Here is a 72,089-nt window from a genome sequence, read left to right as displayed (position 1 = left end):
AGGTGGGGGAGATCAGAGGGAGACTTCTAGCATACAGTTGTACAATAGATAACATGACCCTGACAGTGGGTTCCCTCTATGCCCCCAATTCTGGTCAAGAGCCTTTTCTAAAAAATGCCCTGTAGGAGTCCGTGCGTTCTCCTGATCCCTTCCTATTCCTGGGGGGGGGGTCTTAATCTGGTGATGGACGCAGAGAAAGACAGATCAGGTCATCGCTATGGCAACACAGGCGCACTGTCAGCGGCAGGGAGGGAGTGGTTGATACAGAGAGGGCTGACGGACATGTGGCGAGCTAAACACCCTGGGACATCACACTACACTTTTTACTCCCACGTGCACCGTACGTATTCCAGACTGGACCACTTCATAGGTACCACTGAGTTGGAACACCGGGTGGTAGACATTGATATTTGCCCAGCAGCCGTGGAAATCACACTTAGAGTTCCTAACGTTGGGAGGCCACGAGGTCGATGGAGGTTGAGAGAAACCCTTCTGCAGCGCCCAGCGATAGTCCAGCAACTCCGTGAACGCATTACCGGTTACCTGGAGGTCAATGACCATCCAGATACGCCTCTAACTGCGGTGTGGGGGGTGTTGAAGGCAGTAGTGCGGGGAGAGCTTATCGCCATCACTGCAGTGGAAACCAAAGATCATAAAGCCATAAAGGAGTCCCTGACAGCCAGGGTAGCGGAGCTGGAGCGAGTGCATAGCCGCACAGGCGCCCCTAGAGTCTGGAAACCGTTGAAGGTGGCTAGAACTCAGCTGGCGAGCCTAGACATGGATCGGGCAGACTATGCAGCTCTTAGGTTAAGACACGCATACTATGTTGGGGGAATAAGATGGGACGCCTCCTCGCGAGCGCACTGCAGGCCAAATTTCAACGCTCAAAAATTCCGACCTTAAGTAACGAGGATGGGATGGCAATCCATGATGAGGCACAAATTGCAGAGGCGATCAGGGACTACTACGCGACACTCTACACGGCAGATCACACGCCAGAAAGCGGCGCCGATTCCTACTTAAGTGTTGTAGCCACCAAAGCATTGAATGCGGCAGCCAGAAACTCCCTAGACGAACCTATACGAATTGAGGAGGTAATCCGTGCGATTTCCCGCCTTAAACCCCCAAAGGCCCCAGGTCCGGACGGGTTCTCCTCCGGTTTTTACAAGACATTCTGCCCGCTACTCGCCCCGATTCTTACTAAACTTTTCAGGGCCCCGGCTCCATCCCAGCAGATATGCTGGAGGCAGACGTGATAGTGCTGCCTAAGCCGGGCAATGACCCCACTCAGTGCTCAGCCTATCGGCTTGATAATCTTGACCTGAAACTCTTCATGGGAGGGTTGGCCTCGAGGCTTGGACCTTGCCTCCAGGGGATCATAGACCTGGATCAATAAGGCTTCATCCCCGGTAGGCAATGTAGTGACAACACCAAATGAGTCCTCCATTTAATCGACAAAATCCACTTTCAGCAATCGGACTCAGCACTCCTAGCTATCAACGCTGAGAAAGCGTTCAACCGAGTCGATTAGACCTTTCTAAGGAAGGTTGTGACATACTTCGGAGTGGGAGAGCGCTTCCAAGCTTGGATTGCAAGCTGTTATCACCACCCACAGGCACGGACCCGCCTCAATGGTCAATGTTCCAGTCCCTTTGAAATACGACGCAGCAGTAGGCAGGGCTGCCCCCTTTCCCCCATACTTTTTGCGCTTGATATTGAGCCACTAGCGCAAAGGGTGTGCGACAACCCCGACATGCACGGCATTACTTTTGGCGGGGAACCCCACCCGATCGGCCTATATGCTGACGATATCCTAGTGGCGCTTGGACACCCGGTGCGCTCGGTCCCGGCCTTCCTAGAGGAACTTGACGCTTTCGGCAGAGTGTCGGGCCTTAAAGTGAACAAAGGGAAATCTCTGCTCCTACCACTGGGTAAAAACGCCCACCTACACCCACTTACACCGGGCAACACACATGTACGGAGGGAGGCTGCAAACTCAACTGCAGATCACATATCTAGGCATTACCCTCACACCGTCAACGGAACAGACGGTAGCCTTGAATTATACCAGGTTGACATCGCAAATCCAAAGTGATTTGGGACGCTGGAAGAAGCGACCGTTGTCGCTGCTGGCAAGAATCGCAGCCGTGAAAATGTCGGCACTCTATATATTTTCCAGACTATCCCCGTGTTCCCCCCGGTCGAACTATTACATCGTTGCAGACGGCAATACAGCAATTTACCTGGTGGGGGGGGAAGAGGCCGAGAATGTCAAAACAGCTAGCTTACCATAAGCCGGCTGAAGGGGGCCTGGGGATCCCCAATCTCCAACAATACTTTCAGGCAGCGCATCTGAGATTTCTGGTGGAGTGGTACAGGGCCGAATCAGAGAAGAGATGGCTCTTCCAAGATAGAGCAATGGCCCAGACCACCCTGTGGAAAATACCTTTCCTCCGCTGCACACATAGGCCACGGTACCTTCAGAAGTCACCTATTACGCAAACAATAATGAAAGAGTGGGACTCGGAGGCCATTAGAAGGGAGCTCACATCTTTTCCTTCACCGCTAACCCCCATATTAGACAACCCTGACTTCCCACCGGGCACCAGTGATCGGTCGTTTCCCCAGTGGCGAGGAACGAGCTGTCGATCGGCGGGGCATCTTTATGACTTGGATGGCTTTATGCCGCTATCCACAGTGTCCCAAAACTATGATCTCAAGGCGCCACAGCTCTTTCAATATTTTCAAATAAGACACTGGCTCACACAACCCAAGATTGAGCCCTTGGTAGGAAGACACCTGTCACGCTTTGAGAAGTGGTTGGTCATGAACGACACGGATCACGGCCTAATTACCGATCTCTACCAGATGCTCTCCCTCCCCCCGAGCTACATCACACGGTTGGACAGAGGCTTTGGGAAAAGGAATCAGGGAGGTCCCTGACACTTCGAGATTGGCAATCCATATATTATAGGGCCAACCACACGGCTAGAAATACAGCGGGCAGAGAGACAGCCATGAAGATCGCCAAGTACTGGTACCTCACCCAGGCTAGGCTACATAGAGGCAACCCGTCCCGGAGCCCGTCTTGCTGGAGAGGGTGCGGCGCAGAAGGCACGTTGATGCACCTCCTGTGGGATTGCCTGGAAGTCAAAGGGTACTGGTCGACGGTCCTTAATGACATTGACAGCTCCCTAGACACCGAAATTCCTAGGTTCCCGGCCTACACCATACTAGGACTCCCGAACGCAGTCACTTACCCGCTGAAGTCCATCAGGGGGAGGCAAATGGGACTAGCATTACAAGCGGCTACACAGCACATTCTATCTCTCTGGGGGACCAACACTAGGCCGACTCACATGGCTGGCTGCATAGACTTTGGCATACTCTTGGGATGGAATGCATTCAAGCCACACTCACACAGTCCATTGCTACGTTCCACACAGTCTGGCAACCCCTGCTCACATTACTATCCCAGGAATTTAATGAAATAACATGTCTGAGGTCCCTTCGGTTGCTACGCTTGACAGACACTAATCACGTTACCACTGAATCAGAGACAGAGGCGCCGTGAGCGCGCTACATCGGCGAGACAATTACTTCACGTATATCGGCACACTGGTTGGGCGGGGGAGGGGGTTTTGGGGGTGGGCGGGAGCTTCTTTTTTTAGGACTTGTGCCTAGAGTAAGATATGTTAATATGTCACTCTGCCGGCTGCAATCTATTGGGCTACCTCTCTGAGAACAATGAATGTTCATACGTGGTCATGTGGTAAATAAATAATTAATTACCAGTACTATTTTTCTATGCATTAACTGAAAACAGATAGCTCAATAAATAAGAGGCAGGATCCGTGGAATCTGAGTCAAACAGGCTTTAATTAGATGGCTCGAGTCAATGGACCATCGGGTTCCATCACCTGCAAAGGTTCAGGAAGGGACAGACACAAGGAAAAGGGGACTGGCATGGAATGGCAGCTGCAGCAACAGGAACGGGACAGCTAGCATCTCATTAACATCGTACAATATATATAGTAAAACAGTACAATTACATGGCATACAGTAGGCGTAACAAGTGACAAACGAAAGATAAGAACATATGGGCGTGAAAAGAAGGCGTGCACAGGGCGTGCACGAAGACATGTGATGTAAACGTCACAGAAGTGTCATAAATGGGTGGATACGTGGAGGGGGCTACCTGGGCAGCTGGAACCTTTAACCTACTGGTGCGCGCAAACGGGCCATGACGTGTAACTAGGGAGAGCTGGGGGCTCTGACTTCTGCACTAGAAGAGGAGACTAAAGTCTGGGATGTCAGGACGACATGTACCTATAGCATATCTGGTATCTCGTGTTTGGAGTACATGTTGATAGAATCTAAAAGTCATCAGGGTAAAGGCTACTTGACACTAAGGCTGGCGCATGCATATATTCTACATGTATTGCGTGTGCTATGAATCTTCTATGAATATTAATTCAGTAATTCTCTTGCATGGAGACAGGAAGACTAGACTATAGCTGGAGATGATTATGCGGTTCGTTAGCTTAGGAATGTGAAGCCGGGGAGCTAAACTGATAACTAGAGGCATAACATATTCTTGGCAGACAGGCAGGCAGGCCAGGCCGGGCACCGCGCTGCTTGTCAGAAAGAAAGTGAAGGGTCAGGGATGCGGGAGGGGCTGCATCGCTCCTCGGAGTGGTTTCAGGAGACTGGAGCTTGAATCCGGTGTCCGGGCCCTTATGAGGCCTAGAAACGGGGACAACTCGATGAATTAACGTGCACAATGTAAAACGTTGGCAACATAGGCCTAATACTCGTTGCTTTCAGGAGGACTGGATAACTGGCATACTAACGTTGGACACAACTATAATTGCGTCTTTATTCGGTCAAGGGAGAACATATGCATATCGATCATGCACGTATAACATACGATGGGGAACACGTAGGGACACATGACAGGGCAAAATTCAATTTTCCTCATTCCCTCCTTGTTCCCTACGTTTCCTTCAGGAAACATCAATATTCATGATACCATCTATCTGTTCATAGAGCATCCTTTGCTCGTCTCTTATCTTCTGGGAACGGGACTTAGGACTTGGAATACAAGAGGTAGCGCACAAGCCGCAAATCGCAGGGCCACATTGTAAACATAGGCAACAACTGAATATGATCATTACTACTACTCCTAGGAATGACAGTACTTTCCATCCCCAGGCAGATATTATACTCCAGAGCCAACCGGACCATGTCCAGGTGCCTGGATTCTGGTGCAACTGATGGGCTATTTTATGAAGTCTGGTTATAGCTGAATAAACAGACGGTGCGTTATTAGGAATGAAAATGCAGCAACTAGATCCGATGACTCTACAAGCTCCGCCCCTATCGGCCAGTATGACGTCAAGAACAAGGCGGTTCTGAAGGACAACAAATCTCATAGCAGATTGCTCTTCGGTTAAGTTACCTAGAGCGGAAGTAGTCTCATTCACTACTGCTTCAAGGGTTCTGGTTAACCTACGTATTAGCTTACTATTCTGGACAGGACCTATGAAGAAAAAGAAACCTTTATTGAAGTCTGTATACTGTTCTAATGCAGTTTCAGTTTGATCGACAATTGGGGACTCGATCTCCCTTCTATGTCTGGCGTGTACTAGATGTGTATTCCTGTGATAATCGGATGGGGCTAGGAAAACTGGTGGCAGTAGGAAGGCAATGTAACACGTTCCATCCCAATCTAGGGGCAGGCGTACATATGCGGTCTGACCACATACAAAATACGAATGACGTGAGGCTTTGAAAGTAGACTTCCCACTGTCACTATACTCGACCACAGTAGTACAATCACTGTGTCCTAGATGTACTGAACCATTCTTTCTGACACATAACTCGCCTTTCACTGGTAGAACTGTAATAGCAGGCAAATCTGGAGTAGTCTCGGACTGAACATTCAAAACCATGAAATTCGAGGAATAGTTACCTAGATCATATACTTCATTTTCTAGATCTAACCCTGTTCTATGGGAAAGACCTTCCTTGTCTGGGAAACACGTTCTATTCAAAAGGGACTTATCGTCTGAGGATGATGTTATCATAAACCATGCTCCACACGAACCATTGTGTGAAAACGGATAGGGAAAGAGTGGCAGAACTCCCTTCGGTGTCTGGAAAGGGGGGAGTCGACCACACACCCAACAATTAGTGGCATTGCTGGTCTGGTGTGAATAGTGTAGCATACGGATAAAAGTATTGTTGCGCATGGCAAGTCGGTAGGATAATTCGTGAGGAGGTAGTTCACTAAAAGTGTGCTCCACTGTAACATTAGAAGACAAATGTATTTTTTCCTCCTATTGATTCACATGTACATGTAAAACATAACTTATGCATGTAACCGTAAGACTCAGAAATAACATAAACAATAAGGTGATCACACATCTGCTGCGCAGATTTTTACAATAACGTAGTTTCTTGGAGTTTCGACTAACTCTCTCACTATGGGGGTCTATCTCATACATGTCAGGAACCTGTCTAACCGCTTCACCCGAGAGGGACTTAAACAATTAAACTGTCTGACTTGCTAGACCTCAGTTTTAATTTATACTCCTGCTGCGGAGTTTTCTCTAACAGGGGAAGTTTAGAGTCAGTATCTGGGCAGTCCTTGAAAAAAGTCTTTGGACGGAGTCCATGGAATCGTTTGACGTGACTGGAGTGGAGCCAGCCTTTGCGGCCCTCCACTTTTACTGCTGTCCTTGTGGTCATCAGAACGAGCTTCGGCTCCTTCCAGCGGGGCTCCAGCGGGCTTGAACGATCAAAATTGCGAATCAAAACAAGATCCCCTGGAACGACCTCGTGCAGTTTCACCTGGGTGTTGTCTGGAAAGGCAGCCGCGACCTGTGAACGACAAGAGAGTAGTGCAGACATCAAGGAAGCTAGGTAATCTGTCAGCATATTACTGTCAACATCTGTAATTTTACGTGGCATCGGTGTACCCCACATGTTCGGGGGGCAACCGAAAACAACCTCGAAAGGTGACAGACCTGAACGGGAGTGAGCGACCATGCTCATGTAAAAAAGGGCGACTGGCAGTGCTACCATCCAATCTACGCCTTTCTCGGCACAAACCTTCGCAATGCGGATTTTCAGAGTCTGATTGTGTCTCTCGACGAGGCCAGCTGCCTCGGGATGTCGCACACAGTGGAACTTCCACTGGTACCCTAACAGAAGAGATACTTGTTTCATGAGTTCGGATGAGAATGGCTGGCCGTTGTCTGAATACACGACCCTGGGCAAACCATAGCGAGGGAAATACTCACGAACCAACTGCCTGGCAGTGGTCGCGGCAGTGTAATCTGGAACTGGATATGCTTCTGTCCATCTGGACAAAGCGCATACAACTACGAGGATATACTTGAAACCTCGACATCGATCCATCTGAATATAATCCATCTGGAGGACTTGAAAAGGGTGGTCAGGAGGATGGAATCCACCTTGTTCCACCGGAACACCTTTACCTGGATTGAACTGACAACATATCATGCAGGTACGCACTTTCTGCTTCGCTGCTGCTCGTAAATGCTTGTTAAACCAGAGGTTCTGGATGCTGTCTAACATGGCTTTTTCTCCTAAATGTGCTGGACTATGTGCGGTATTAATAATGACTTGAACCATAGAGTCGGGGAGAAACCATGTGGCTTTTCCCTTCGTCAACCATCCTTGATCTGTCTGGACCCCTCCTTGTTCAGTCCATTTCTTGATTTCGTCGGGAGTAGCATGTGACTGGATGTCTAGTACGTCTTGTGTAGGATCTTTAACTGTCATACAAGTAGTCTGAACTGGAACATTTGCCTTTGTCGTGTTGACTGGAATGTCTGGAGACTGAACTGTAAGTTTGGCTGTTCGATCTGCTAGATCGTTACCTTGGGAAATGGTGTCAGTGGCTTTCGTATGTGCTTTGCACTTCATAATGGCAATGGCTTTTGGCAAATGTATTGCTTCTAACAGAGCTTGAATGAGGGGGCCATGCTGAATCTTGGCTCCATGAGAGGTCATGAAACCTCTTTCTTGCCAGAGGACTCCAAAGTCGTGTACTACTCCGAATGCATAACGTGAATCTGTATATATGTTTACTTTCAGGTTCTTGGCTCGTATGCAGGCTTGGGTCAGAGCGATGAGCTCTGCTGCTTGAGCAGACAGGGTGTCAATGCGATGTGTTTCTATGACTTCAGTTTCAGTAGTCACTGCATACGCGGCTACTAGTTCTCCTGTACTTGTTCTCATACATGAACCATCCACATAAAGTGTCAGGTCAGGATCAGGTAATGCAATGTCTGTCAAGTCTTGTCTTGGCTTAGTCATGATGTTAATAACTTCCACACAATCATGGGTGGCAGGGTTTGGTGTAATCGAGGGTAACAGTGTAGCAGGATTTAAAATGTTGCAGCGTCTGATTTCTATGTGTGGCTGAAACAGTGTCAGTTCATATCCTGTTAAACGTGCAATTGTCAGGTGTTGAGTCTGTGTTCGGTTTAAAAGAACTTCCACGGAGTGTGGAACTTGAACTGTCAGGGAGTGTCCTAACACTATGGAATCACTTTGTCTGATCGCTAGAGCTGTGGCTGCAACTGACTTGAGGCACGCAGGCAGAGCCTGGGCTACCGGATCTAATGTGCTAGAAAAATAAGCACAAGGCTTGTGTTGTCCTGCTTGATCTTGCGTGAGGACAGATAATGCTGTACCATCACGTTCAGTAACAAAAAGTGTAAAAGGCTTACTGTAGTTCGGTGTCGCTAACACAGGTGCATTACATAAAGCTTTCTTTAACTCATTAAAAACAAGTGTATGTTCCTGGGTCCAAGGGAGGACAGTCGATGTGGCTGCCTCCTGTGTCGTTAACTGTATCAGTGGTTTGGCTAGATATGCGTACTGAGGAATCCATTGTCTGCAGTAAGAAGTGAGGCCGATAAAAGCTCGTACCTCCTTCTGTGTCTTGGGCTGTGGAAGACGTGCTATTAACTGGATACGGTCAGGTGTCAACTGTCTACCCCTCTTGGACAGTAAGTGTCCTAGGTATACCACTTGCTGGACACAGAATTGCAGTTTCGAAGGGGACACCTTGTGCCCCATGTCTGCCAGAAAATACAAGACTGTAAGTGACGCACGTTCGCAGTCACGTTCTGTACGGGCGGTGATCAATAAATCATCGACATACTGGAGCAGGGCAGTGTCAGTTGGCATGTGAATACTGTCTAGTTGTCTTTTAAGTGCTTGACTGTAAATACTAGGACTTTCTGTGAAACCTTGAGGAGCTCGTGTAAATTTATAGCTTCTTCCATTTAAACAGAAACCGAAAAGGAACTGGCTGTCTGGGTGAATGGGAACACTAAAGAATGCGTTCTTGAGATCAATAACAGTAAAGAACTCTGCTTCAGAATCAATGGCAGTCAATAGGGAAGAGATATCTGGAACCACAGGGTACTGGGGTATGATACATTTATTAAGTTCTCGAAGGTCAATCACTAATCGATAAACTGGAGGGGCATTTGGGTCAGTACGTTTAAGAATCGGAATGATAGGAGAATTACATACATTGGAGTCAGTTTCCACAACTACTCCTTGAGCAATGAGCTCGTCAATAATTTTGGATAAGGCTGCTACAGCCTCAGGTGGCAATTTGTACTGTCTGATTCGTGGTAATACAACACCTTGTTTCAGAGTGACACAATAGGGTGTAATGTGCATACAACCTACATCAGTTGGACCTTGCGCCCATAAATGCTGTGGTACATTCAGTAATCTTGGATCAAAATCACGTAACACATAATGACCTTTAAAATCACGTAAAAACAATCTCACTCCTTCCGGAGAGCAGCATATGACTGCACCTAATTCTTTCAATGTTTTAATACCTAGTAAATTTTCAGGACAGGATTTCGTAAGTAACAAGTCTGTAGTTCGGGACAATGGACCAACTTCTAGGGAAACTGGTTTCGATATTTCATTAACAATAGGCTTTCCTGAAAATCCCAGGGAAACATTTCTTGAGCCTGAGAGTGGAGCCCCTGGAACCTCGTCATGACTGATGGTAGTCCTACTTGCCCCTGTATCAATCAGAAACTTTCTGTCTTTCCCTAATACTTGACTGTGTACATAGGGACCCTCTTGATCTACAGGAATCTCGATGAGAGGCAAGCCAACCTCCCTCTCTAGGCTGTTTCATGAATACTGCTGATATTCTGGATAATCTGACTGTGCGTACTGGTACATCTGTTGTGTAATGTGTTGTGTGGCAGCTATAGGCTGCGGTACTGTAACTGTCTGTTGTGCGTTCTGTGGCGGTTGCGAATTTTGTGGAACATGTTCTTGTCTAGGAGGACGCGGTCTCTCTTTCGTCTTACCAGTAGCTATGTTGTGTTTCAGAACTGCACATTCATTTATATAATGACCTGGCTGTTTACAGTAATTGCATGTCCCTTTAACGGGAGCTGCAGAATGACTAGTTTGATTCGTACCCCTCTTCTGACTATCTGCTGGAACAGACTGTGCAACTAGTACTTTCATTTTCGTGTCTTTCATACGTCTCCTTTCGTGTTCTTGCTCTTCCCTGATTCTATTCTGGTGGTACTGTAGCATCTGGAGCATCTGTGACGGGGTATTAGCTTGCCAAGTACTCTCGACTTTCAATACTCGATTTTTAACTTGTGGTAACGAATTCTCAACTAGTTTAGAAACAAAAAGATGTGGATACGACTCACTACTGGTTTTCAGACCGCTATTAATAATGAAACATTTCTCAAATCTGGAATAAAAGTCACTAGTATCTTCATCTTGTTTCTGTTTACAGGCTGAGATGGCATCCCAGTCTTCCTTTTTCGTGGCTAGTAATCTTGGCAAGACTTGTATTAATAACTCGGGCAATGCTTTAGCTTTTTCCCCTAGACCAGTACCTGGGACTCGTGTATTATCTTCGTTCTCTAACGCGGTCCAGTCAATCTTTTTCTCTCCCACCTCCCATTCTTTTTCCTTAAGTTTTTCATATATGCCCGCGGGCAACAGGACCTTTAACATTTTGATGATATCAGGATACGTGTATTCTCCCATACGGAGCATGTCTTTTAACTCCCGGTGGAACCCTGCTGGATCTTTATCGTGACTGGGCACTAACTTTTTCATTTCTAGTAATTCTATTTTCGTGATAGGGGTGTAAACAAATACTCGTTCGAGCTCACCCCCCGTTCCCTTAACAGGATGCACTTCTCGCAACGGATTCTGTCTATCTATGTAGAATGGGGGTGAAACAGGAACAAAATGCGGAGTCAGGAACGTTCTGTATTTGTGGCGCTGTTCTAAAATGACACTAATTAAATCGGTACCTAGACCTTTCCATCTGTTTAGGAGTAACTCGTTTAGTACATTATATAACGGACCTGGATCAGAATGCTGACTCTCATACAGTGTAATGAGGTGTTGGATCATGTACATACCCACCAGTCGCTGCTCGGCTGGGGGCAGTTTCAGAAACATTTGAGCCACTACTTCGTCTGGAAACGTGGTAGAATCACTAGTCCATCGAACTGCTGATCGGGCTAGTTCTTGTTCATGCATGGTACTAAGCTCACTATAACCTATTCGTAATTTCAGAACTTTATCTGTAGCCTGGAATACTTGTTCAAGAGAACACTGTTCTGGCACGGGAGGAGGAAAAGCTTTCTTGTAGTCTAGGCGTGTGTGTCTATCAGAAGGTCTCGTCCTACCTACATACGCTATTCTGGTGAGATTTTCGTTGTCTACATCTTCGTCTGAAGATTCATTCTCTTTCTCTGCTACTATTCTTGCTTTCTCCCTCTCGTGTATACCTATAACTTCTTTCCGAATCTTTCTGTACATGGTTTCTATACTATTCTGTGTCTTGTGTTTTCCTTCGGCTATATTGTCGCTCCATCTTGTCAGGACTTTCATCTCGTCTTTTTCTTTATCAGGATGATCTTGTTCTCTTATTAAACAATTTATCAAGAACTGTAAAATCATGCTTTGAATCTCGACCTTTCTGTGTGCCATAGCTTCGTGAATACTTTCTGGATTCTCCCCTGTTCGGATAAAATGATATATTCTGTCTAGATGTTCTTTCATATCTGATATAGTGATCAAGAAGTTTGCAACTCGTCGTAAACGTACGGAGTATAATATCATGTGATCTTCACCTGGCACTGGATCATATCTACAATCCGTAAGGAACTTTTTGAGGGCTTCGTACGTAGCCACTTTTGGCGTACGCTGTAATGCTGCATCTCTCAGCGTCAGGCGCTTTGTTTGAGGCGGGGTGATAGGAGTACCTCCCCCCGCTCCTCCTGAACTGGAATCGTCAGTTAATACTGAATGTGCGGCTGCTGGTAACGTGACTGGCAAAGTAGGAGTACGTAACGTGGGTTGGTCCGGGGGTACTGGCACATGGACAGGATTCCCGGGACCAACGACTGGAGGCACAGTAATTACGTTATTAACAGGAGGTTGAACTTGAACAGGCGGAGTAGGATTCGTATTTGCATATTCTGGGTCAGTGTCATCTAAATAGGAAGAAAGGAAAATTTCAGCTGCAGTCGGTTTATGACGCAGCTTAGTCGGAACCAATGGTGGCGGTAAATTACAGGGTGTTTCCGGGGTCGCTTCAGGCAAACCCTCGGCGAGAAGGGGATACATACCTTTATTAAGAGCATTTCTCTGTCTGTCGGACTGTTCTGCTCTAACTCGTTCACCTTCTTCTAGTAATTCCCTTTCTTGGGCTTTTTCGGAGGATTCCCTACTTAATTCTGCTTTTCTGAATTCCTTCTCTGTTCTTTTATGAGATTCTTTACGCCACAACTCTATGGCATCTTTCTGGGATTATCTGGCTTTCTTTTTCCATAATGCTTCTTCTACTCTCATGATGCACTCGGCATCCCATGTTCCTGATACAGGCCATCTATATTTCTCTTCGAGATGTTTCGTGTAATCAACCCATAAATCTAAATACAGTATGGCATCTAAGCCATGCTTATGATTGTCCAGGACTGTCCCTGGGAGGGACAGGAACTGATTCTTCGAGTAACCCTTTTCTGGTTTTTATCTGACGTAACTTCGAAAACAGCGGCATATTTGATCAATACTTGAACTTGAACAAAATACACAATAAACACAGTAATGAACAGCAAAACAATCATTCATACCACGACATCAAGAACACATAAATAACAGTTCGAACAGAATACTACCTGATACATTGAAAACATAATACTTGAACTTCTCGAGAACAGACTTACTAGAATTACTGGATGCACTGCTAAAACAGTACAGAATCGGATGCACTGCTAAAACAGTACAGAACATACCGGTCTCCTAAAGAGACACGTCATACCGTATCCACCTAGGTGAACACGTCGGACCGGATCTGTGTACCCAAACCCGTCGGACCGGGGACAAATTAATGAACCCGTCTAGATACCCCCAGCAACGGTACTCAACGGGAAGCAAAACTGAAGGCCTCGGACTGGACTGGACTGCTACGACGTCTGGTTACTACGCACTACGCATGCGCTTCGGGCTTCGGTTACAGGTGGGCCTCCGGATACCTCGGACCTTGCTCTCTCGGCTTGGGCTCTGGTCGGGACGAACAGCCTTCCTCACCGCCTCGTCTGGATGCCGGACCGCAGTCTCCGTCTCCTCCGTGGGCCTGAGGGAGACTTGAAGCAGAAATATCTGCACGTGCACGTAGGGTTCCGTCACGGCTGTAGAAGGGTCAGGGGGCCTGCGTTACATCGCCGGCGCGTGGGGAAGAGGTAAGTCCCTATTCGGGCGCCATTTTATGTGGTAAATAAATAATTAATTACCAGTACTATTTTTCTATGCATTAACTGAAAACAGATAGCTCAATAAATAAGAGGCAGGATCCGTGGAATCTGAGTCAAACAGGCTTTAATTAGATGGCTCGAGTCAATGGACCATCGGGTTCCATCACCTGCAAAGGTTCAGGAAGGGACAGACACAAGGAAAAGGGGACTGGCATGGAATGGCAGCTGCAGCAACAGGAACGGGACAGCTAGCATCTCATTAACATCGTACAATATATATAGTAAAACAGTACAATTACATGGCATACAGTAGGCGTAACAAGTGACAAACGAAAGATAAGAACATATGGGCGTGAAAAGAAGGCGTGCACAGGGCGTGCACGAAGACATGTGATGTAAACGTCACAGAAGTGTCATAAATGGGTGGATACGTGGAGGGGGCTACCTGGGCAGCTGGAACCTTTAACCTACTGGTGCACGCAAACGGGCCATGACGTGTAACTAGGGAGAGCTGGGGGCTCTGACTTCTGCACTAGAAGAGGAGACTAAAGTCTGGGATGTCAGGACGACATGTACCTATAGCATATCTGGTATCTCGTGTTTGGAGTACATGTTGATAGAATCTAAAAGTCATCAGGGTAAAGGCTACTTGACACTAAGGCTGGTGCATGCATATATTCTACATGTATTGCGTGTGCTATGAATCTTCTATGAATATTAATTCAGTAATTCTCTTGCATGGAGACAGGAAGACTAGACTATAGCTGGAGATGAATATGCGGTTCGTTAGCTTAGGAATGTGAAGCCGGGGAGCTAAACTGATAACTAGAGGCATAACATATTCTTGGCAGACAGGCAGGCAGGCCAGGCCGGGCACCGCGCTGCTTGTCAGAAAGAAAGTGAAGGGTCAGGGATGCGGGAGGGGCTGCATCGCTCCTCGGAGTGGTTTCAGGAGACTAGAGCTTGAATCCGGTGTCCGGGCCCTTATGAGGCCTAGAAACGGGGACAACTCGATGAATTAACGTGCACAATGTAAAACGTTGGCAACATAGGCCTAATACTCGTTGCTTTCAGGAGGACTGGATAACTGGCATACTAACGTTGGACACAACTATAATTGCGTCTTTATTCGGTCAAGGGAGAACATATGCATATCGATCATGCACGTATAACATACGATGGGGAACACGTAGGGACACATGACAGGGCAAAATTCAATTTTCCTCAGTCAGACAAATGACATCACTCACGGGCAATGGAGCCAATGGCTGAAATGTGTTGATGACCCATTCCCCCATACTTAGGGACACTGGAACTATGCAATTGTGCGGCTGCCGCGATTTACGCATAAGTATGCATAATTGTAGAATTGCCATTTTTGCAACTTAATCATGTTCCACATAATCTGCAGATTCCTACAAAAAAAATTGTTTCTAGCTCAAACTATTCAAAAGTTACCAAAAACACAGAGACACATGTTGCCATGCAGGGCAGGGCCCTTTGCAAAAGTTAACTGGCCACCTTTCTGTAGCCTTATATTTGGGAGTTAAATTGATACTAATGAGGTGCAACTAATGCCCAGATAGTGTGAACAAGTTTAAAAATAACAAAAAAGGAAGTAATATTATCACAAAATGTGCCGCATAATGCCACATAATTTGACTTTTCTTGCTGTACAAGTTACTGAATCCTGCCACATACTTTGGCCCTCCCCTGCCACATAATCCCAGTGGCCATGCACATAATGAATGCGTATGTTATCCTTCTGAAAGCAGAGTGCTTTAGCCATTGGCTCTATTGCCCAGTAAATGACAGCATTGCTCTGAATACTTGCATGCTACTTGGTTGCCTTTCAAGTCTCAGTTGACTTGCTTTAAAATGTAAGGCAGGTGGAAGTATCATATAATGTCAGTCTGAGAGAGTATTTTTAGATGTCATTTCTGGAGACAAACTGCACTGGTTTTTGATAACAGGTTTCTCCTGCTCCATGAATACACCAATGGATTGAAAAATGGAACTGATGTTTTAATTCATTTAAGGTGCCTTTGCTTTTTTCAAAATTGTGAAAATGGCTTAAAGAGAGATCACAACTATTTCCCTCGGGTGTAAGTGTATCATCTAGTACTTTTTCTGTATGCTCTGGGCCTTTTAGTTATGACTCTATAATTAAGAAGAAAGCCTTCGACAAGCAGCAATTTTTGCTGCACTTCACTTCCGAGACCAGGACCGGGCCAGGGGAGGACTTTGTCTCCCAGATTCCCCTGTCCCCTAGTGACGTCAGCATTGCGCCGGGAGGCACATAAATTCAATACCGCGACTCACAGCAGGGAGAAAGCCTTCGCCAAGCAGCAGTATTTGCCGCCCTTGACCTCCAAGACCAGGATGGGGCAAGTGGAGGACTTCATCTCCCAGACTCTCCGGTCCCCCAGTGATGTCAGCTTTGTGCCTGGAGGTGCATAAATTCAATACCATGGCCCGTGGTGGGGAGAAAGTCTTCACCAAGCAGCAATATTCGCCGCACTTCACTTCCGAGACCAGGACTGAGCCGGGGGAGGACTTTGTCTCCCAGACTCCCCAGTCCCCCAGTGACGTCAGCTTTGCGCCTGGAGGTGCATAAATTCAATACCGCGGCCCGGTGGTGGGGAGAAAGCCTCTGCCAAGCAGCAATATTCACCGCACTTCACTTCAGAGACCAGGACCAGGTCAGGGGAGGACTTCGTCTACCAGACTCCCTGGTCCCCCAGTGACGGCAGCTTTGTGCCAGAAGGCACATTGTTAGACCTGGCACCATTGGAGTGGGTCTCCCCTGCATTTTTTTGCCTTTGCCTCCTGTGTTTTTTCTGTGTGTTGGACTCCGTTTTGCTGGTCTAGATGCTTTGGACACTTTGCCACTACAAATTGCAAGTGCTCCTTTTGTAAATTGTTGTTAAGGATTAGTGATTCCATGAGTGACATATGTGATTGACTTGTCAGACCCTAGTATAGTGCACTGTGGGCACCCAGGGCCTGTAAATCAAATGCTGCTAGTGGGCTGTAGGACTGATTGTGCCACCCACAAAAGCAGCCTGTAAAATGTAACTCCGGCCTGCCTTTGCAGAGCCAGTGTGCAGTCTGGGAATGCCATGTCGACTTGGCAAGTGCACACACATGCCAGTCACTAAACCTTCCCTTTTCTACATATTAGTCACCCCTAATGTAGGTCCAAGGTACCCATGTGGGCAGAGTGCATTGTATGTGAAAGGGGCTGGCGTCTGAGAATGAAGACTTGACCGCATATCACAGTGATTGTACAACTTGATGCTGAACTAATGAATTTTGAAATTGGAATATAATTCGGAATAATGGCTTCCTACCCGGCACTGCATCACTGAAGGTGGTAATATAGCCGAAGCCTGGGTCAATTTTTTTAACGAGCATGGGTTATTAATTTTTCATGTGCTTCCACTATTCTGATTAACAGCATGATTCTTTAGGTTTGTTATCAAGCATTGTCGGATGAAGATCTCTGTTTTTTAAGATGCACCGAGTGTTATTACCTTGGATTAAGATTTATATACATTGCTTCCTGATTGGCTCAGCCCTGATGAAGTTCCAAAAACTGTTGCGGTTTTAAGGAACGAAACGCGTGGGCTGTCTCTGTGAACCTCTGTCAAGTATAAAATAAAAGACTAAAAGAAAAGGAAACAATTTGGACTTTTGTTTTATGTTCAGTGCACCTCCATTTGTTCTAAATACTGTAAGAATCTGTAACCAGCTGCACCAAAGTGTGACATGTGCTGCAGTTTTGTGCACAACAATCCTGATAAGGTAGCAGTAAAAGAGTGAGGTGCTGACCGATTGGTCCTTCACCTTGTATTCATTTTTGTCTATTGTACGTGAAAGGTGGGACATGCTCTGATGTGTGTGGCATGCTCTGATAGTGAAATACTGCCAATTTCGTTTTTGACTATTGCAAGGCTGCCTGTTCCCATACGACAGAATGGGGAGTTTGTTTATAACATCTTATAAACATAACTGGCCCTAGGAGCAAGGTAGGGAAATAAAGTCTAGTATGCCTGAACTCAGAATGATAAATGCATTTTTTAGTGAGGGTGATTTTTAGGTCGAGGACCTAAAGGCTGCGCTTGCGCAGTCTGGGGTCGGAGATTTAATGTGTCTTAGTAGGGCTTTGAAACCCGCCTCCCTACCCTGTCTCTCCTCCATTGGCTGGCTTCCTAAACGGAGGCCAGCCATTGGAGGAGAGGGCGGTCACTCCGATTTAGCCCCGTCTTTTTCGGATTCGGGGGCGTACGTTTTGCTGTTCTTTAGACAGTGACGTCGTCTGTCACTCAGAACCACAAAACCACGCCCCCGATTCCGAAAAATTCGGAAGCTTGCAGCCGCCATTTTCCGGCTCCTTAAGATGAGGTAAGCCGCAGCTGTCCTCGTTTCCCACCGTGTCTTTTTCCCGCCCCCCTCCCGCTGTCCGTCTTTGTTCCCGCCCTCCTCCCGCTGATTAGGTCGGGCGTTGTATTCTTTCCCTGCCCCCCCCTCCCGCTGTCTGTGTTTGTTCCTGCCCTCCCCTCGGGTCGCAATTAAACTTCAGAAGCGGAGATATTAATGATCCCGACTCCCCCTCTGATATCACCCTACTGTCCCGGCCCCCACAACGTATAAACCTGTTCGGATTCGTGTGAAACAATCACACAGTGGGACAGGCAGTGTGCTGTGCACGACCACGTTGCCAGGTGAACTTGGCCAGTATTGCCTTCTGAGGCAGGTGGCCAGTGGCATCCTCTGAATGTAGCCCTTGGGAAGAAACACGGTCAGGCAGAGGATAAAGTTCGGACGGAGTTACTCCTTGCCCAGGATTCTGCCTGCAGAATGCCAGGCGCCTGGCAGGCTCGGCGCAGGGAGGGTCTCGTGATGAAAGAGACGAAAGTTGCCTTTTATCTGCCATGAGCATCAGACCTGCTCCCTCCCCGGCCAGGCAGTCGGCATTCTCGGAAGGTGAAGGTGCGAGCCGAGGGATGTGCAGGCGAACGTCACACCGCACACCTCAGCGCCTCTGTCCGGGCACTAAGGCGCTTTCTGGGGGCTCGTTCCAAGGGGGCACGGGGAGGGCGAGCGGGTTATGAAAATTAATTCAAAGACTTCAATGTAGGTTTTTTTTCAGCTCACGGTTGCAGTCTTTAAAGGTGAGTGTTCCGCGGTCCGCCATACTGTATCTCGAGTTTCAGTGCTGTTTAATATTGCGGGGTGTGTTTCTGGGTGGAAGTGGGTGGGGCGTCAGAGTCTGGAAAGGGCAGGCTGCAACGAAAATGCGGGGCAGGCTATTCGCCTTTGTTGGGGCGAAATGGGGTAGTATACCACAGCATGACACCCTCCATGTTTGTGTGTTCATTGTGAAATGCGGGTAGAGGGCTCTGCATCTGTGTGTGGGGGGGGGAGGGGGATCGGATCATGTATACGGGAGAAAGAGTTGAGTGTTCCGCGGTCCGCCATACTGTATCTCGTGTTTCAGTGCTGTTTAATATTATGGGGTGTGTTTCTGGGTGGAAGTGGGTGGGGCGTCAGAGTCTGGAAAGGGCAGGCTGCAACGAAAATGCGGGGCAGGCTATTCGCCTTTGTTGGGGCGGAATGGGGTAGTATACCACAGCATGACACCCTCCATGTTTGTGTGTTCATTGTGAAATGCGGGTAGAGGGCTCTGCGTCTGTGTGTGGGGGGGGAGGAGGATCGGATCATGTATACAGGAGAAAGGGTTGTGAGAAAGGACGGGAGGTGGGGCTCTCGGCTCTCAGGCGAGGAAACTGACGGGAATACGTTGGCTGTAGGGCTGCAGCCTCGGAGACGTCCCAGCTCCGCGGAGTAAGTTCCCAGGTCGCAGGCATCATTCACTCCCTGCGCTCACAGCAGCAGTTGCTGCTGTCTGCAGCGGGAGAGCAAAGTGGCAATTCGATCCCCTGGCAGATGACAGATTTTTTTGCCCTGCTGTTGTTTTTTGGAGCAACTTTTAAAGGCTCTATCTATCACTGTGGGATTGATGGCTACCTTACTCAGACAAAGTAGTGGGCTGCGAAGGGAGGGGGCGACTGGAGCAGACGGGCATGCAAAATGCAGGATGCTACTGTCAATAGTGAGGTGACAGGGAAAGAATGATCGGCTGCCGAAAATCTGCTGAACTAACACTCGCCATGTAGCCGCGGACACGTTTCCTCGATTTCAACATGGTGTCCGTTCCTGCACCCGGACTGAGTTTCAGTAAAGGGGCAGAAGGCTTGCACTGCGAGGCGAGGCACACATGCGGCTGTCTCCGGGACTGGACGGGGGCAGGCGCGTCCTCACTGTAGGAAGACTCCTCTGTATCCCACCCCGAGGACGAGGGACGCACATACAGGCACAAACACAGCCACAGACAGACGACCAGAGATATAAACACACACACTTGCGAACGCAGAGACACGCAGAAAAACTCATGCCCCCACAAACTCAATCGCGATTAAGCACATGCACGACACATACACAAAGACAGGCACACTCCCACAAACACATCCGTGATAGATACACACACAGTCTCACACAAACACCAGCGTGCACTCAATGCACGCACCGACAAACGCCCACACATACACAATCACGATACATATATAAACAGAGGCTTACACACAGGAACATACAACCACCAACACAGGTTTGCAAACCGGCAATTACAATCACACATGCGCATCCATGATAAACAACTAACAGGCGACCTTAGCAGGGGCATTGTCAGCAGAAAAGTCAAACTGTTCAAAAAGAAAACCGCACGACTTGTAGGGATACCATCACGGTATAGGTATACTGCGTAAAATGTGAAGGTTAAGTAGTACAAGTAGGTAAGGTTTGTGGGGACCGGCTAAGGTTATTGGTAGCGACTGGAGTGGGTCGGAAGCAGGCATCCAAGAGCACCACGTCATGGGCTGCGCAGAACACCTTATATTTGCGTATCTGCTAGCGCCATCATGGAGTTCGGCAAAACGTAATATATTAATGTAGATGGCTCGTCCGGTCTGCGAAGGTGACAAAATAAGAATCCCTGAAGTTCTTCACATGTAATACGTTCGAGGTTGCAGCTATACTTTAAAATCTTCTATCCACCGTAGAAGGAACTCAGTTCTGACCGTGCGTGCAACTGAAAAGTTAGTTGTGGCTACTAACAATTCGTCGCAGCCACAGTTGGCAGCCCAGGCCTGCGTTGGAGCGGACCGTCCTCCCTGTAGAGAGCCAGGCGGGCTCTACCCTACAATGTATCTACATTCACGCATCCACTCCACCCCTCAGGGCGGGCACGCCCCGAGGGTATAATAAACCCCGGCGAAGATCGCTCGTGGTCTTCCCGGCTAACTGTGACTAAAGTGTACGTCCAGTTATTTATGTGTCTGTCCCCCCCACGTGATTAGGCCCAGACCCGCATCACCACATTGGCGACGAGGCCGGCCTGTCCTGCGCGTGCAGGAGAAGACGAGGGAGTGACGGCGCTACACCGAGCGCTCGGTACACACTCCTGCCTTGCTCCGGTCCGCGGCCTGCCCACGCGCCTTCCCGTCGGAAGCGCCTTCAGCTGGCAGGGCCGGGACCGCGGAGCGCCCAGGGTGAGTGCGCGTATCTTGCCCCCCCTGCGAGCGCCTCTCGGCCTACCTGGCCGGCATTCCGGGCGAAGTCCGCCCATTGTCGGAGCGTCCTCCCGACCGCAGCCCCCACGCTGCTGAGGCCGGCGGAGCAACGTGCCGCGCCTCCGTCCACCCGCCGCACACGCAGCAGTGTGTCGCGCGACGCCCTCCGGCCTCTTCTGCTGGTTGCTGCTCTGGGCCCAAGCACACGCTGCGCGAGGAGCGCGAACTGCGCGAGGAGCGCGAACGACGCGACGCGGCCCCCAGTGGCTGCCGGGAGTACTGCAGCCTCCCCTGCCTAACGTGGCTGCGCTGGGAAACAAGCATTGGCACCACCAAGCAGCTGCACTACAAAGCGGTGGGGAGAAAAGGGCGCCAAGGGTCCACGCACGACCACTGCCCCAAGGGATTCAGCAGCAGAAGGTGCAGGGAGAGCGGCAGATGTAGCAAGGTCCGACGCAGGGCGGCAAAGAACGAGTCACAGCCGAGCATAGCATCCAGGGGCAACCATGTCCCTCGTGGATGGTGCACCAGCGCAGCAAGAAGGTGCACCAGCCCCGGCCGTACAGCTGCCACCTCCAGCTCTAGCGGGGGACAATCAGGCACTGGCACAAGCCGCGGCCTGCAACCCGGTCATCATCCACATTCGGGAGCGGCGCCGCTTCCACCATTCAGCGAAGCGGCCGTGAGGTGGAAGGCATGGGTGCGTCGCCTAAACCACTACTTCAAGGGCACTAGGGAGACGGATGGCGAGGTCAAGAGTTCCCTACTGATCCTGTATGGAGGTGCGGAGATAGATGAGCTTTTTGAGACTCTTCCCAACACCGGGAGAGACAATGATTACGAGGCAGCGGTGGCCGCTCTGAACAAGCACTTCGACCCCCAATTGAACACCGACTTCGAAAAGTTCAAGTTCAAAAGAGCATGGCAAACGGGATCCGAGTCGGTAGACATGTTCTACGCACGGTTACGCCGGCTGGCGAACACATGCCCGTTCACGGACCCGCGCGAGGAAATACGAGATCAAATCATCGTAGGGTGCCGCTCGAAGCTGCTAAGGAAACTAATCCTGCGCCAACCAGGGATATCGCTCGATGAGATCCTGATACTCGCGAGGTCGCATGAGTTATCCGACGTCAGGGCGGAGGAGATGGAAGCTGCGCTGTACACCCCAGTTGCCACCCCGGCGCCGACCAAACCCGTGCAAGTCAAGATGGAGAGAGTGGAGGCGATACACCGAAAGCCTGCAGCAAACCGGCCGCAACGAACGACAGCGCCAGAGAGTTCGTGTGGATACTGTGGGGAGACCCACTCCGCCACAGCAGCGTGCGCAGCAAAGGGACGCACATGCTCAAAATGTGGCAGACTGAACCACTTTGCCAAAGTGTGCAGGAGCGGAAAGTACAGACCGGCGACGACCAGGCGGAAAAATCTGCAAAGGAGAGTACACCAGCTGTCGCTAGCAGAGGATGTCGACCCACCACCGGACAGCCATGCCCAAGAGCGACCTCCACGGTATGAGGATGATGAGGACGACAAAGTCTACGTTGTTTCATATGTGGGTAGAGTGTCCACGGCATCTACGCGAAGGAGGCCCCCACCGATGTGCTCAGTCAAGGTAGATGGCACGGCGGTCCAAGCACTCATAGACACTGGGGCATCCGTGAATGTCATGGACTCCGACCAGTATGAAAGGCTGATGCCGAAGCCGGAACTGGTCCGCTCCCACGCAAGGATATACACGTACGGAGGAGTCGAGCCGATGCCGTTACGCGGAGTGATCCAGACAACAATTGTGCATGAAGGGTACTCAACCGAAGCCAAATTCCATGTCACGGAAGGAAAGAAGGGCACGTTACTGAGCTGTCACACCGCTGAAGACCTGGGACTGGTGTTCTTTGCAAACCAGGTGCACCAGTCACATGCGGAGTTCCTGATGGAGGAGTTTCCAGAACTGTTCCGAGGACTGGGGAAGCTAAAGAACAAGAAATTCAAGCTCCATATAGACACGTCAATACGCCCGACAGCCCTAAGACACAGGCGAGTCCCATTCAACCTGCGGCCGCAGGTGGAGGAAGAGCTAAAGAAGCTCGAAGATCTCGGAGTCATCGAGAAAGTGACGGGGCCTACACCGTGGGTTTCTCCTCTCGTGGTGGCACCCAAGCCGAAGCAGCCAGGGGCAATACGGCTGTGTGTGGATATGCGCCTGCCCAACGTCGCAGTGAGGAGAGAAAGGCATCTCACCCCTACCATGGATGACATCATAGCGGACCTCAACGGCGCAAAGTGGTTCTCCAAATTGGATCTAAACCCTGGATACCACCAACTGGAGCTGGAGCCAGACAGCCGCTACATCACCACTTTCTCCACCCACATAGGTCTAAGGAGATGCAAAAGGCTGAGCTTCGGAATCTCATCGGCCGCCGAAGTGTTCCAGAACGCAATCAGGGAGGTGCTATCTGAACTGAGTGGAGTCATAAACTTGAGTGATGACATTCTGGTGTACTCTGGATCACTCGAAGAGCATCACGCACACCTGAGAGCAACCCTAAGAAGACTGGCAGAACAGGGTCTGACGCTCCACAAATCAAAATGTGCGTTCTACCAGGAATCAATAGACTTCTTCGGCTATACGTTCACCCGGGAAGGACTGAAAGTGGACCCCAAGAAGGCAGAGGCCATCAGAACAGCTAGCACCCCGCAGAACCCGACAGAGGTCAGGAGTTTCCTCGGGATGGCAACTTATTGCGGGAGGTTCATCCCCAACCTGGCAGACCTGGCAGAGCCACTGAGGCTGCTCACCCGTCATGATCAAAAGTGGGACTGGACGGTGAAGGCCAATACCGCGTTCCAGGAGATAAAGACCAGCCTCCTGGACACCACCGTGATGGCGTATTTCCAACCGAAGAGAAAGACGGAGCTGGTGGTGGATGCAAGCCCGGTGGGCCTGGGAGCGGTACTCCTACAAGAGTATGGGGCTGACATATGGAAGCCGGTGGCCTATGCGAGTAAAGCGCTCACGGATACGGAGACCCGGTACGCCCAGATCGAGAGGGAAGCCCTGGCCATCAAATGGGCGTGCCAGCATTTCCACCTGTATCTGTGCGGCCAAGAGTTCCAGGTAGTAACGGACCATAAACCCCTCGTGCCCCTATTTGCAGGATCAACGCGACTCGCCACGCCACGAATTGAAAGGTGGGCCGTCCAGCTACAAGGGTACCACTTTAAGGTCATCTTCCGCCCCGGGGCCAACAATCCAGCGGACTACCTGTCAAGACACCCGGACAGCACTAAACCGGCCATGCTACTAGAGGACAGTCACGAGGCGGATGCGTTTGTGCACCTGATTTCAGAAAGCGCCTGCCCGGAGACCATGACACTGCTGGAAATAGGAAACGCCACGGAAGAAGATGAGACGCTGTGCCGAGTCAAGCATGCGCTCCGTGAAAACCAATGGGCGCACTTTCTGGATGGGGTACAAGGGCTCAGACCCGAGGTCAGTCATGCCCGCCAGCAGCTGTGGCAGATCAAGAGCGAGCTCAGCATCGGAGATGAAGGAGTGATCCTACGAGGGCACCTCATAGTAGTGCCGGAGAACCTCCAGGCCAAGATCCTGACCCTCGCCCACGTCGGGCATCAGGGGATGGCTAAGACGAAGGCCAGGCTACGATGTCGTGTCTGGTTCCCGGCGATGGACATCAAAGTAGAAGAGATGGTGAGAGCCTGCCACGCGTGTCTCATCACCGGAGGGGATCCGGCGCCAGCACCTGTCATCACTGAACCCCCCCCGACATTACCGTGGACGCACCTGAGCCTGGACTTCGGGAGTTTCCCGGATGGACGACATACACTGGTCCTAGTGGACTCCTTCTCCAAATTCCCAGTGGTGGAGGTGATCCCCTCCACGGCATTCCCACAGGTCAAAAAGGCTCTGAGCAAGATCTTCGCAACAATGGGGCTACCGGAGGAGACCAAATCCGATAATGGCCCTCCTTTCCAAGGCAGGGAGTTTCAAGCTTACCTGGAAGCCCTCCAAATCAAGCATCGAAAAATCACCCCTTTGTGGCCCCAGGCAAATGGAGAGGTGGAGAGACTCATGAGGACCCTTAACAGAGCCCTGCGGATCGCCGTAGATCGCGGAGATGATCTGGAATCAGCTCTGGACCAGTTCCTAGGGGCGTACAGGCAGACGCCCCACAGCACCACTAAATGTGCCCCGGCGCATCTACTGTTTAAAAGGGCTCCCAGAGACACCATCCCCGCGGCACGCACCTGGGCCCCGCCAGAGAGGGACGAAAACGCCATTCAATCCCGAAGAGAGTCAACAAACCGGAAGGCAAGTGCTCGAGACACGCGAGAGAGTCGAGCCTTCAGGAAGGGGACGCTGTGGTGGTCCATGATCGACACCCAGGATGGAAATACAGGACCCCGTACGAACCGGACCTGTGGACCATAGAGAAAATCCAAGGAACCATGGTGACAGTCAGGAAAGGTGACCAAAGAGTAACACGGAATGTGTCATGCTTTAAGCCGGCGAGAGGAAGAGCGGCGGAACAAGAGGAGGAAGAAGAGGTCAGGCCATGGAACGCCGGACAGTCTCCGACAGCATCATCGCCGGTGAGAAACTCAGACGGTCAAATGTCTGTCGAAGACCCAAGAAGAGTCCCAAGTCCGCTGCCGAGCTCATCTGTCGCCAATTCCCCGGCCAGCAGAGAGGAAGAAGAGGTGTCCCCGGCTGGGGCCACCCAATCACCGAAGGGCCGAAGCCAAAGGTACCATCTCTGGCCAAACCCTAGCCCGAGCCACAGGCTACGGGACTTTGTGTGTACATCTCCCTGAAGGCCAAGAACTGATAATGAAACGGACTGAAATAAAGGAGGGATGTAGAGAGCCAGGCGGGCTCTACCCTACAATGTATCTACATTCACGCATCCACTCCACCCCTCAGGGCGGGCACGCCCCGAGGGTATAATAAACCCCGGCGAAGATCGCTCGTGGTCTTCCCGGCTAACTGTGACTAAAGTGTACGTCCAGTTATTTATGTGTCTGTCCCCCCCACGTGATTAGGCCCAGACCCGCATCACCACACTCCCTGCAGTCCCTGCCCTTCCACTGGCTGAGCCCGGCCCGACGGGAGGGGGCAGGGGACGCTCCCTCTTATCCCTTTTGTGGCTTTTGCATCTTCAAGGACCAGGAAGAGGGTTGCCCTCCCTGTGGTGCTGGGTGTGAGCTAACGGAGATCCCCGATAAGTAAAACGAGATATTTATAGTGGGTTGTTACACGGGTCCCTTGCGACGAATTTTCGAATTACTGCCCCCCTCCCCCGAGATGAGACATTGCTCTTTTATAACAAACTGTTAATAGTCCCAGAGAGTCCCTGGACGACTCCCGTGACTGCTGTTGGTACAGTGGAACCGCAGGTTAAATAATAAATTAAAAGCTTTGTGCGAGAGAGAAAACAGCATAATTAACAGCTGCATTCACAGGCTCATTGCACCAGCTGAAACGCTTCACAACTCACTCTATTTTCGTACGAGGCGCCGCGGTTTATAACACCAGTTCATTTTGTTACAGTCTTTTCTGTCTTCACGGCATATAATGTCTCCTTGCACGTAATTGCAGTTGAAGGGTGGTCGAGTAGCTGAGGCTGAGAAACATTCCAGTGTGTCCTAAAATTCTTAGTGTTTAGAAGAGTAGTCTGAACACCGGACGTCTCAAATTTGCAATGTTTCAATGCAAACTCACCTACAAAAACAGGAACATTTATTAACATGTCTGAGGTTTTGATTGTTGCTGAAGGTGGCAGTGCACACAGGGGCCGGCAGGTAGCTCAATTGTGCAGTGACAGCAACAGGTTCCCGGTGCCTTCCTTTCTTGCCTGGGGACATGACCTATACTACAGCATCATGTGGAAAAGCAATGAACACTGAGGGAGGCGCAGACAACAGCTCCTCGCCGTAAGCCAGGACCGCACTGCAGGGAGCCCTCAGACACTAGATGCAAACAGGTGAGCGAGCAACAAAAAAAGGGTTTTTTCTTTTTGCAGGTGTTATCCATACCGCCCAGCTGCCTCTGTTTAGGAAACGGATAGTCACTTTTTGTGAAGAAAATAAATTGCAAAATTGTGTTTCCCTTTGGTGTAATGCATCTGTTGTGCACATTTCACTGCTGTTTGTTGGTGATTGCCTTTCGTGTATCCACAAAAAGTTAATTTGCTCAATTTTTCGGAGTTCCATAATAGTATGTAATGAATAATGGAAACCACAAAGTACCATAGGGGAGTCATAAAGAGGCATCACAAGTAGCATTTCTTTATACAGAGGGCCACCTTAGAAGTCCTGGTTTTGCAGCCATTACCACAGTACAACTATTAAAAAAAAAAAACCTTTAATAATAAGTGGTTTAGTAAGTTATGGTAACCAAATGATTCTACCTTTCTGACGCTTTATTTCAGTTCAGTTTTTCCTTCTTTGAGTTGGCAGGTATGTCTGCAGGACTCGTGCCGAGAAGTAGATGCGAGGCACTTTTAAACCCCGCCCCCCCCCTCAAAAAGGAAAACGCTTACTGGTGCCAATGTCTTGGGGTGTTTTCACACCCCTTAATGGGCGTCCGCAGTTCAAAGCTAGGGAAAGCCACTATTCACAGTGGCACAGTGGTTCTCAGCTCGTTCTCCCCACCGTGTAATATCGGCTCCTCACCGGGAGACTGTGACACGATTTTGGCTCCCATCACTCTGGCACTGTATGACACTTTTTTCAGTCTGCATTTTAAAACAGCGCTTTTGTGTTACTGCATACTTCAAGTATACTATTATCAAAAAGTGCCTGAAACAGAGCATTGCTGGAGTATCTTTACTCACACTTGGTACTGTTTGTTTGTGTGAGTTTCTCTTAGGCTATCTAGCGCTTAAGAATGCATGTATTGTTTACTACCTGTAAGTGTGCCCACGTGTCCCAGCTCTCCCTGCTTTGGATTTTCGCGTGATATATTCTTTTTAATGAGCTGTAGGATGTAATTTTTTTTTTTACAATTGGGGGTGGGGTCGCACATTACTCACACACCAGCAGGATCGCCCCTAAGGACTGTGGTAAGTGTAGTTCGTGTTCCGCGATGCATCTTCTTTTGATTCTCTGCTATCTTCGCTTTCTTCGCCATCCATGGACACGTGTTTCGGGGTATTTACCCCTCATCTGACGAGGGGTGATACCCCGAAACACGTGTCTAGGGATGGCGAAGACAGCGAAGACAGCAGAAGATCGAAAGATGGTGCATCGCGGAACACATAACTACATTAACCAGAGTCCTTAGGGGCGATACCGCCGGTGTGAGAGTAGTGTGTGACCCCCACCTCCTTTTTGTAGTTTTTTTTTTACAATTCCCTTTAAGTCCACGTGGTAGGATGCGACCTGTCACCTTAATGTCACTGATATATTTACAATTAAATCGAAGTGGTTTGGGTAGGCATTAAAGAGTGCTAGTGAAAGTGTCATTCTTGGCAAATAAAATGCATGCTCGCCTGCCTGTGTGTGTGTGGCTCTGTGTCTGTGTGGCTCTGAGTGTGTGTGGCTCTGTGTGTGTGTGGCTCTGTGTGTGTGTGTGTGGCTCTGTGTGTGTGTGGCTCTGTGTGTGTGTGTGTGCATGGCTCTGTCTGTGTGTGTGCATGGCTCTGTCTGTGTGTGTGTGTGGCTCTGTCTGTGTGTTTGTGCGTGGCTCTGTCTGTGTGTGTGTGCGTGGCTCTGTCTGTGTGTGTGTGCGTGGCTCTGTCTGTGTGTGTGCATGGCTCTGTCTGTGTGTGTGTGTGTGCGTGGCTCTGTCTGTGTGTGTGTGTGCATGGCTCTGTCTGTGTGTGTGTGTGTGCGTGGCTCTGTCTGTGTGTGGCTCTGTCTGTGTGTGTGGCTCTGTCTGTGTGTGTGGCTCTGTCTGTGTGTGTGTGGCTCTGTCTGTGTGTGTGTGGCTCTGTCTGTGTGTGTGTGGCTCTGTCTGTGTGTGGCTCTGTCTGTCTGTGGCTCTGTCTGTCTGTGGCTCTGTCTGTCTGTGTGTGGCTCTGTCTGTCTGTGTGTGGCTCTGTCTGTCTGTGTGTGGCTCTGTCTGTCTGTGTGTGGCTCTGTCTGTCTGTGTGTGGCTCTGTCTGTCTGTGTGTGGCTCTGTCTGTCTGTGTGTGGCTCTGTCTGTCTGTGTGTGGCTCTGTCTGTCTGTGTGTGGCTCTGTCTGTCTGTGTGTGGCTCTGTCTGTCTGTGTGTGGCTCTGTCTGTCTGTGTGTGGCTCTGTCTGTCTGTGCGTGGCTCTGTCTGTGTGTGCGTGGCTCTGTCTGTGTGTGCGTGGCTCTGTCTGTGTGTGCGTGGCTCTGTCTGTGTGTGCGTGGCTCTGTCTGTGCGTGGCTCTGTCTGTGCGTGGCTCTGTGTGTGTGTGTGCGTGGCTCTGTCTGTTTGTGTGTGTGCGTGGCTCTGTCTGTCTGTGTGTGAGTGTGCGTGGCTCTGTCTGTCTGTGTGTGTGCGTGGCTCTGTCTGTCTGTGTGTGTGCGTGGCTCTGTCTGTCTGTGTGTGTGTGTGCGTGGCTCTGTCTGTCTGTGTGTGTGTGTGTGTGGCTTTGTCTGTGTGTGTGTGTGTGTGTGCGTGGCTCTGTGTGTGTGTGTGTGTGTGTGCACGCGGCTCTGCCTGTGTGTGTGGGTGGCTTTGTGTGTGTGACTCTGTGTGTGGGTGCTAATGCAATAGGTCTTGCATATGCAATCGATTAAGCTATTGGCAATGTAAATGACAATGCCATTTATTTATGATTAAAAAAAATAAAAAAAATAATAAGCAATGCCAGTAGCTCTACCATTAAAAATGCCGAGGCCATTGCATTGTAAATGCTTGTTACATTATGTGTTTGAAAATACCACTTTTAAAAAGTAGTTATTTTGTTGCCTAACAATCCAGTGTGCCTCTGCTAGGTTTGTGTATTGCATGTCTGGCTTTTGGATGACAGGGGCTGGAGAGGGGCGGTGGCTCCAGAAGTCTGATAAGTCAGGGCTGGGCTGAATAGACCTGGGCTGCATTTGGAGTAGGGGGAGGAGATTTCCTTTCACCTGAATGGATCTGGTCTGCCTTCAACAATGCTGTCTCCACCACCTGCCAGGAAGCTGCACCAGTGAGGACAGAACTGGTTTTGGCTGGGTACAGACACTCTATGCCTTCAGAGGACAAAGGATTTTGCTGTATGAAAAGAGGGGCCCAAAACCCAGACTTTTAGATGACTTCTGGGAAATCAAGAGGAACCTTTGCCAAGCAGAAGAGACAGAGAAGTTGAGGAGGAATACTGCCCCTGTGCTGTTTGCTGTCTAGGTTTGGCCTGCAGTGGCTACTTGCTGCCAAGGAAAGGAGAAAATGACTTTGCTGCTGGCTTTCTTCCCTGCTTGAAGAAAAGATTTCCAAGGTCTTGAAACTGAGCTTGCCCCCTGTTCTCGAGGTCTCAGGAACAGCAAAGACCTCACCATGTCTTGTCTCTGATCATCGGCGCAGAAGAAAAGGGTAACCGACTCTGTCATCGAGTCAGTCGCAGGATTCCATGTCCTGAAAGCACCGCCGAGAGCAATGCCTCACTTCACTCCGTCAACGAGCTGCTACTTACACCGTGTCCTGTGGGCACTGCACTCCGCAAAGTTTTGCTACACGCTGCAAGGACGTCACCGACTCCGTCGCTGCCCGACCGGAACATCGACCGGCTCTGTCGCCACAAAGTGACCTGCCACCACATTCTCACCCTTTAACGCAAGCCCTGGTCTCACAGACTCCGTCAACGAGCCTCTGCCTGCACCGCATCGAGAGGACACTGCCCGCCGCAACGCTCCGCTTCACAACTCAACAACGACGTTTGCCCCGACCGACCCGCACCGATGTGTTGGTCGCAACAAAATAGGTACTGTGTACAAGTCTATCAATGCTTTAACTGGCCTGTATCGACCCGGTCAGCTAGAAGTGTTAGACTCTGTCATATTCAATATCGCAGTGCCCCAGGAGGAGCTACCGAGTCAGTAGGACTGTGTTATATTTCCAGCAATTTAAAGATTATGTTGCACAAGTACTATATTTCAAAGAATATTGTATGTTGGATTTTTATCGTATTTGGTCTTGTTGGTTTAGATAAAGATTTTCTATTTTTCTAAACAGGTGTGGTGTCCATTTGTAGTGTTTTCACTGTGTTACTGTATGTGTTCACAAATATTTGGACAAAGGTGCCTACCTCTGGCAACTAGAGACCCCCATTTCTAACACACATAAACTCAACACCGCAAGCCCGCAGTACCGGATGCGCGGGGGCTGCCCCCAGGCAAATGGTGGGGCTGTCCGCGTCCGTCATAGCCCGGAGGAGGCTGGGCTGGGCCACCCCCCTTGGTTTTCCGTCTTGGCAACATCTCGGTGGCCTTAGGCGCTGCTTTAGGACTGTGAAGAGGAAATCTGGGCTTCTGGGATCCAAAGGGGAGGCAGGTAGGGATCCGGCGTTCTATCTTTGTTATCCCCTAGGCCGACCTGGATGCCATCCCATTCCGGTGTTTGTTCGTGCACAAGCACCTTTTGCCTCCGTCGATTGGGGGCCTTCTAACTAACAGTCCCTCTTCTCTTCACTTGTCCTGCCTTTGCCATTGCCCATGCTATGTTATGCCTATGTCCTGATTTTTCCCGTCTCCCAGCTTATGGTGTGGTCCATTTACTCTAAGCTACAACCTAAGCCAAAACCAGATTAATCAGTCCCAAGTACTGTGTTACTTAGTTAGTAGTATGCACCTTGGATCCTTCCAGATAGGTTGGGCACGTCAATATGGTGAAGCGTAGGCAAATAGAAGGACCGGCAAAAACGCCCAGGAACCCAGTATAAACCATGAACGCCTTTTTACAAAGGGCTGTTGCCATTTTGGACAAGGAGATTGTGCTAGCTGTCCGACGTCTCTCCCATTCTCCCGACATTCTCCCGTTCTCCAGTAATACCTGCCCTGCTCCCACAGGACCCTGAAGCAGGAAAGGGAGCGAGATCTCAAACGAAGTGCCCCCCTCCCCATTGGTAGTAATTTCAAACGACGTAAGAGCAATGGAGTTCTCCTGATACCCCAGTTTAATCTAAATCGGCCTTGAGCGCCATGCTGGAGCCATTCGTGGCATCTATCACAGGTGTCCTGGACCTTAAATTAGATCCTATTGTCAAATGCTTATCAGCTCTTGAAAGGTGCCTTTCTACCATGTCTTTGTCCCCTCAAGTAGACTCCGGGGCAGTAGGTGCAAGGCCCCTGGCTTCAACTGCTCCATTAATCCCTGTAAGTCATAGTGTGCAGGTGCGTGATGGCAGAAACCCACCAACTCAGCGTCAACCCCTATTGGAATTAGCACCAGACGGCACCTTCAACTACCCACGCTTATCTTTATCCTTCATTTACCTACTTCCACTGTCCTTAGCACCTTAGCACCGCAGCATTGAAGGTCCCAGCTGTGATGCCCGGTGGAGAGGCAAATAACTTTGGTCACGAGGCACCCAACATCTCCTTCCTATTCTTGAGTATGCTTCATCTACCACCAGAATTTACCACCTTTATAGTAGTCCTTGCTAATGTCCCAGTTCTCCCAGTGGGAGCAAAAGAAGAATTCAGCCAACTCAAGAATAAGGTGCTGCATTGTGTAAAAGATGAAAAATAAGTTGGCCCTTTGTTGAATGAAAATATTAAATTGAACCGTAGTTTATATTAATTTCTGTCTTTAACCTGCTTGCTAATAAAATAAGCCCACTAGTCATAATGAAATGTTGCTCCATGATGCACAGCTGGTGCACAGAGAGTTAAATTAAGTTGTCTGAAATTCAGCTAAAGCCAGAAAAGAATAGCTGGTGAACGTGTGCGTGCCCTATTCTGCTGTAGCTCCAAGTTGTTTAATGAATCACTAGCTTTTCACCCATGTACAGAGCCAGTTCAGTCAGTTCAGCAAGACCTTTCTAAGAATCGCTCGCTGACCCAGGACGTGCCAAGTTTGTTCTGCCCCTCGCCCGGTTAAGTGAAAGGGCAGTGTTTGCTCAGCATAGATAGCGTAGATAGCAAGTGCGTCATCTGTATGGAAAAGCAGAAAACACGGGCCTCTGCTGATAGTAGATCAACATTGCACATTGACATTTCAAGATAACCGGCCAAGGCAAGGCTGAAAGTCAGGAGGCGGTAGTTTAAAGATTAACCTATAGCTGCATGGTCAGATGTGTTGCAAATAATGTAAATTGTGAACGTAGACATATTTTTGAAATGCACCTTGATACTGTAATGTACACGTGAACCTAATTCTAGCATGGTCACACCATGATGTCATTGTTAATCATTAATGTATCCAGGTTCTGAAAACTGTATATAAGAACTGGCTTGCTTACTGAAAAACCAGATCACTTTGCACTCCTGCAAATTGTCTCAAGCTGCAGCTTTATTGGCAATAAAGCCACTTTCTTTTGAAACCTTGTATGTGCCCTTCTTCTTGTCCCTATTAATGAATTTGTTTGCTTTAACAATTGTTTGAACTCAAACACTGTCCCTGATCAAGAGTGGAAAGTCAAATCATTATGCTGAGGAGAATAAGCTGGTGGGAAGGGCCAGGAAGCTGTGGAATGGTGACTGTATTGTCATTAACTTTAATATTTGCCACGTTGCAGATAAAATACTTGTAGTAAACTACTTCTCTGCTGTTCTCCACTGAATAGAATGTTCATGACATCATAGAATGCTTGGGTGACTCTCTGGTTCACAGTGCCTCTCTCTGGCTCACAGTGTGAGTTGATCAACTCAGGCTGAGCTGCTTAGAGCTTGCTCCTGGTGGGGCTATACCTGTACTTCCTATCTTCTCCTACTCATCTATCCTAGAAGGAATATACAATAAAGGATTTACCTACTTACACAGTTGGACTCTGCATCTTCCTTTACTACAATACTCACCTCAGTCTTGAGGCCCACCAGTACCAGACCTACTTTGACCATCAAGGCCCTCCCATTGAGTTATTTTTATAGACCCCTGATTCACCCACCCCTCCTCGGAGCCAGGACTCTGGGTGGCTCCAATGCCTTGGATTGGGGGACACGGCAGGTGGTCGCCCCTGGCATCAACACGTACAATAGATTTGCGCCATTGGGATTGCTTGACTGTTGTGACTAACTGCTCTACAGTGTACCACCTGGCCCTCAGACTCTTTCGTTCCATCCGACAACTGGGCCCGGGGCAGGCCAGTAAGGCCTTGGCTGAATGTAAACTTATCTCCTGGAACACTGCAGGGTTGTCAAGCAACAAAAGTTGTATACTCTTTATAAAATGGCACAACGTGATAGGCCTGCAGGAAACACGGGCCACTGCTAACAACTATTTTGGGGAGGGCTTTAAAACATTCTTTGTACCAGCTACCCACTCAAGTGTTGGTAGAGCCAAGGAGGGTTTTGGTCACTTTCCGCTCCCTGGTCACTTTTGGTAGTTTGGTAATAGTGCTAATGGGCTTTTCCACCTTGCAGACTCTGAAGTTTTCCAGGGGGGGCCAACGAGTTGCTGGTCATGAACATTTACAAAGCTGTCCCCTCTCTCACTGAAGGTTGTAACTTCTCCTGGTTGGGCTCCTTCCAGAGAATCCTGCGTTTGAAAAATCAGAGCCACACTAACCTCGTGATTGCAGGAGACTTTCGTTTTCATTTGTGTGGGTACTTGAGACGAGGAAGGATCAAACACATGGGCTGTGCACGGTTGTCTGGCTTGCATATGGAGCACACGCTACAGAGTGACCTTCTTAACGCCATTGTAAATGAGTATGATTTACTGTAATCCATGAATAAGTTGTCACCGGAGATTAATGATATCAATCTCAGTTTTACTGGTAGGGGTTGGGAATCATTTATTGATTTAATCTTTGTCTCTACCTATTTTTTGCACACATTTTGGACTTTTCTATTCAGGAGAATGAGCATAGTGACCACAACAATGTGTGTATGTCTACACATTGGCCTTGGGCAGCTCAAATTATTAGGGGGGCACCTAGGGGGTTGCTGTCAGTAACGGATGGTGGGAGGAGATTGAAGTGGGTATGGATTTCCCCAGATAAGTTTTATGAATCTCTGCTTTCTCAATGTCACAAAGAGTTTGCAACCTGTATAGATAGTCTGGACGAGCCACCCGACATCCTAAGGGCCTTTAATGCTATCTCAGGTGCAATTGCTTGCTTATTAAAGGCCCTGGCAGTGCAGCAACCATCAGTAGTCCTGAGATGGTTTGATCACGAGTGCTCACGAGCATCCAGGAACCTGAAAGCAGTCCTCGGCACGAAACCAAGAGACCCCTCTATTGGTAAGGCTTGTCGTAGACTCTATAAAGCAGCCATGGCTACATGTAAAACTGCACTGAAGGACGAAGCCTGGGCAAACCTTATAGAAGCCAGTACCCCGAACAACAGCTCCACGTTATGGAGAATAGTTAACCTACCCTTCGTGGCAGGGGACAAGACTAATTTCTAGGACTCACACAACACCGAAGACAAATGGGTAAGGCATTTTGAGGACATGTTTTGTCCCCCTCTGCCGTGAAGGTAATCTTATGCCTTGGCGAGTTGTCTCCCCATAGCGTTTTCACACAGGAGGAAGTTAGAGAAGGTATAGCAGGGTTAACAAAGAAGAAGGCCCCAAGCCATGACGGGATACCTCTGGACCTTTACATTGCTAATATGGACATCTGTGTACCAACCCTTACTGTAGTTATTAATGCTGCAGCCGTGTCTGGTTGTCCGACCTCTTGGGCAATATCTACATTTGTACTGGTCTTTAAAAAGGGAGATAGGGACATTACCCATTGCTATAGGCCTATTTTGCTACTTGACTCAGTGGTAAGGGTGATAGGCCGCATTGTTCTTAAAAGGCTCTCTACGTGCGCAGAGGACAATAATCTTCTGTCCGATGCCCAATATGGTTTTCGTCCAGATCGATCAACAGTGGACCAAAGCTTAAATCTGTACTTGGTACTCAATAAGTACACAGTTGCGTTCCCCCCCTCCCTCGGCACTCTTCATTTATCCTTCATGGATCTTTCCTCAGTGTTCATCCTTGTTAATAGATCGAAGCTTTGGCAGATCATGTTGTCCATAGGATTTAGCCATGATATCATACGATTTTGAGGGATCTGCACAGAGACACCAAGGAGGTGGTTCGATACACGAAGGATCAGAGAGTCACCCGCCAGCTCACTATTGAGAGAGGGGTGCAACAGGGGTGCATCTTGGCTCCTTTTCTTTTAAAATTATATATCAACAACCTGGAGCAAACCCTGGTGAAGATGAAAACTGACGGCCCACAAGTGGGCCGGCGGAGCCTTCCAGTATTATTGTATCCTGATGACGCCGTCCTCGTGGGCAGGACAGGGCGGAGGTCGCAAATCTTATTGAACTCATTTGTTTATTTTATGGGGGAACTGGACCTGAGAGTGAACAATAAAAAATGCTTTGTAATGCGAGTAGGTGCACGCCCCAACAAACCCTCCATGTTTGCAGGGATCGTCGCCGGTTCCAAAGACTGATGTCTTTTCATATCTGGGAGTAGTCTTCGATGCCGCCATGACTTGGCATCTCCTTATTCATAGGAAAAAGGGGACTTTGTCAGGGCCAATTCTGTCATCTTTAATTTTGCATCTAGGCTGGGTAGCAGACCTATTAGGCCCTCTTGAAGATTTACAAGACTAAGTGTATCACCAAGTTGACCTACGGTATTGAGATCGGTGTAGGAGAATAGGGTCTGCTTCCTATGGTCAACCCCACTTTTTTGCTGTGATTCTCTGTTTTTTTTTACTTTAATGTGGCTGTGGGCCTGCTAATCAGACGCACAGCCCAGATGTTCTCTCTCTAAATTGATACCATGCACTTTAGGTGCATACCAGACTGGTTACTGGGTCACTCTTGTGAGCCCCTGTATAGTGTACCATAGGTACACAGGGCATAGGTGTACCCTAGGCCTACCAGGGACTGCAGCATGTATTGTGCCACCCCTGGTTTGCCTTCCAAACTGACACCACAGGTTTGTTCACACAGCCTGGGTAAGGTTGTCTAATCACCCCTTACTTAGATATAGTATACATATATCTACCTTTACATATAGACACATATACACCTATAAGCCACTCCTATGGTAGGCCTCAACAATCCTGGAGGCAGAGTGCTTGGTTTTATGTGAGAGGGTGCCCTAGCATGAGCTGAGCCCCTCTGCAGCTTTTGGAACCATCTCCTTATAGCTGTTATATGATTTAGCCAAACCATATACTCTTAACTGCATTATAATCCTCGCGGTTAATGCTAACTTTGGTTTGGCTTTATCAAAACATGTCATGTAAGGTGTCAAACACTTTGGAATACTACCCCCCCGCCAATTCTGGTAGTGGGGGTAGCATTCCACTCTTCTTGAGAGAAAAGACATGTATGTTACTGCTTTACCCAGTTAAAGTTAAACAGAGCCTCAGCATCACAAAATGGATGCTGCTGCCACAGACACGAGTCTGACCACCTGGTGCTGGGGGAAACTCCAGCAAGGCCGGCCTGAACAATAGGTTTCCTGTCCAGGGAGGTGCAAGCACCTCCCCAGACAGGGGTTATGTGTATTGGGGCAGGGAGGACTGCATTCAGTGGATGCATCTAGGCACTGCCTGGGGCACACAAGGTGCTCCATGCATAGCCCAGTTCAAACCAGTTGCTGGGGCACTCCAGTCCCAGCTCTGGCGCAAAACTGGACAAAGGGAAAGGGGTGTAACCACCCCCTTCTCAGGTCCACACATAAGAGGGACCTAGGCAGGTAATCCAACCCCTTAGCTTAGTATAAGTATAGGAACTGTGTCCCCAGGACTTTAGATTATCCTGGAACAAAACTTTGATACAGAACTCTTAGACCTTCGACATTCTATTCTGACTAGAAGATGGAAGACATCTCCCTTGTGGTCAAGGAGTGACCACCCTGTTCAAACAGGCACCAACAGCAACTGTGCCGGTCTGCAGTTTCAAGGCTCCTGCCGGAACCCGAAGACTCTGCGACTCAAGAACTGGACTTCCAGACTTCACTGAACGGGACCCACATCCACAGCAAAGCTGAGACCAGTGGCGGACACGATAGATGTGGGACCAGACCTCTTGGATATCATGAATGTTTGCTACCTGCACTCCTTTCCTGAAGCCTCAGTAAGATTTGCATTGGGATACGAGAAGCCCCAGCCCTGAGCATTCTTTGACCTGAAGCCCAGGCCCCTACACTCTGCGAGTGTCCCGTGGGCCCAGCCTTTACAGTTGTGCTTGATGAGTCTTCCCGGCTCCTTGCCCGTTGGCTAGTGAGCCCCCTGAAGTTGCCATCTTGAATCTGACTTGCGATCCTGGTTTCTCCAGGCTTTCCCCAGCTTTCCTATAAAGGAGAAGTGCCACAGATCTTGCTGGTCTATAACAGAGCCCATCTTGTTATCCTGCATGGATTGCAGTTGCCAAGGCTTATTAGGTCCAATCCAGATACCGACAACGCAGTCATCTAGATCCATTGTGGGACAGCTCAAATCCATCTCCTGGTCATCGTCGATGCCTCCTGGACCTCGTGGCTGAAGAGACAAACTCACCTTCTTCACCTTAAAGCACCCGACATCAGCTGGTTCCTTCCTGGTTCCTTCTTGGTCACTGGCTAGTGACCCAGACTCTGTCCCCTCTGCTTTCAGGTTCTTCACATCTCCGATCCAAACTTGGATCCACCCGGACACTTTTCCCCTGGTCGCCTGCAGCACTTCTTTGCAGCTCTCCATAGGAAACGACGACGAAACCCGACACGAAAAGGCACCTATACACCTGGCTTCCCTGGGTGAGGTAACACAAGTTCTCTCGTGCTCCCGTGGGTCTTGACTCTCAAAGTGTCCTAGTTTAAAAGGGTTCCATCCTAGTCCTTCCGGAAGTGTCCTTAACTTGTAACTTTGTAACTTTTACGAACTCTATAGAAAGTCAATGGGAACCCGCACCTGTGTTTAGACACTGCACGCGGCTCCCGTGGGTCTCCTACTTCTTAAACTTTGGTTGCTTAGTGTAGCCCCAGCGATTCTACAGGCCCTAGGCCGGCTTTCTAACTCTCACGTTGTACTTATACCAACTTATTGTATATTAACTGTGCAACTTGTATTGTATTTTCATCTCTGACATCATAAAGAGTACAGAGGGGTTGAGTTTAGCTTAAATACATATATATTTGATATATACCTTGTGTGGTGTCCTTTCATTTGGTATTCAAGGGATTATATATGGTAAAACAACTTGCTTAACTCGCCTACTTAAGTCTTAGCCTGAAGACTGCTAGTTCATGCTACCACTAGGGTAGCTTTCTATAAGGTTGACTTTACAACCATCATCAATAAGGGTTGATTAGACTGGTGCAAGGTGCCCACTAGAACTAGTGGACATCATATGCCAGGCTAACTTCTCACATTGGTGTGCAGCGGTTGGGATAAGAGCTTGCAATTTGTTTCACCAAATAATCTTGTAATATCATCTGAAAGATCATATCAAGGTACCTGTAGGTATATATAAATAAAGTCTTAGATATACATAAGTTCTACTGAACTTAGTAGTTGTAGGTGGTAAGGGCTTAGCACACCCTGACTACAACTCCTAGAGAGGTTCTAGTAGGAAACCATTTGGTGTAGGGAGGTGCACACCTCACTAGAAAATGTCCTTGGAAGCAGGCCCTAGTGGATCTCTTCAAGAAGAAACCCAGAGGGTGCCTTCTAAGTATGACTCATTCACTTTACATGAATTGAGAAGCCTGTGTGCAGTCAGAAAGTTGAGACAAGGACAGAGTCCAACCTTTAACCACCTGGTAGATATCTTAGTGGCTCATGATGTAGAGAATGCATCAGACCCAGGTAACCGAGGTAGTAGAGAGGGGGGCCATCTCTCAGCAGAGGAAAATACCACTGGAGATGATCCATTGGTCTCTGATTAGGATGATGACCAGGATGCATTTAATGAAACTGACCTGGGCAACCTAGGACTATCTGGAGGTGGAGAGGGCAAAGGGAGGCCCCCCTCTACTCACCCCAGTAGGCCTAACCCAGGAAACAGAAGGCACAGATCACACTCCAGTGGTTCTGAGCATTCTGATTCCTCAGTAGGGTCCAGTGCCTCTGCTGTGAGGAGGATGACTTCCCCTCAGAGGAGAGAGCACAAAGCTAGGATGAAGGAAGTCAAGCTTAGGATCAAGAGGCAAGAAGTTGCCCTTGCAAAAGAGACCCTGGCTCTTGAAAGAGAAAAAAAGTTGTGTGGGCTAGAGCTAGAGATAGGGAAAGGTCTTATGACCATAAAAACCTGAACAAAAATGTCCCTCCCTACAAGTGTGGGGATGACATCCACAAGTGGATAACTGCTTTGGAGAGGGCCAAGTACAGCAGGTACCCCAGAGTCAGTGGGCAGCAATTTTGTGGCTCTCCTTTGCAGACAAAGGAGGCAGAGATAAGCGCCTGACAGTTAGTGAACAGGATGCTGACAACTACAATGTCCTGAAGAGTTCTCTGATAGATGGGTTTGTCGTAACCACGGAACAGTACAGGTTGCTGTTCAGAGATACCCAGAAGACACAGACTCAGGACTGAACTGACTTTGTAGATTGTGCTACTAAGGCTCTGGGAGGCTGGTTACTGGGCAGTAAGGTTAATGACTATACAGGATTGTATAATTTGATCATGAGAGAACAAATTCTTAACAACTTGATGAACCAGTTATTGCATCAACACCTGGTTGACTCTGATCTGACCTCTCCCCAAGAATTGGGAAAGAAGGCAGACAAATGGGTCAGAACCAGGGTGAAGCAGAATGTACAGAACCAAGGTGGTGATCAGAAGAAGCAAGACCAAAAGGGTGGGGAGAAAGCAAAAGACCAAAAGTCTTCTCAAGGTCCCCAAAAAACTTCTAATGGTGGGAGTCCCCAACAATCAAAAGAGAAAGAAGGTCCTAAGAAACCATGGTGCAAAGTATGTAAGGTGAATACTCACTGGACCAGTGATTGCACCAAGAAGGAGGCAGCTCCAGCCACCATTGCCCCTAAGGGAACTGTTCCCCCTAGTACAGCTATAGTGGTGGTTCTCAACAGAAGGGTGTAGTAGGGTTAACCCTGGGAACTGAGATGGGTTCTGGCCTAGTCAGAATACCAACTCAAGCTGTTCTTGTCTGTGATGTGGACATGGCTATGTCCTCTACTGTGAGCCTCAGTAACTTGGGCAAATAGAGACAGACTCCTTTAAATAATGACAAAATGTCTCACGCCTACAGGGACACATGTGTTAGTGTCACAATGGTGACGCCTGGCTTTGTGGACCCTGGACAGATCATACTAGGTGAAAATTACCTTGTGACCAATGCTAGCAATGTCACTACCACTCACAGTATGGCAATTGTTAATTTCTCTTGGGGAGGGGTAACTGGCCTCAAAAAGGTTGTGGTTTGCTCAGACCTCCCTGTGTAATGCTTGCTTGGCAATGACCTGGAGACTTCAGCTTGGGCTGAAGTGGCGTATAGGACCCATGCAGAGATGTTAGAAATACCAGCACATGTCCTTGCTGTGACTAGGTCACAGGTCAGAAATAGCAACACTACCCTGGCACTGGATTCTGGAACAATTGACCAGTTGCCTACCAGAAGGAGAAGCAGTAGGGTTAAGGCAGAGCCTTCCCCCTTGCCTCAGGAAGAGATTCAGACTTCACAGGAAGCTGATTGTGAGACCCAGGAGAAAACTGTCCTAGAAGAGCTTGAGCCTGATCAGGTTGAGTTTCTTGGGACAGGGGGACCCTCCAGGGCAGATCTGAGGCAGGCGCAGTTAGACTGCCCTTCTCTTGAACCCCTCAGACAGCAAGCTGCTGCTGAGGCTGCAGGGAATGCTAGTGGGACCCACAAAGTCTATTGGGATGATGGGCTCCTGTATTCAGAGGCTAGAGACCCCAAGCCTAGTGCTTCCAGGAGGTTGGTCATACCTTTGGCATTCAGTGGCTTCCTTCTCACACTAGCCCATGATATTCCCCTTGCAGGGCATCTTGGCCAGAACAAGACTTGGGACAGGCTTTTCCCTCACTTTCACTGGCCTCATATGTCAGAGGATACCAAGGAGTTTTGTCGCTCCTGTGTCACCTGCCAAGCCAGTGGCAAATCAGGTGGCACCACAAAGGCCCCCCTAATACCACTACCTGTGGTGGAGGTTCCCTTTGAACGTGTAGGGATTGACATTGTTGGACCAATGGATCCCCAAACATGCTCTGGGCACAGGTTTATTCTGGTGGTAGTGGATCATGCCACCAGATACCCAGAAGCTATTCCCCTAAGGACCACACCAGCACCTGTTGTGCCAAGAGCCCTCCTGGGAGTTTTCTCAAGAGTGGGTTTTCCGAAGGAGGTTGTCTCAGACAGAGGTGCAAACTTTATGTCTGAATATTTGATGGCTATGTGGAAAGAGTGTGGAGTGAACTACAAGTTCACCACACCCTACCATCCACAGTGCAATGGTCTAGTTGAGAGATTCAACAAGACCTTAAAGGGCATGATTAACGTTTTACCTGAAAAGCTTAGGCGAAGATGGGACATCCCACTGCCCTGCCCACAGAAGGGGGTTGGCTACAGCCCTTTTGAACTTGTGTTTGGGCATCCTGTAAGAGGACCCCTGTGTCTGGTGAAGGAGGGATGGGAGTTACCTCTCAAATCTCCCAAACAGGACATTTTGGACTATGTACTTGGTCTCCGCTCCAGGATGGCCGAGTACATGAAAAAGGCATCCGAAAACCTTGAGGCTAGCCAGGAATTGCAAAAGGCCTGGCATGACCAAAAGGCTGTGTTTACCAGCCAGGACAGAAAGTGTGGGTGTTGGAGCCTGTGGTCCCAGCAGCTCTCCAAGACAAGTGGAGTGGACCCCACACTATTGTTGAGCAGAAGGGAGAAGTCACCTATTTGGTAGACCATGGAACTCCCAGGAGCCCCCACAGGGTGCTTCATGTCAACAGATTGAAACCATATGTTGACAGGGCAGACATGGGCTTGCTCATGGCTACAGATGAGGGACAGGAGGAGGAGAGTGACCCTCTCCCAGACCTGCTTTCTCAGAACCCTGATTATGGTTCAGTTGATTGTGTAGCCTTGGCAGGCAGCCTCACTGACCAACAGCAACAGGACTGCAGACAAGTTCTACAGTCCTACAGACATATGTTTTCTCCGACTCCAAGTCAGACCACCTGGTGCATACATTAAGTGGACACTGGGGACAGTCTGCCTGTTAAAAGTAAGATTTACAGGCAACCTGATCATGTCAGAGACTGTATCAGGACAGAGGTCCAAAAGTTGTTGGAGTTGGGAGTCATTGAGCCCTCAGAGAGCCCTTGGGCCAGTCCAGTAGTCCTGGTGCCTAAACTAAACCTGAGGTTTTGCTTGGATTACAGAGGCACCAATGCTGTCACTAGGACAGATGCCCATCCAATACCAAGGGCAGATGAACTCATTGGCAGATTCCAATTGACAGATTGGAATCTGCCAAGTTTTTGAGTACATTTGACTTGACAGATGGCTACTGGCAGATAAGACTAGCTGATGATGCAAAAGCCAAAACAGCATTTTCAACCCCAGGAGGACATTATCAGTTTGTGGTAATGCCCTTTGGTTTGAAGAATGCACCTGCCACATTCCAAAGGTTGGTGAACCAAGTCCTCTCAGGTCTGGATGACTACTGTGCAGCTTATCTTGATGATATTGCTGTATTTAGCTCCACTCACCTGATCCACCTGAAGAATGTTTTGGAGGCCCTGCAAAAGGCAGGCCTAACTATCAAGGCTGCCAAGTGCCAGATAGGGCAGAGTCAGGTTGTATACCTGGGCCTCCTTGTAGGTGGGAGTCAGGTTCAACCACTGGAGAGCAAGATCCAGACCACAAAGGACTGGACTGCTCCTACCACCCAGAGACAGGTCAGAGCTTTCTTGGGCCTGACTGGGTACTACAGGAAATTTGTCAAGGGGTATGGTTCCATAGTGACACCCCTTAATGACTTAACTTCCAAGAAAATGCCAAAGAAAGTTCAGTGGACAGTAAGCTGTCAAAAGGCATTTGATGACCTGAAGCAGGCCATGTGCACTGCTCCTATTCTGCAAAGTCCAGACTACTCCAAATAATTCATTGTTCAAACAGATACTTCTGAGTTGGGGGTAGGTGCTGTTCTTTCACAACTGAATAAAGATGGTCAAGACCAGCCAGTAGCTTGTATTAGCAGAAGGCTGACCCCTAGAGAGAAACGTTGGTCAGCTATTGAGAGGGAGGCATTTGCTGTGGTTTGGGCACTGAAGAAGCTGAGGCCATACTTGTTTGGTACTCACTTCAGGATTCAGACAGACCATAAGCCCCTCTTGTGGCTCAATCAGATGAAGGGTGAACATTCCAAACTGCTCAGGTGGTCCATTTCCCTACAGGGGATGGACTTTACAGTGGAACATAGACCTGGACTGACCATGCCAATGCAGATGGGCTCTCCAGATATTTTCACTTAGAACATGAAGTCTCAACTGGTCAAGGTTAGTTTAATGTCCCTGCGTTTGGGGGGGGGGGGGGGGGGTTGTGTAGGAGAGTAAGGTCTGCTTCCTATGGTCACCCCCTCTTTTTGCTGTGATTCTCTGTTTTTCCAACTTTAATGTGGCTGTGGGCCTGGTAATCAGACCCACAGCCCAGCTGTTCTCTCTCTAAATTGATACCATGCACTTTAGGTGCATACCAGATTGGTTACTGGGTCAATCTTGTGAGCCCCTGTATAGTGTACCATAGGTACCAAGGGTATAGGTGTACCCTAGGCCTACCAGGGGCTGCAGCATGTACTGTGCCACCCCCGGTAGGCCTTACAAACTGACACCACAGGTCTGTTCACACAGCCTGGGTATGGTGGTGTAATCACCCCTTGCTTAGATATAGTATACCTATATCTACCTTTACATATAAACACATATACAACTATAAGCCATCCTATGGTAGGCCTCAACAATCCTGGAGGCAGAGTGCTTGGTTTTATGTGAGAGGGTGCCCTAGCATGAGCTGAGCCCCTCTGCAGCTTTCGGAACCATCTCCAAATAGCTGTTCTATGATATAGCCATACCATATACTATTAAGTGCATTATAATCCTCGCGGTTAATGCTAACTTTGGTTTGGCTTTATCAAAACATGTTGTGTAAGGTGTCACACACTTTGGAATACTACCCCCCTGCCAATTCTGGTGGCAGGGGTAGCATTCCACCCTTCTAGAGGGAAAAGACATGTATGTTACTGCTTTACCCGGTTAAAGTTAAACAGAGCCTCAGCATCACAAAATGGATGCTGCTGCCACAGACACGAGTCTGACCACCTGGTGCTGGGGGAAACTCCAGCAAGGCCGGCCTGAACAATAGGTTTCCTGTCCAGGGAGGTGCAAGCACCTCCCCAGACAGGGGTTATGTGTATTGGGGCAGGGAGGACTGCATTCAGTGGATGCATCTAGGCACTGCCTGGGGCACACAAGGTGCTCTGTGGAAAAGTAAATTTTGCTATGTTCTGTGTCCCTACGTGTCATCCATCATATGTTATGTGTGCATGATTAAATATGCATATGTACTCCCCATGTCCGATTAATGACGCAATTACAGTTGTGTCCACCTCTAGTATGCCAGTTTCCAGTCCTCGTGAATAGTACGAATATCAGGCCTATGTAAAGCTACGTTGCCACGTTTCTCAGTGTGCACGTTATTCTATTATAAAGTCCCCGTTTCTAGGCCTCAAAAGGGCCTGGACACTAGATTCAGCTCCTGTCTCCTGAAGCCTCGCTGAGGAGCGATACAGCCCCCACCTGTATCCTCGACCCTTCACTTACTTCCTGCCTCGCAGTGCCCGGCCCAGCCTGGCTCAGTCTCTGAGTCTGCCAAGAGTATGTTATGAGTCCAGTTATCAGTTCAGTCCTCCTTCTCTGCATTCCTAAGCTACTGAACTGCATCAATAGTTTCCGTCATTGTCTAGCCTTCACGTCTCCACGTTAGAATACTGCATTTAATGGTCATTTCATATTCTTCATCACGCACTACATGTAGAATAATGCATGGTCCAGTCTTAGAATCAAGTTAGCCTTTCCCCTCCTAACTTCTAGTTCATATCAACATGTTCCCTAAACATCAGATACTAGATAGGGTTTAGGTACATGTCGCTCCGACCCTCCAGACTTCAGTCTCTGCTCCTAGCACAGAGTTCATAGCCCCCAGCTTCTCCTAGTGATACGTCATTGCTAGTTTGCGCGCACCATCAGGTTAGAGGTCCCGGCTCCTCAGGTAGCCCCCTCCATGGTTTCCGCCCCATTCATGACATATCCTGTTACGTCTGCACCACATGTCTATGTATACGCCCTGTTACACCTCTTTTCCCCCTTATCTTTCGCGACTGCTACGCGTCACACCTACTGCTCCACCCACTGTTACGCCTATTGCAATGTAATGCTATGTGTTTGCGTTATGTATATATGCTCATGTTTTGTTATTAAAAGTTATCCTTCCTTCCCTTGTCCAGATCCTGCCCCCGGCAGCGCTGCCATCCTATTCCTGTGCAGGTTGTCCTGATCCTGTCCTTATGCTGTAATAAACCTGCAAAACTCCCACTACCTCGAATCTTGACTCTTATTTTATTGAGCTATCTGTTATTCATTCATGCACTCAAAAATAGGGTATTATTTATTTATTTACCACAGCTCCATGCATAGCCCGGTTCAAACCAGTTGCTGGGGCACTCCAGTCCCAGCTCTGGCGCAAAACTGGACAAAGGGAAAGGGGTGTAACCACCCCCTTCTCAGGTCCACACATAAGAGGGACCTAGGCAGGTAATCCAACCCCTTAGCTTAGTATAAGTATAGGAACTGTGTCCCCAGGACTTTAGATTATCCTGGAACAAAACTTTGATACAGAACTCTTAGACCTTCGACATTCTATTCTGACTAGAAGATGGAAGACATCTCCCTTGTGGTCAAGGAGTGACCACCCTGTTCAAACAGGCACCAACAGCAACTGTGCCGGTCTGCAGTTTCAAGGCTCCTGCCGGAACCCGAAGACTCTGCGACTCAAGAACTGGACTTCCAGACTTCACTGAACGGGACCCACATCCACAGCAAAGCTGAGACCAGTGGCGGACACGATAGATGTGGGACCAGACCTCTTGGATATCATGAATGTTTGCTACCTGCACTCCTTTCCTGAAGCCTCAGTAAGATTTGCATTGGGATACGAGAAGCCCCAGCCCTGAGCATTCTTTGACCTGAAGCCCAGGCCCCTACACTCTGCGAGTGTCCCGTGGGCCCAGCCTTTACAGTTGTGCTTGATGCGTCTTCCCGGCTCCTTGCCCGTTGGCTAGTGAGCCCCCTGAAGTTGCCATCTTGAATCTGACTTGCGATCCTGGTTTCTCCAGGCTTTCCCCAGCTTTCCTATAAAGGAGAAGTGCCACAGATCTTGCTGGTCTATAACAGAGCCCATCTTGTTATCCTGCATGGATTGCAGTTGCCAAGGCTTATTAGGTCCAATCCAGATACCGACAACGCAGTCATCTAGATCCATTGTGGGACAGCTCAAATCCATCTCCTGGTCATCGTCGATGCCTCCTGGACCTCGTGGCTGAAGAGACAAACTCACCTTCTTCACCTTAAAGCACCCGACATCAGCTGGTTCCTTCCTGGTTCCTTCTTAGTCACTGGCTAGTGACCCAGACTCTGTCCCCTCTGCTTTCAGGTTCTTCACATCTCCGATCCAAACTTGGATCCACCCGGACACTTTTCCCCTGGTCGCCTGCAGCACTTCTTTGCAGCTCTCCATAGGAAACGACGACGAAACCCGACACGAAAAGGCACCTATACACCTGGCTTCCCTGGGTGAGGTAACACAAGTTCTCTCGTGCTCCCGTGGGTCTTGACTCTCAAAGTGTCCTAGTTTAAAAGGGTTCCATCGTAGTCCTTCCGGAAGTGTCCTTAACTTGTAACTTTGTAACTTTTACGAACTCTATAGAAAGTCAATGGGAACCCGCACCTGTGTTTAGACACTGCACGCGGCTCCCGTGGGTCTCCTACTTCTTAAACTTTGGTTGCTTAGTGTAGCCCCAGCGATTCTACAGGCCCTAGGCCGGCTTTCTAACTCTCACGTTGTACTTATACCAACTTATTGTATATTAACTGTGCAACTTGTATTGTATTTTCATCTCTGACATCATAAAGAGTACAGAGGGGTTGAGTTTAGCTTAAATACATATATATTTGATATATACCTTGTGTGGTGTCCTTTCATTTGGTATTCAAGGGATTATATATGGTAAAACAACTTGCTTAACTCGCCTACTTAAGTCTTAGCCTGAAGACTGCTAGTTCATGCTACCACTAGGGTAGCTTTCTATAAGGTTGACTTTACAACCATCATCAATAAGGGTTGATTAGACTGGTGCAAGGTGCCCACTAGAACTAGTGGACATCATATGCCAGGCTAACTTCTCACATTGGTGTGCAGCGGTTGGGATAAGAGCTTGCAATTTGTTTCACCAAATAATCTTGTAATATCATCTGAAAGATCATATCAAGGTACCTGTAGGTATATATAAATAAAGTCTTAGATATACATAAGTTCTACTGAACTTAGTAGTTGTAGGTGGTAAGGGCTTAGCACACCCTGACTACAACTCCTAGAGAGGTTCTAGTAGGAAACCATTTGGTGTAGGGAGGTGCACACCTCACTAGAAAATGTCCTTGGAAGCAGGCCCTAGTGGATCTCTTCAAGAAGAAACCCAGAGGGTGCCTTCTAAGTATGACTCATTCACTTTACATGAATTGAGAAGCCTGTGTGCAGTCAGAAAGTTGAGACAAGGACAGAGTCCAACCTTTAACCACCTGGTAGATATCTTAGTGGCTCATGATGTAGAGAATGCATCAGACCCAGGTAACCGAGGTAGTAGAGAGGGGGGCCATCTCTCAGCAGAGGAAAATACCACTGGAGATGATCCATTGGTCTCTGATTAGGATGATGACCAGGATGCATTTAATGAAACTGACCTGGGCAACCTAGGACTATCTGGAGGTGGAGAGGGCAAAGGGAGGCCCCCCTCTACTCACCCCAGTAGGCCTAACCCAGGAAACAGAAGGCACAGATCACATTCCAGTGGTTCTGAGCATTCTGATTCCTCAGTAGGGTCCAGTGCCTCTGCTGTGAGGAGGATGACTTCCCCTCAGAGGAGAGAGCACAAAGCTAGGATGAAGGAAGTCAAGCTTAGGATCAAGAGGCAAGAAGTTGCCCTTGCAAAAGAGACCCTGGCTCTTGAAAGAGAAAAAAAGTTGTGTGGGCTAGAGCTAGAGATAGGGAAAGGTCTTATGACCATAAAAACCTGAACAAAAATGTCCCTCCCTACAAGTGTGGGGATGACATCCACAAGTGGATAACTGCTTTGGAGAGGGCCAAGTACAGCAGGTACCCCAGAGTCAGTGGGCAGCAATTTTGTGGCTCTCCTTTGCAGACAAAGGAGGCAGAGATAAGCGCCTGACAGTTAGTGAACAGGATGCTGACAACTACAATGTCCTAAAGAGTTCTCTGATAGATGGGTTTGTCGTAACCACGGAACAGTACAGGTTGCTGTTCAGAGATACCCAGAAGACACAGACTCAGGACTGAACTGACTTTGTAGATTGTGCTACTAAGGCTCTGGGAGGCTGGTTACTGGGCAGTAAGGTTAATGACTATACAGGATTGTATAATTTGATCATGAGAGAACAAATTCTTAACAACTTGATGAACCAGTTATTGCATCAACACCTGGTTGACTCTGATCTGACCTCTCCCCAAGAATTGGGAAAGAAGGCAGACAAATGGGTCAGAACCAGGGTGAAGCAGAATGTACAGAACCAAGGTGGTGATCAGAAGAAGCAAGACCAAAAGGGTGGGGAGAAAGCAAAAGACCAAAAGTCTTCTCAAGGTCCCCAAAAAACTTCTAATGGTGGGAGTCCCCAACAATCAAAAGAGAAAGAAGGTCCTAAGAAACCATGGTGCAAAGTATGTAAGGTGAATACTCACTGGACCAGTGATTGCACCAAGAAGGAGGCAGCTCCAGCCACCATTGCCCCTAAGGGAACTGTTCCCCCTAGTACAGCTATAGTGGTGGTTCTCAACAGAAGGGTGTAGTAGGGTTAACCCTGGGAACTGAGATGGGTTCTGGCCTAGTCAGAATACCAACTCAAGCTGTTCTTGTCTGTGATGTGGACATGGCTATGTCCTCTACTGTGAGCCTCAGTAACTTGGGCAAATAGAGACAGACTCCTTTAAATAATGACAAAATGTCTCACGCCTACAGGGACACATGTGTTAGTGTCACAATGGTGACGCCTGGCTTTGTGGACCCTGGACAGATCATACTAGGTGAAAATTACCTTGTGACCAATGCTAGCAATGTCACTACCACTCACAGTATGGCAATTGTTAATTTCTCTTGGGGAGGGGTAACTGGCCTCAAAAAGGTTGTGGTTTGCTCAGACCTCCCTGTGTAATGCTTGCTTGGCAATGACCTGGAGACTTCAGCTTGGGCTGAAGTGGCGTATAGGACCCATGCAGAGATGTTAGAAATACCAGCACATGTCCTTGCTGTGACTAGGTCACAGGTCAGAAATAGCAACACTACCCTGGCACTGGATTCTGGAACAATTGACCAGTTGCCTACCAGAAGGAGAAGCAGTAGGGTTAAGGCAGAGCCTTCCCCCTTGCCTCAGGAAGAGATTCAGACTTCACAGGAAGCTGATTGTGAGACCCAGGAGAAAACTGTCCTAGAAGAGCTTGAGCCTGATCAGGTTGAGTTTCTTGGGACAGGGGGACCCTCCAGGGCAGATCTGAGGCAGGCGCAGTTAGACTGCCCTTCTCTTGAACCCCTCAGACAGCAAGCTGCTGCTGAGGCTGCAGGGAATGCTAGTGGGACCCACAAAGTCTATTGGGATGATGGGCTCCTGTATTCAGAGGCTAGAGACCCCAAGCCTAGTGCTTCCAGGAGGTTGGTCATACCTTTGGCATTCAGGGGCTTCCTTCTCACACTAGCCCATGATATTCCCCTTGCAGGGCATCTTGGCCAGAACAAGACTTGGGACAGGCTTTTCCCTCACTTTCACTGGCCTCATATGTCAGAGGATACCAAGGAGTTTTGTCGCTCCTGTGTCACCTGCCAAGCCAGTGGCAAATCAGGTGGCACCACAAAGGCCCCCCTAATACCACTACCTGTGGTGGAGGTTCCCTTTGAACGTGTAGGGATTGACATTGTTGGACCAATGGATCCCCAAACATGCTCTGGGCACAGGTTTATTCTGGTGGTAGTGGAGCATGCCACCAGATACCCAGAAGCTATTCCCCTAAGGACCACACCAGCACCTGTTGTGCCAAGAGCCCTCCTGGGAGTTTTCTCAAGAGTGGGTTTTCCGAAGGAGGTTGTCTCAGACAGAGGTGCAAACTTTATGTCTGAATATTTGATGGCTATGTGGAAAGAGTGTGGAGTGAACTACAAGTTCACCACACCCTACCATCCACAGTGTAATGGTCTAGTTGAGAGATTCAACAAGACCTTAAAGGGCATGATTAACGTTTTACCTAAAAAAGCTTGGGCGAAGATGGGACATCCCACTGCCCTGCCCACAGAAGGGGGTTGGCTACAGCCCTTTTGAACTTGTGTTTGGGCATCCTGTAAGAGGACCCCTGTGTCTGGTGAAGGAGGGATGGGAGTTACCTCTCAAATCTCCCAAACAGGACATTTTGGACTATGTACTTGGTCTCCGCTCCAGGATGGCCGAGTACATGAAAAAGGCATCCGAAAACCTTGAGGCTAGCCAGGAATTGCAAAAGGCCTGGCATGACCAAAAGGCTGTGTTTACCAGCCAGGACAGAAAGTGTGGGTGTTGGAGCCTGTGGCCCCAGCAGCTCTCCAAGACAAGTGGAGTGGACCCCACACTATTGTTGAGCAGAAGGGAGAAGTCACCTATTTGGTAGACCATGGAACTCCCAGGAGCCCCCACAGGGTGCTTCATGTCAACAGATTGAAACCATATGTTGACAGGGCAGACATGGGCTTGCTCATGGCTACAGATGAGGGACAGGAGGAGGAGAGTGACCCTCTCCCAGACCTGCTTTCTCAGAACCCTGATTATGGTTCAGTTGATTGTGTAGCCTTGGCAGGCAGCCTCACTGACCAACAGCAACAGGACTGCAGACAAGTTCTACAGTCCTACAGACATATGTTTTCTCCGACTCCAAGTCAGACCACCTGGTGCATACATTAAGTGGACACTGGGGACAGTCTGCCTGTTAAAAGTAAGATTTACAGGCAACCTGATCATGTCAGAGACTGTATCAGGACAGAGGTCCAAAAGTTGTTGGAGTTGGGAGTCATTGAGCCCTCAGAGAGCCCTTGGGCCAGTCCAGTAGTCCTGGTGCCTAAACTAAACCTGAGGTTTTGCTTGGATTACAGAGGCACCAATGCTGTCACTAGGACAGATGCCCATCCAATACCAAGGGCAGATGAACTCATTGGCAGATTCCAATTGACAGATTGGAATCTGCCAAGTTTTTGAGTACATTTGACTTGACAGATGGCTACTGGCAGATAAGACTAGCTGATGATGCAAAAGCCAAAACAGCATTTTCAACCCCAGGAGGACATTATCAGTTTGTGGTAATGCCCTTTGGTTTGAAGAATGCACCTGCCACATTCCAAAGGTTGGTGAACCAAGTCCTCTCAGGTCTGGATGACTACTGTGCAGCTTATCTTGATGATATTGCTGTATTTAGCTCCACTCACCTGATCCACCTGAAGAATGTTTTGGAGGCCCTGCAAAAGGCAGGCCTAACTATCAAGGCTGCCAAGTGCCAGATAGGGCAGAGTCAGGTTGTATACCTGGGCCTCCTTGTAGGTGGGAGTCAGGTTCAACCACTGGAGAGCAAGATCCAGACCACAAAGGACTGGACTGCTCCTACCACCCAGAGACAGGTCAGAGCTTTCTTGGGCCTGACTGGGTACTACAGGAAATTTGTCAAGGGGTATGGTTCCATAGTGACACCCCTTAATGACTTAACTTCCAAGAAAATGCCAAAGAAAGTTCAGTGGACAGTAAGCTGTCAAAAGGCATTTGATGACCTGAAGCAGGCCATGTGCACTGCTCCTATTCTGCAAAGTCCAGACTACTCCAAATAATTCATTGTTCAAACAGATACTTCTGAGTTGGGGGTAGGTGCTGTTCTTTCACAACTGAATAAAGATGGTCAAGACCAGCCAGTAGCTTGTATTAGCAGAAGGCTGACCCCTAGAGAGAAACGTTGGTCAGCTATTGAGAGGGAGGCATTTGCTGTGGTTTGGGCACTGAAGAAGCTGAGGCCATACTTGTTTGGTACTCACTTCAGGATTCAGACAGACCATAAGCCCCTCTTGTGGCTCAATCAGATGAAGGGTGAACATTCCAAACTGCTCAGGTGGTCCATTTCCCTACAGGGGATGGACTTTACAGTGGAACATAGACCTGGACTGACCATGCCAATGCAGATGGGCTCTCCAGATATTTTCACTTAGAACATGAAGTCTCAACTGGTCAAGGTTAGTTTAATGTCCCTGCGTTTGGGGGGGGGGGTTGTGTAGGAGAGTAAGGTCTGCTTCCTATGGTCACCCCCTCTTTTTGCTGTGATTCTCTGTTTTTCCAACTTTAATGTGGCTGTGGGCCTGGTAATCAGACCCACAGCCCAGCTGTTCTCTCTCTAAATTGATACCATGCACTTTAGGTGCATACCAGATTGGTTACTGGGTCAATCTTGTGAGCCCCTGTATAGTGTACCATAGGGACCAAGGGTATAGGTGTACCCTAGGCCTACCAGGGGCTGCAGCATGTACTGTGCCACCCCCGGTAGGCCTTACAAACTGACACCACAGGTCTGTTCACACAGCCTGGGTATGGTGGTGTAATCACCCCTTGCTTAGATATAGTATACCTATATCTACCTTTACATATAAACACATATACAACTATAAGCCATCCTATGGTAGGCCTCAACAATCCTGGAGGCAGAGTGCTTGGTTTTATGTGAGAGGGTGCCCTAGCATGAGCTGAGCCCCTCTGCAGCTTTCGGAACCATCTCCATATAGCTGTTCTATGATATAGCCATACCATATACTATTAAGTGCATTATAATCCTCGCGGTTAATGCTAACTTTGGTTTGGCTTTATCAAAACATGTTGTGTAAGGTGTCACACACTTTGGAATACTACCCCCCTGCCAATTCTGGTGGCAGGGGTAGCATTCCACCCTTCTAGAGGGAAAAGACATGTATGTTACTGCTTTACCCGGTTAAAGTTAAACAGAGCCTCAGCATCACAAAATGGATGCTGCTGCCACAGACACGAGTCTGACCACCTGGTGTTGGGGGAAACTCCAGCATGGGCGGCCTGGACAATAGGTTTCCTGTCCAGGGAGGTGCCAGCATCTCCCCAGACAGGGGTTATGTGCATTGGGGCAGGGAGGGCTGCATTCAGTGAATGCATCTAGACACTGCCTGGGGCACACAAGGTGCTCCATGCATAGCCCGGTTCAAACCAGTTTCTGGGGCACTCCAGTCCCAGCTCTGGCGTGAAACTGGACAAAGGGAAAGGGGTGTAACCACCCCCTTCTTAGGTCCACCCATAGGAGGGACCTAGGCAGGGAATCCAACTGCTTAGCTTAGTATAAGTATTGGAGCTGTGTCCCCAGGACTTTAGATTATTCTGGAACAAAACTTTGATACAGAACTCTTGGACCTTCGACATTCTATTCTGACTAGAAGATGGAAGACATCTCCCTTGTGGTCAAGGAGTGACCACCCTGTTCAAACAGGCACCAACAGCAACTTTGCCAGTCTGCAGTTTCAAGGCTCCCACCGGAACCCAAAGGCTCTGCGACTCAAAAACTAGAGCTCCAGACTTCTCTGACCCGGACCCACATCCACAGTAAAGCTGAGACCCGTGGCGGACACGAGAGATGTGGGACTGGACATCTTGGACATCCTGCATTTTGCTACATGCACTCATTTCCTGAAGACTCAGTAAGTTGTGCATTGGGGTACAAGAAGCCCCATACTTGTTTGGTACTCACTTCAGGATTCAGACAGACCATAAGACCCTCTTGTGGCTCAATCAGATGAAGGGTGAACATTCCAAACTGCTCAGGTGGTCCATTTCCCTACAGGGGGTGGACTTTACAGTGGAACATAGACCTGGACTGAACATGCCAATGCAGATGGGCTCTCCAGATATTTCCACTTAGAACATTATGACTCAACTGGTCAAGGTTAGTTTAATGTCCCTGCGTTTGGTGGAGGGGTTGTGTAGGAGAGTAAGATCTGCTTCCTATGGTCACCCCCTCTTTTTGCTGTGATTCTCTGTTTTTCCAACTTTAATGTGGCTGTGGGCCTGCTAATCAAACGCACAGCCCAGCTGTTCTCTCTCTAAATTGATACCATGCACTTTAGGTGCATACCAGATTGGTTACTGGGTCACTCTTGTGAGCCCCTGTATAGTGTACCATAGGTACCAAGGGCATAGGTGTACCCTAGGCCTACCAGGGGCTGCAGCATGTACTGTGCCACCCCTGGTAGGCCTTACAAACTGACACCACAGTTCTGTTCACACAGCCTGGGTAAGGTGGTGTAATCACCCCTTGCTTAGATATAGTATTCCTATATCTACCTTTACATATAAACACATATACAACTATAAGTCACTCCTATGGTAGGCCTCAACAATCCTGGAGGCAGAGTGCTTGGTTTTATGTGAGAGGGTGCCCTAGCAGGAGCTGAGCCCCTCTGCAGCTTTCGGAACCATCTCCTTATAGCTGTTCTATGATATAGCCATACCATATACTATTAAGTGCATTATAATCCTCGCGGTTAATGCTAACTTTGGTTTGGCTTTATCAAAACATGTTGTGTAAGGTGTCACACACTTTGGAATACTACCCCCCTGCCAATTCTGGCAGCAGGGGTAGCATTCCACCCTTCTAGAGGGAAAAGACATGTATGTTACTGCTTTACCCGGTTAAAGTTAAACAGAGCCTCAGCATCACAAAATGGATGCTGCTGCCAAAGACACAAGTCTGACCACCTGGTGCTGGGGGAAACTCCAGCATGGGCGGCCTGGACAATCGGTTTCCTGTCCAGGGAGGTGCCAGCATCTCCCCAGACAGGGGTTATGTGTATTGGGACAGGGAGGGCTGCAGTCAGTGAATGCATCTAGACACTGCCTGGGGCACACAAGGTGCTCCATGCATAGCCCGGTTCAAACCAGTTGCTGGGGCACTCCAGCCCCAGCTCTGGCGTGAAACTGGGAAAGGGAAAGGGGTGTAACCACCCCCTTCTTAGGTCCACCCATAGGAGGGACCTAGGCATGTAATCCAACTTCTTAGCTTAGTATAAGTATTGGAGCTGTGTCCCCAGGACTTTAGATTATCCTGGAATGAAACTTTGATACAGACCTCTTGGCCCTTCGACATTCTATTCTGACTAGAAGATGGAAGACAATTCCCTTGTGGTCAAGGAGTGACCACCCTGTTTAAACAGGCACCAACAGCAACTTTGCCAGTCTGCAGTTTCAAGACTCCCGCCGGAACCCAAAGGCTCTGCGACTCAAAAACTAGACTTCCAGACTTCTCTGACCCGGACCCACATCCACAGCAAAGCTGAGACCCGTGGCGGACACGAGAGATGTGGAACTAGACATCTTGGACATCCTGCATTTCGCTACATGCACTACTTTCCTGAAGACTCAGTAAGTTGTGCATTGGGGTACAAGAAGTCCCATCCCCGAGCATCATTTGATCTGAAGCCCAGACCCCCACACTCCGCGAGTGTCCCGTGGGCCCCGCCTTTATATTTGTGCTTGACGCGTCTTCCCAGCTCCTTGCCCATTGGCTAGTGAGCCCCCTGAAGTCGCCATCTTGAATCTGACTTGCGATCCTGGTTGCTCCAGGCTTGCCCCAGCTTCCCTACAAAGGAGAAGTGCCACAAACCTTGCTGGTCTGCAACAAAGCCCATCTTATCACCCTGCGAGGGTTGCGGTTGCCAAGACTTGTTGGGTCCAATCTGGATACGGACACCGCAGTCATCTAGATCCATTGTGGGACAGCTCGAATCCATCTCCTGGTCATCGTCGATGCCTCCTGGACCTCGTGGCTGAAGAGACAAACTCACCTACTTCACCTTAAAGCACCTGATATCGCCTGGTTCCTTCCTGGTCACTGGCTAGTGACCCAGACTCTGTCCCCTCTGCTTTCAGGTTCTTCACATCTCCGATCCACCCTTAGATCCACCCGGACACTTTTCCCCTGGTCGCCTGCAGCACTTCTTTGCAGCTCTCTTTAGGAAACGACGACAAAACCCGACACGAAAAGGCACCTATGCACCCGGCTTACCTGGGTGAGGTAACACGAGTACTCCGGTGCTCCCGTGGGTCTTGACTCTCAAAGTGTCCTAGTTTAAAAGGGTTCCATCCTAATCCATCCGGAAGTGTCCTTAACCTCATGGCTGCTGGCAACGGCCAACGACCGTCGCATGCACTACCTGTGGAGTGCTGTGCACGACCGTTGGCCGTCCCGGCCCTGCCCGCGCAATAGAACGTTCCGCACTAGCGCGGAAAGTTTGGCGCAGTTAAGGTGTTAACTTGTAACTTTGTAACTTTTACGAACTCTATAGAAAGTCAATGGGAACCTGCGACTGTGTTTAGACACTGCACACAGCTTCCGTAGGTCTCCTACTTCTTAACCTTTGGTTGCTTAGTGTATCCCCAGCGATTCTACAGGCCCTAGGCCTGCTTTCTAACTCTCACGTGGTACTTATACCACTTTCTTAGTATATGGTTAGTGAGGCCCCTAGGGCATAACGTGTACTGTGCAACTTATTGTATATTAACTGTGTGACTTGTATTGTATTTTGACCTCTGACCTCATAAAGAGTGCAGAGGGGTTGTGTTTAGATTAAATACATATATATTTGATATATACCTTGTGTTGTGTCCTTTCATTTGGTATTCAAGGGATTATGTATGGTAAAACAATTTGCTTAACTCGCCTACTTAAGTCTTAGCCTGAAGGCTGCTGGTTCATGCAACCACTAGGATAGCTTTCTATAAGGTTGACTTTACAACCATCATCAATAAGGGTCGATTAGACTGGTGCAAGGTGCCCACTAGAACTAGTGGACATCATAAGCCAGGCTAACTTCTCACAATTCTGGGGGTATAGGTTGCATGCTGAACTCCAAGTTGTTGAAAATGGCGCAGTCAGGCTCTGATCTAGCCGTCTTTTATGTCTACTGCAGTGTATTACACACACAAAGAAAGGGTGTCAGGACCAGAATACACGTATAATAATACAAGACAGAGAAAATTCATCTGTTTTGAAAAACTGCCCTCACTCACACACCAAAGGTGTGTGACATGCTTCATCATCGGGTCTGCTTACAATACGCCCTGGTGTAGCCACACTCAGGGCGGAGTATAAGGGAGGGGGAAAAATAATAAATAATACAGAATCACAAGACGCAACATATATACAAAATGACAAACATTGCAGTGTATTCCCTCTATCATAGTTCACGAAGAACTGGGGTTAGCCTTTCTTTCCGACCTGTTGCCTTACCACCCCCTAGCATTGAGGATGAATTTGTGGCTCAGGCAGGGAATTGTCCTTAGTAAGTGTATTTTAAATCATTGTCTCTCCCTGGATCACTACCACTGCATTCCTGGTTTAAGTATGTATGGGATTGTTTTGCAGACCTTGGAAGGGCTGACCTATGGCCCAACCCAGAGAATATGTGTAGAAGAGACCAGCATTGGGTGAAGGAGAGCTTTTTAAAAAACGGCAGGTGGACAGGGAAGATGAGGAGCTGAAGAAGACTAGTGTGTGTGGATATTTCCCATTGAAAACCGCACACATAACCAAGCCCTATCTCCTATGGCATAAAAGTTCCCACGACCAATTCTTACTGACTTAGTTCCGCTCGGACCTTTTCCATTATCTCTTGGCGCATCCGGGTGGGTCACATTGGGGCCAGACTCCCTGTGGCTGCGATGGAAAGGCTCCACAGGACATGAATCACTTTTTAATGGTCTGTAGTTTTTATGAGGTTTCTAGAAAATACTATCTTATCCCTTTTTTAAAGAAGTGCAATATTAGACAGGTCAGACCAGCGCTTGTTGTTCTGCAAATGCTTACCAGCGAATCTGCGTTATATGTCCTTACCTTTTTGAGGTCCGCAGTCAGGCTCTGATCTAGCCGTGATGAATCTATTTGCCAGCATCCTTACAGATTAGCTGTGACCCTCCTTACATGATCACCCCGGTCTAGACCATAGCCGGTTCTTCATCTTTGTAAATTAGCGGGCTGACTGGCATCTTGGAACAGTATCGTTAATAGTACATTTCGTGGCACTTAATTATTTATACTTTTGTCTTTTATTGTTGTACACTTTATACATAATTTTTTAATAACGATTGGTGTGTAGAGTAGGCTGATGGTGTTGTCAGCAGGTGAAAAGATAGACCGAAAAAACTCTTAAACCAAAACTTTGATAGGCTACAAAAGATAGTTTAGCAAATTATCAATCGTATTTAAATATCTCCCTGACCCTACACAAATTTCGATCTGCACTTAATCCCACTATGCAACACTTTCCGTAAGTATACTAGATCGGCAGATAGCACAATTAACTAACTCAGCCCTAAAATATCTCTGCCTGCGTTTGCTAGATTCGGCCATAGCTGGTCGAAATTTGAGTCGGGAGATATTTGAGTCTGGTTGTACTTTGGAGTAAATGTTTTGCAGTCTATGTTTTCTCACGGAACAAATAATGTCAGCCTGATCGATGTCTGTGAAAGGCGTCCAGCTGCCATTTTGCTTCTTACTTTTTTCACAGAAGATTGCTTACAGTATTTGACACCTACTCTGAGAGGGCAGGAATTGGCAGACTGCTACAGCAGCAGCTGCTCACAGGGAACGGCTTGTCCGTCTCTTTAGCTGCAGGAGTCATGGACAGCTGGGCCTGTGAGAGGCTCTGATGGGTACATTTAACAGTTAGAAGGTGTTTGTTAAAATTTGCAGGGTCATCAAAAGCGAATTTCAGTGCAGCGGAGAGAAAGGAGGGGATGGTGCATTGGAGAGGAGAGAGGGCACGAGGCGGGAGGCCTGGCATAGCGAAGTACAACAAGAACTCGTGGGCCGTTTTTAGGTTTTGCCTCGCCAAAAAGATGCGCTCTGCGCATCTTTTTCGCGCAGGCGAAAACCTGATGAGAATTGTAGTGTGCTTTGGGTCGGCCCTCCTCATTCATTGGCTGGCTCCGTAAATGGAGCCTTGCCATTGGACGAGGGGCCTGTCCGTCAATGCCGGACCAGACACGGGGGCGTTCCCGACATTCTTTGGCTTTTGCCGACGTCACGCGACGCCGGGAACGCCCCCGAGTCTGGTCCGGCATTGCCGGCACCTCCCTTGCTCCCCCTCCCGCTTGTTTCCTGGTGCCCGTCTTCGTGCTCCGGGCACTGCTGTTTATCTGATGTTTGATGTTTTGTTTCCTGTTCTCCGTTTGCGACAACGCCGTTGCTATTCTCCGACACAACACCACCTCGTCTTTTGGATCGAGGGCTTCAGGGTCTTCTTTTCTTGTCTTTGCCGCGTTTATTTACTCTTCTACTTTTCATCGCAGATCCCCGGCCTCGATTAGGGAACGGTGGCCGGTTTTGGTGCTGATCTGTCGGGTAGGAGCGTACGTGAGTCCCCGGCTTCAAGGCCGCTGTAGGCCACTTTGGGGGAATGCCTCTTTCGTTAATAAAGCCGAGAGATGGGGTTCGCCGAAGGTTTATCATTTGCAAGTAGTTGGTTTGAAAGCGTGAGTGCTTTTTGATACCGAGTAGGGGCTGAGAGAGACTTACAAGTTGTTATATCTGACCCTGAACGTAGGGGCTCCATTCCAGTGACTGTGCCCAGCGCTGTTATGTCGTGGCAGCTAGGACACAACAAGCGCTTTAAAATGTGAAATTAGTTTAATGGTTTTGAGAAGATTCTGCCCACCAGTGGTGGAGCCAAAGTGAGGTCCCGGGTAAGCAGTCTACCCAGAGACCTCATCTTTGCGTTCCTTCGGACTCAAAGCCCGTTTTAATGCGGAGCGTACCCCGCACACTTTGGCGGCCGCTTTTCCACGCGAGCCGTTTTAGTTGGGTAGTCTCCATTTTTTTTGCTGGATCTGGTACACTGTTATTGTTGTGAATTGACGCCCGCTCCTTAAGACTCTCAATTCTGTCCCCCGACACACACACCTGGTATCGACCGAGAGGGTAAGTACCAGGTGACCGACCCTACCTCGTTCTCTGAACCGAGAATGTCAACCCTTTCTCCCGGTCGATTCCAGAAAATGTACCCAGGTCTTTCTGATCTGACATGTCTGCTCCCTCACCCATACGTTAAATATAATTTTTCCATTCTCGCGTAATACCTAGGGTGCGATGAACAAGTAATGTTGACCCCCCCCCCCCCCCGACAGTGAGAAAATGTCCCCATAACATCTCATGTGGTTTGATTTGTTTCTTGCACCCAAGTTTGAATACCTCCTCCAGACAAGATCTCAAGTCCTTATTTTACACACTGTCTCCGCCGTGTTACCTTTGTTTGGCCGTTCATGAATACATTTGACTCCCCACCTTACATCTTCAGTGTCTAGTCTGAGCACCGCAACGCATCACATCACATGCTCTGAACGAACATTTTCTTTGTAACAATCCTGCTCTTTCCAGTCTCCTTTCAATGGGCATATGCAATGTAGTTTCGGTTTCTGGATTTTACAACCTTTTGACACTTGGTTTGTGATTTCCGGTACAAGCAGTACTGCAGTGGTTTACTCGCAAACACTTCCTTGTATGATGAGTCATACACAGTTCGGTTTCAGATACATAAGCATGGAAATCACTTGTTTCATATATAGAGATGTAGTTCAATTGGACCGAACACATTCTTGGGAAAAAAATCGAAACACGATTTCTAACCGCCTCGCAGGGTTTGCAATTCCAGTTCACGGCCTTATGTTAGTCCTCACATTATTGGTTACCGTACATAGCCCCTGTCTTTAGTACAAGCGACAATTTTACTTTTGAAATCCCTCCATCCTTGAGACCTGGCATTTAGAATTCAATTGATTGGACCTGTGTGCCTAGCAAACCTTAGTTTGCATGTGGAATATTAACATCTTTTTGTGATTTGTAATAAAGCGTGAACGCTTGAAAACAGCTTGAAACATTGAAAGAACATATTTGAACCAGCCTTTGACAATAAATTATGACGTAATGCAGCTAACACAAATGTAACGTGTGAAACTGCAGACTGTTATGTTCAGCCAGAGTGGAGCTTCAGAGTGGAGCTTCAGAGTGCAGAGTGGAGCTTCAGAGTGGAGCTTCAGAGTGCAGAGTGGAGCTTCAGAGTGGAGCTTCAGAGTGGAGCTTCAGAGTGGAGCTTCAGAGTGCAGAGTGGAGCTTCAGAGTGCAGAGTGGAGCTTCAGAGTGGAGCTTCAGAGTGGAGCTTCAGAGTGGAGCTTCAGAGTGGAGCTTCAGAGTGCAGAGTGGAGCTTCAGAGTGGAGCTTCAGAGTGCAGAGTGGAGCTTCAGAGTGGAGCTTCAGAGTGCAGAGTGGAGCTTCAGAGTGGAGCTTCAGAGTGCAGAGTGGAGCTTCAGAGTGGAGCTTCAGAGTGCAGAGTGGAGCTTCAGAGTGCAGAGTGGAGCTTCAGAGTGCAGAGTGGAGCTTCAGAGTGCAGAGTGGAGCTTCAGAGTGCAGAGTGGAGCTTCAGAGTGGAGCTTCAGAGTGCAGAGTGGAGCTTCAGAGTGCAGAGTGCAGCTTCAGAGTGGAGCTTCAGAGTGCAGAGTGGAGCTTCAGAGTGCAGAGTGGAGCTTCAGAGTGGAGCTTCAGAGTGCAGAGTGGAGCTTCAGAGTGGAGCTTCAGAGTGGAGCTTCAGAGTGGAGCTTCAGAGTGGAGCTTCAGAGTGGAGCTTCAGAGTGGAGCTTCAGAGTGGAGCTTCAGAGTGGAGCTTCAGAGTGGAGCTTCAGAGTGGAGCTTCAGAGTGGAGCTTCAGAGTGCAGCTTCAGAGTGCAGCTTCAGAGTGCAGCTTCAGAGTGCAGCTTCAGAGTGCAGCTTCAGAGTGCAGCTTCAGAGTGCAGCTTCAGAGTGCAGCTTCAGAGTGCAGCTTCAGAGTGCAGCTTCAGAGTGCAGCTTCAGAGTGCAGATTCAGAGTGGAGCTTCAGAGTGCAGATTCAGAGTGGAGCTTCAGAGTGGAGCTTCAGAGTGGAGATTCAGAGTGGAGCTTCAGAGTGGAGCTTCAGAGTGGAGCTTCAGAGTGGAGCTTCAGAGTGCAGATTCAGAGTGGAGCTTCAGAGTGCAGATTCAGAGTGGAGCTTCAGAGTGCAGATTCAGAGTGGAGCTTCAGAGTGCAGATTCAGAGTGGAGCTTCAGAGTGGAGCTTCAGAGTGCAGATTCAGAGTGGAGATTCAGAGTGGAGATTCAGAGTGCAGATTCAGAGTGGAGATTCAGAGTGCAGAGTGGAGCTGCAGATTCAGAGTGGAGCTGCAGAGTGCAGATTCAGAGTGCAGAGTGGAGCTTCAGAGTGCAGATTCAGAGTGGAGCATCAGAGTGCAGATTCAGAGTGGAGCATCAGAGTGCAGAGTGGAGCTTCAGAGTGCAGATTCAGAGTGGAGCTTCAGAGTGCAGAGTGGAGCTTCAGAGTGCAGATTCAGAGTGGAGCTTCAGAGTGCAGAGTGGAGCTTCAGAGTGGAGCTTCAGAGTGCAGAGTGGAGCTTCAGAGTGGAGCATCAGAGTGGAGCATCAGAGTGGAGCATCAGAGTGGAGCATCAGAGTGGAGCATCAGAGTGGAGCATCAGAGTGGAGCATCAGAGTGGAGCATCAGAGTGGAGCATCAGAGTGGAGCATCAGAGTGGAGCATCAGAGTGGAGCATCAGAGTGGAGCATCAGAGTGGAGCATCAGAGTGGAGCATCAGAGTGGAGCATCAGAGTGGAGCATCAGAGTGGAGCATCAGAGTGGAGCATCAGAGTGGAGCTTCAGAGTGGAGCATCAGAGTGGAGCTTCAGAGTGGAGCTTCAGAGTGGAGCTTCAGAGTGCAGATTCAGAGTGCAGATTCAGAGTGCAGATTCAGAGTGCAGATTCAGAGTGCAGAGTGGAGCTTCAGAGTGCAGATTCAGAGTGGAGCTTCAGAGTGCAGAGTGGAGCTTCAGAGTGCAGATTCAGAGTGGAGCTTCAGAGTGCAGAGTGGAGCTTCAGAGTGCAGAGTGGAGCTTCAGAGTGCAGATTCAGAGTGCAGAGTGGAGCTTCAGAGTGCAGAGTGGAGCTTCAGAGTGCAGAGTGGAGCTTCAGAGTGCAGAGTGGAGCTTCAGAGTGGAGCTTCAGAGTGGAGCTTCAGAGTGGAGCTTCAGAGTGGAGCTTCAGAGTGGAGCTTCAGAGTGGAGCTTCAGAGTGGAGCTTCAGAGTGCAGCTTCAGAGTGCAGAGTGGAGCTTCAGAGTGGAGCTTCAGAGTGCAGAGTGGAGCTTCAGAGTGCAGAGTGGAGCTTCAGAGTGGAGCTTCAGAGTGGAGCTTCAGAGTGGAGCTTCAGAGTGGAGCTTCAGAGTGGAGCTTCAGAGTGGAGCTTCAGAGTGGAGCTTCAGAGTGGAGCTTCAGAGTGGAGCTTCAGAGTGGAGCTTCAGAGTGTCAAGAGCAATGCCAATAGCTCTAACTTTAACAAAGGCAAAACCATTGCATTGTAAATGCTTGTTTTTAGGTTTTGACTAGCGATGCATGCGTACGAAGTACGCATGCGCTAGCAAAATCTAATGATATCCTCAAATCCTCTATGTGGGGTCGGGTATCTGCCCCCTCCTCCCATTGGCTAGCTCCATAAATGGAGGCTAGCCATTGGGAGCCGGATCTGTCCGTCAAAGGCCGGACCAGATTCGGGGGCGTTCCCGACATTTTTTCCCTCTCCGCCTCTGCGATGTCGTCATCGCGGCGGTGGGCGGAGTTTCGTTTTTTTTTTATTTGGTTGTTTTTCCCATTACGCGGCTGGAGGAAGTCGAGGTGAGTGCTGCGGTTCCCTCCCCCCTCCCGTGTGTCCGTTCCGCCCCCCCCCTCCCCGTGTGAAAGTGATTTGTTTATATGCTCGCAATAGGAGCTACCGTGAAACGAAGACGACTTCGACGATAAATAAAACATTTGTATTTTGGTGACCATTCGCCCTGCTTTGTTCCCCTGCCCGCCCTCCCCCATCTCGCAAGCATGAGCCGGGTTAAGAAATCCCTTCGGTTCCCAGACTGACACAAATCAGCAGCTGTCACCGAATATCTGATAGCTCTTTTTAATTATATCCAAATGGAGATTACATTTTTAAAGTTGCTTTCGAAATGCGTTGTAATGAATTGGATGTTGTTTTTTCGGTGATGTGGAGCTTCAGAGTGGAGCTTCAGAGTGCAGAGTGGAGCTTCAGAGTGGAGCTTCAGAGTGCAGAGTGGAGCTTCAGAGTGCAGAGTGGAGCTTCAGAGTGGAGCTTCAGAGTGGAGCTTCAGAGTGGAGCTTCAGAGTGGAGCTTCAGAGTGGAGCTTCAGAGTGGAGCTTCAGAGTGGAGCTTCAGAGTGCAGAGTGGAGCTTCAGAGTGGAGCTTCAGAGTGCAGAGTGGAGCTTCAGAGTGGAGCTTCAGAGTGCAGAGTGGAGCTTCAGAGTGGAGCTTCAGAGTGCAGAGTGGAGCTTCAGAGTGCAGAGTGGAGCTTCAGAGTGCAGAGTGGAGCTTCAGAGTGGAGCTTCAGAGTGGAGCTTCAGAGTGGAGCTTCAGAGTGGAGCTTCAGAGTGGAGCTTCAGAGTGGAGCTTCAGAGTGGAGCTTCAGAGTGGAGCTTCAGAGTGGAGCTTCAGAGTGGAGCTTCAGAGTGGAGCTTCAGAGTGGAGCTTCAGAGTGGAGCTTCAGAGTGCAGAGTGGAGCTTCAGAGTGGAGCTTCAGAGTGCAGAGTGGAGCTTCAGAGTGGAGCTTCAGAGTGCAGAGTGGAGCTTCAGAGTGGAGCTTCAGAGTGCAGAGTGGAGCTTCAGAGTGGAGCTTCAGAGTGGAGCTTCAGAGTGGAGCTTCAGAGTGGAGCTTCAGAGTGGAGCTTCAGAGTGGAGCTTCAGAGTGCAGAGTGGAGCTTCAGAGTGGAGCTTCAGAGTGCAGAGTGGAGCTTCAGAGTGGAGCTTCAGAGTGCAGAGTGGAGCTTCAGAGGGGAGCTTCAGAGTGCAGAGTGGAGCTTCAGAGTGGAGCTTCAGAGTGCAGAGTGGAGCTTCAGAGTGGAGCTTCAGAGTGCAGAGTGGAGCTTCAGAGTGGAGCTTCAGAGTGCAGCTTCAGAGTGGAGCTTCAGAGTGGAGCTTCAGAGTGGAGCTTCAGAGTGGAGCTTCAGAGTGGAGCTTCAGAGTGGAGCTTCAGAGTGCAGAGTGGAGCTTCAGAGTGGAGCTTCAGAGTGCAGAGTGGAGCTTCAGAGTGGAGCTTCAGAGTGCAGAGTGGAGCTTCAGAGTGGAGCTTCAGAGTGCAGAGTGGAGCTTCAGAGTGCAGAGTGGAGCTTCAGAGTGGAGCTTCAGAGTGCAGAGTGGAGCTTCAGAGTGGAGCTTCAGAGTGCAGAGTGGAGCTTCAGAGTGGAGCTTCAGAGTGCAGAGTGGAGCTTCAGAGTGGAGCTTCAGAGTGCAGAGTGGAGCTTCAGAGTGGAGCTTCAGAGTGCAGAGTGGAGCTTCAGAGTGCAGAGTGGAGCTTCAGAGTGGAGCTTCAGAGTGCAGAGTGGAGCTTCAGAGTGCAGAGTGGAGCTTCAGAGTGGAGCTTCAGAGTGCAGAGTGGAGCTGCAGATTCAGAGTGGAGCTGCAGATTCAGAGTGGAGCTGCAGATTCAGAGTGGAGCTGCAGATTCAGAGTGGAGCTGCAGAGTGGAGCTGCAGAGTGGAGCTGCAGAGTGGAGCTGCAGAGTGGAGCTGCAGAGTGGAGCTGCAGAGTGGAGCTGCAGAGTGGAGCTGCAGAGTGGAGCTGCAGAGTGGAGCTGCAGAGTGGAGCTGCAGAGTGGAGCTTCAGAGTGCAGAGTGGAGCTTCAGAGTGGAGCTTCAGAGTGCAGAGTGGAGCTTCAGAGTGGAGCTTCAGAGTGCAGAGTGGAGCTTCAGAGTGCAGAGTGGAGCTTCAGAGTGGAGCTTCAGAGTGGAGCTTCAGAGTGGAGCTTCAGAGTGGAGCTTCAGAGTGGAGCTTCAGAGTGCAGAGTGGAGCTTCAGAGTGCAGAGTGGAGCTGCAGAGTGGAGCTTCAGAGTGCAGAGTGGAGCTTCAGAGTGGAGCTTCAGAGTGCAGAGTGGAGCTTCAGAGTGGAGCTTCAGAGTGCAGAGTGGAGCTTCAGAGTGGAGCTTCAGAGTGCAGAGTGGAGCTTCAGAGTGGAGCTTCAGAGTGCAGAGTGGAGCTTCAGAGTGCAGAGTGGAGCTTCAGAGTGGAGCTTCAGAGTGCAGAGTGGAGCTTCAGAGTGGAGCTTCAGAGTGGAGCTTCAGAGTGGAGCTTCAGAGTGGAGCTTCAGAGTGGAGCTTCAGAGTGGAGCTTCAGAGTGGAGCTTCAGAGTGCAGAGTGGAGCTTCAGAGTGCAGAGTGGAGCTTCAGAGTGCAGAGTGGAGCTTCAGAGTGGAGCTTCAGAGTGCAGAGTGGAGCTTCAGAGTGGAGCTTCAGAGTGGAGCTTCAGAGTGGAGCTTCAGAGTGGAGCTTCAGAGTGGAGCTTCAGAGTGGAGCTTCAGAGTGGAGCTTCAGAGTGGAGCTTCAGAGTGGAGCTTCAGAGTGGAGCTTCAGAGTGGAGCTTCAGAGTGGAGCTTCAGAGTGGAGCTTCAGAGTGGAGCTTCAGAGTGGAGCTTCAGAGTGGAGCTTCAGAGTGCAGAGTGGAGCTTCAGAGTGGAGCTTCAGAGTGCAGAGTGGAGCTTCAGAGTGGAGCTTCAGAGTGCAGAGTGGAGCTTCAGAGTGGAGCTTCAGAGTGCAGAGTGGAGCTTCAGAGTGGAGCTTCAGAGTGCAGAGTGGAGCTTCAGAGTGCAGAGTGGAGCTTCAGAGTGGAGCTTCAGAGTGCAGAGTGGAGCTTCAGAGTGCAGAGTGGAGCTTCAGAGTGGAGCTGCAGATTCAGAGTGGAGCTGCAGATTCAGAGTGGAGCTGCAGATTCAGAGTGGAGCTGCAGATTCAGAGTGGAGCTGCAGATTCAGAGTGGAGATTCAGAGTGGAGCTGCAGAGTGGAGCTGCAGAGTGGAGCTGCAGAGTGGAGCTGCAGAGTGGAGCTGCAGAGTGGAGCTGCAGAGTGGAGCTGCAGGGTGGAGCTGCAGAGTGGAGCTTCAGAGTGGAGCTGCAGAGTGGAGCTGCAGAGTGGAGCTGCAGAGTGGAGCTGCAGAGTGGAGCTGCAGAGTGGAGCTGCAGAGTGGAGCTTCAGAGTGGAGCTTCAGAGTGGAGCTTCAGAGTGGAGCTGCAGAGTGGAGCTTCAGAGTGGAGCTTCAGAGTGCAGAGTGGAGCTTCAGAGTGGAGCTTCAGAGTGCAGAGTGGAGCTTCAGAGTGCAGAGTGGAGCTTCAGAGTGCAGAGTGGAGCTTCAGAGTGGAGCTTCAGAGTGGAGCTTCAGAGTGGAGCTTCAGAGTGGAGCTTCAGAGTGGAGCTTCAGAGTGGAGCTTCAGAGTGGAGCTTCAGAGTGGAGCTTCAGAGTGGAGCTTCAGAGTGGAGCTTCAGAGTGGAGCTTCAGAGTGGAGCTTCAGAGTGGAGCTTCAGAGTGCAGAGTGGAGCTGCAGATTCAGAGTGGAGCTGCAGATTCAGAGTGGAGCTTCAGAGTGCAGAGTGGAGCTGCAGATTCAGAGTGGAGCTGCAGATTCAGAGTGGAGCTGCAGATTCAGAGTGGAGCTGCAGAGTGGAGCTGCAGAGTGGAGCTGCAGAGTGGCGCTTCAGAGTGCAGAGTGGAGCTTCAGAGTGGAGCTTCAGAGTGCAGAGTGGCGCTTCAGAGTGCAGAGTGGAGCTTCAGAGTGGAGCTTCAGAGTGGAGCTTCAGAGTGCAGAGTGGAGCTTCAGAGTGGAGCTTCAGAGTGGAGCTTCAGAGTGCAGAGTGGAGCTTCAGAGTGGAGCTTCAGAGTGCAGAGTGGAGCTTCAGAGTGGAGCTTCAGAGTGCAGAGTGGAGCTTCAGAGTGGAGCTTCAGAGTGCAGAGTGGAGCTTCAGAGTGGAGCTTCAGAGTGCAGAGTGGAGGTGCAGAGTGGAGCTTCAGAGTGCAGCTTCAGAGTGCAGAGTGGAGCTTCAGAGTGCAGCTTCAGAGTGCAGAGTGGAGCTTCAGAGTGGAGCTTCAGAGTGCAGAGTGGAGCTTCAGAGTGGAGCTTCAGAGTGCAGAGTGGAGCTTCAGAGTGGAGCTTCAGAGTGCAGAGTGGAGCTTCAGAGTGCAGAGTGGAGCTTCAGAGTGCAGAGTGGAGCTTCAGAGTGGAGCTTCAGAGTGCAGAGTGGAGCTTCAGAGTGGAGCTTCAGAGTGCAGAGTGGAGCTTCAGAGTGGAGCTTCAGAGTGCAGAGTGGAGCTTCAGAGTGGAGCTTCAGAGTGCAGAGTGGAGCTTCAGAGTGCAGAGTGGAGCTTCAGAGTGCAGAGTGGAGCTTCAGAGTGCAGAGTGGAGCTTCAGAGTGCAGAGTGGAGCTTCAGAGTGGAGCTTCAGAGTGGAGCTTCAGAGTGGAGCTTCAGAGTGGAGCTTCAGAGTGGAGCTTCAGAGTGGAGCTTCAGAGTGGAGCTTCAGAGTGGAGCTTCAGAGTGGAGCTTCAGAGTGGAGCTTCAGAGTGGAGCTTCAGAGTGGAGCTTCAGAGTGGAGCTTCAGAGTGGAGCTTCAGAGTGGAGCTTCAGAGTGGAGCTGCAGATTCAGAGTGGAGCTGCAGATTCAGAGTGGAGCTGCAGATTCAGAGTGGAGCTGCAGATTCAGAGTGGAGCTGCAGATTCAGAGTGGAGCTGCAGATTCAGAGTGGAGCTGCAGATTCAGAGTGGAGCTGCAGATTCAGAGTGGAGCTGCAGATTCAGAGTGGAGCTGCAGATTCAGAGTGGAGCTGCAGATTCAGAGTGGAGCTGCAGAGTGGAGCTTCAGAGTGGAGCTTCAGAGTGGAGCTTCAGAGTGGAGCTTCAGAGTGGAGCTTCAGAGTGGAGCTTCAGAGTGCAGAGTGGAGCTTCAGAGTGCAGAGTGGAGCTTCAGAGTGGAGCTTCAGAGTGCAGAGTGGAGCTTCAGAGTGGAGCTTCAGAGTGCAGAGTGGAGCTTCAGAGTGCAGAGTGGAGCTTCAGAGTGCAGAGTGGAGCTTCAGAGTGCAGAGTGGAGCTTCAGAGTGCAGAGTGGAGCTTCAGAGTGCAGAGTGGAGCTTCAGAGTGCAGAGTGGAGCTGCAGAGTGGAGCTTCAGAGTGCAGAGTGGAGCTTCAGAGTGGAGCTTCAGAGTGCAGAGTGGAGCTTCAGAGTGCAGAGTGGAGCTTCAGAGTGGAGCTTCAGAGTGGAGCTTCAGAGTGGAGCTTCAGAGTGGAGCTTCAGAGTGGAGCTTCAGAGTGGAGCTTCAGAGTGGAGCTTCAGAGTGGAGCTTCAGAGTGGAGCTTCAGAGTGGAGCTTCAGAGTGGAGCTTCAGAGTGGAGCTTCAGAGTGCAGAGTGGAGCTTCAGAGTGCAGAGTGCAGCTTCAGAGTGGAGCTTCAGAGTGGAGCTTCAGAGTGGAGCTTCAGAGTGGAGCTTCAGAGTGGAGCTTCAGAGTGGAGCTTCAGAGTGGAGCTTCAGAGTGGAGCTTCAGAGTGGAGCTTCAGAGTGGAGCTTCAGAGTGGAGCTTCAGAGTGGAGCTTCAGAGTGGAGCTTCAGAGTGGAGCTTCAGAGTGGAGCTTCAGAGTGGAGCTTCAGAGTGGAGCTTCAGAGTGGAGCTTCAGAGTGGAGCTTCAGAGTGGAGCTTCAGAGTGGAGCTTCAGAGTGGAGCTTCAGAGTGTCAAGAGCAATGCCAATAGCTCTAACTTTAACAAAGGCAAAACCATTGCATTGTAAATGCTTGTTGTAAACATGGCAGCCGCTGTCTGTATCCCCCTCGGTGGTGAGAAAGGAGGAAGAAGAAGGTCTAGTGCAGGGTCTGTCACACACTTTGCATGGGTTCGAGTACATTGGTCTTCAGACGAGTTGCATCTAAAGAAAGGTCTGCGGCCACTATTAAAGTCAAAGGGCGGTTTGGGAAACTTTTACAATAAAAAGCAGCTGTTTGTCAAGTTGACAAATGCTTTTTTTTTTAAACATCCCAAGCTGCAGTTTCACTTTAATAGCGGCTGTGGACCTTTCTTTAGACAAAACTTGTCTGAAGAAAGGGGCGTGGCCTCTGTGTACATGAAAGTGTGGCATGGGGTGCTTCTAAACAAAACAAAAGTGAAAAAAAACATGCACCTGCTTTCGAAGCCTTAAATAAAACAAAGGCGTGGCCGCCACTGGAGTGCAGGCTGTCGTGCTATTAAAAAAATAATAATAATAATAAAGTGTTAGGAGTTAGTGTGACTTGCCTGCAACAGCAGGCAAGTGAAACACATTGACAGAAAAGGTGCTCAGAGGCTGTAATTAAATCCTACA

The sequence above is a fragment of the Lissotriton helveticus genome, chromosome 10 (assembly GCF_964261635.1).
Source record: "Lissotriton helveticus chromosome 10, aLisHel1.1, whole genome shotgun sequence".
In the NCBI taxonomy this organism is placed as follows: domain Eukaryota; kingdom Metazoa; phylum Chordata; class Amphibia; order Caudata; family Salamandridae; genus Lissotriton; species Lissotriton helveticus.
The sequence above is the reverse complement of the archived record's forward strand: the minus strand, read 5'-3'. Positions refer to the sequence as shown.